The 72,089-nt window shown below is 42.5% G+C and overlaps 2 protein-coding genes across 6 annotated transcripts in view; both read right to left on the bottom strand.

The window, feature by feature from the left end:
• The window catches only part of IL18RAP (interleukin 18 receptor accessory protein), a 32,036-nt gene extending 9,147 nt beyond the window's left edge, over positions 1-22,889 (bottom strand). Inside the window, exons 1-10 of the mRNA XM_034758029.1 lie at positions 22,862-22,889; positions 20,741-20,907; positions 16,613-16,792; positions 13,219-13,489; positions 12,790-12,958; positions 10,951-11,125; positions 10,100-10,168; positions 9,692-9,815; positions 2,762-2,916; positions 2,205-2,342 (exon numbers count right to left, since the gene is read on the bottom strand). Of these exons, the coding sequence (XP_034613920.1) occupies positions 2,205-2,342; positions 2,762-2,916; positions 9,692-9,815; positions 10,100-10,168; positions 10,951-11,125; positions 12,790-12,958; positions 13,219-13,489; positions 16,613-16,682 (1,171 nt within the window). The 5' untranslated portion in view covers positions 16,683-16,792; positions 20,741-20,907; positions 22,862-22,889. The remainder of the gene's footprint in view (positions 1-2,204; positions 2,343-2,761; positions 2,917-9,691; positions 9,816-10,099; positions 10,169-10,950; positions 11,126-12,789; positions 12,959-13,218; positions 13,490-16,612; positions 16,793-20,740; positions 20,908-22,861) is intronic.
• Positions 22,890-37,622: 14,733 nt separating this feature from the next.
• On the bottom strand, positions 37,623-69,384 carry IL18R1 (interleukin 18 receptor 1). 5 transcript variants are annotated; one of them, XM_034758023.1, is made up of 11 exons: positions 69,234-69,384; positions 63,176-63,260; positions 61,359-61,599; positions 56,897-57,074; positions 54,761-54,914; positions 53,761-53,826; positions 49,997-50,147; positions 46,834-46,970; positions 43,910-44,071; positions 41,221-41,379; positions 37,623-39,207 (listed from the first exon to the last, which is right to left on the bottom strand). In XM_034758023.1, the coding sequence occupies exons 2-11, from the start codon at positions 63,231-63,233 to the stop codon at positions 38,819-38,821; spliced, it is 1,695 nt and encodes a 564-aa protein (XP_034613914.1). In that variant the 5' UTR covers positions 63,234-63,260; positions 69,234-69,384; the 3' UTR covers positions 37,623-38,818. The 5 variants fall into 5 exon arrangements, with proteins under 5 accessions (XP_034613914.1, XP_034613917.1, XP_034613919.1 ...); XM_034758026.1 differs by having other exon boundaries at positions 61,359-61,596; XM_034758028.1 differs by lacking the exon at positions 69,234-69,384 and adding an exon at positions 68,433-69,035 and having other exon boundaries at positions 61,359-61,596.
• Positions 69,385-72,089: the final 2,705 nt, after the last annotated feature.

The raw sequence follows: 72,089 nt of genomic DNA, 5'->3' as shown, positions 1-72,089 counted from the left end.
TTATCAATACTAATCTGTAATTAGGTGATAGTTCCTTATGTGATCTTGAACAGGTCATTTGTCCTACGTGAGGCACAGTCAGCGTCACTAGAAAACTATATGTGCATGCTTGTGTATATCCCCATCTAAGTTTAGCATGTTCAAAAACTTAGGTCCCAGAACGTGTGCATCAAAAAAAAAAAATGTAGGTATGCAAATTTCAACTCGCAGATTTGGAGGTTGAGTTGTGGTCCCTTTGCAATAGAAAACAAGTAATATCCTTTGCACTAGAAGTTTGCATTTCCTCATTTCACCAGTGGAGGTCACTGTCGCCATAGTATAAACCACCGCTTCTCATAATTATTGGTGGTGGTGGTGGTGGTATTGTTATGGTAGCCATTGAGGTCAGGGCCACATTGTGTTAGGCTATGTCTACACTTGCCATTTAAAGCGCAAAAAGTCCCTTTTTTCTGCTAAAACCGTGGGAGCCTCTACATTAGTTAATGACTTTTTGGCATGAAACTCAGAAGTTTCACCACAGAAAGAAAACCACCTTCACGAGAGGCATACAGATCATTCTGCTGGATTGGTTTTTTTTTTTTTTTTTTTTGGTGCTGTTGTGAAAATGAAGACACTTTCTACCCATGTAAACACCCTTTGGCCTCCGGAGGATATCCCACAGTTCCAAAAGTGACCACTCTGGCCAGCCTCTCTGCTGCTCTGACACCAGGTAAAGGGACATCCATCCCTCCCCCTGTAAGCCCCTGGAAGTTTGAAACTCCCTTTCCCTTTGCTTATAGATGTGGCGGGGAAAGCAGCCAGATGACATCAGGGTTTTTTAAAAAAAATGCCACAAAATAAACAAGGAAGTAATGGGGCTGCTGGAACATGAAACAGTGCATCATAGGCAGTAAGCAGGGACCCAGAATGCCTTCCCCTCACCTCCCCTTCCCACAAGACCTATCGAGAGAGCTGCACTGTGGGATAACTGCCCTATAGCGCTGCTCTCATCGGCGATGGAAGTGCTGCTAGTGTAAACACTCTCTGACACCTGAGGAATTAAGTGGGTACACAAGCCAGAGCTTTTCTTTCACCGGTTCCCTATCACCGGTAAAACTTACAGTGCAAAAACTCTGCAAGTGTAGACATACTACAACATGCTACATGCTACAAACAGTCTCTGGGCCAAAGAGCTTACAGTCTAAGTGGACAAGACAAACAAAGAGTTGATTCTGCTTTACCTCTCCAGGAATGATCTGGCTTAACACCTCTTTATCCCAGGGATCATCTAGAGAAACCTCCAGGGGACTTTCCAGAGCCCTCATGAAAACTTTGTCACCAAACTAAATGGGGGATTAGGTGATTTCCCAAATCACCCTGGCCAGAGGTGACTTATCTCTGGGCTCACCAATACACTTTCTGAAGAGCAATTTCTTTTTAAATATAGCAGCTTGCATCAAGGGCCAGGTGTGTTTCAGAAAAGTCTTACAGGTAGAAACCACCAGACTCCTCCACCCGCTGCACCTCACATTAGATTTGTAAGTACTTTGGGGTAGGGAAACTGCCATTTCCTATACATTTTTACAGAGCTTAGCACCTGGGAACCCCAACCTGGTAGAGACCTATGGTGTTATTGCACTATTCATGAATAGAAGTTGATCACTATGATCAACATGTATTTTTTTAGGAAGAAAATATATAAATATTTCCAATAAGTGCCCTTATAAGTTGATTTGCCAAGTGACTTTGTCTCCCTCCCTGGTTATGTTTATGAGAAATCATGTTGATTAAATAGGAAAATAAATGATTATATGTCTCCATTTCCTCACCCATCTCTCTGCAAGCACATGCACCTCTAGTCTACAGATTTTACCACAGATTAAGGGAGAAATTGTTGTGGGAATTTCTTGGATCCCTGGTCTACATGGTTTTTCCTAACCTCTGTCTCCTACTCTGATATTCCCTGGCTAAATTACTGCTATTGTAAATTGCTCATTAAAAGACTTCAGTCAGTAAATATGTACTGCCCCATGTGTTCCGGCTTCTCTAAGATCCTGAATCAAAGACCACTGAAGTCAGTGAAACGTCAACTATTGGCTTAAGAAACCTTTGGATTAGGCCCTAATGTGATTGAAGACATTAAAGTAAATGGTTAACAGATATTGCAAATGACAATAGAAAACTTAAAGTAAAATAACAGTCTATCATGGTTCTATTTTTCTTACCCCCTATAGTTTCGTCCTTGGCCAAGTAATTTCTATACATCAGCACTATTTCGATCCAATGCTGGTAAACAAAAGCACTGCCCACCAGGAGTCCAACTAGAACTGCAATCGCACCATATAATATGAATTTGAAAAGTGCTGTTAAAACAAAATTATTGCTGTTAAAATTCAGTGTTTCCATAATAATACTGACATTTACAAGAAATGCTAATACCAGGAATGGGGACTAAACTGACGGACAAGATTCACTTCTGCCTGCCTCCCAAACTTTAAGGAAGTTTGGAACTGGATCTAAGTCCAGTTCTGAACATTGTGATTCAGGCTTAGCATGGGAATTCAAGAGAATAGATAGTGTCTTGTTGACAGTGTAAAAAGCAGATCTGTTCTGGAACACAGAGCAATTCTAGCAGTTTTCAAACAAAACCTTTTCCGTTCAGTTTCAAGGAACCTCTCTAACTTATTGAAAAGTAGAGGGCAGTGATGACCACAAGCATATTAGTGACAGTGATCAAAACATATCTCATTATGAGGAATAGCCAGACAACTTCTGAATTTACCTCTTTCCTTCCTTTTTAGCTTGAGCACTCCTGTCGAGTTCCCCACAGAATTCTGAGCAAAGCAGATGAAGTTGCTGTTCAGGTCCCTTTCAGTAACTTCCCTGAGTGTGGCGACATGAACAAATGATTTGCCTTCAAGTTCTTTTACACGAATCCTAAACAAAAAAACACGCCTATCATCCATCTACTATTCATTCACATAAGTCACAAAAGCCCATGATTGTACAAATAAAGAGATATTAACATTCTTGTCATTCACTTGTGATGTCTGTGAAGGAGTAGGAGTATTTTTAGGCATCCTGTTTTTGCCTTATTTTCCCCTCTATGCTCCATTGTTACCCAGTGGGTGGAAAAGGATTGTTTGCTCTCAGGGCAGGCTAAGAGATGTGGGTCTGGGTATGGCTTAGCAGTCTGAGGGCTTGTCTACACTACCGGCCGGATCAACAGCCAGCAGGGGTTGATTTTTCGTATCTAGTATAGACGCGATAATCAACCACCAATCACTCTAGTGTCAACTCCGGTACTCCACCTCAACGAGAAGCGTAAGGGGAATCGACGACACACCGCAGTGAAGACACCACAGTAAGTAGATCTAAGTATGTCGACTTCTGCTACGTTATTCACAGAGCTGAAGTTGCGTAACTTAGATCGATTCCCCCTCCTTCCTCCCCCCCCCCATAATGTAGACCAGCCCTGAGGCTTGGTCCCCATAGCAGTGGAACATTTGAAAAGACAATAGCAAATCCAATTGCTCAGACATAGACACCTAGCAACCATCGACCCAGAGAGATTTGGATTTCCCCACTTCTCAGCAGGGAGTTTGAGCAACATTCCACAGCAGAGAACAAAGGACAGGAGAAGTGTGAAGTGGGGGAATTAGAAGTGGCTGCTGGAAGTATTCAGGGCTCGTCCCAGGAGTGAGAGGAAAGAGGTCAGACAGAGCTTAAACCAAGACGTTCATTACAGCTTGGCTGGGCTCTGGGCTAACCAGAATGAACTATGCTTTAATTTTCCGTTCTCTGTACTACCCTAAGGACTTCCTATGCTGCATTCCAGTTAACTAATAAACCCAACTGTTTTGACAATACTTCTTGGTATCACTGCAAATGCTTGGTGAGGTGCATTAATCCCCGAAGAGTGTACAACTCTCCATCAGGAGTCTGTCTCAGTTGGACTTGCTGAATGGAGCTCATGGTGTGAAGCAGGAGCACCGAAAGCCCATAAGTCAGTCTAAGGAAGCAGTGAAGCCACATGGCTAACAAGGAGACAGAGTGGGACCCATAGGGGGTCTGGCATACTGAAGGGGTTTCTCCTAGAGACTGTTCCAAAGCTGGGGGCATAGCACCAATCCTGTGGATCCATGACAATGTCGCAAAAGAAAAATGATGTCCTTGTATGAAAGTTCAATTTCGTTCTGATCTCATAGTAAGGCCTGGTCTACACTGGGGGGGGGGGAGGGTGGCGAGGAAATCGATCTAAGTTATGCAACTTCAGCTACATGAATAACGTAGCTGAAGTCGATGTACTTAGATCTACTTACCGTGGTGTCTTCACTGCAGTATGTCGACGGCTGACGCTCTCCTGTCGACTCCGCCTGCGCCACTCGCCCTCGTGCAGTACCGGAGTTGATGGGAGAGCGCTTGGTGGTCGATTTATCGTGTCTAGACTGGACACGATAAATTGACCCCTGCTGGATCAATTGCGGCCTGTCAATCCAGCGGGTAATGTAGACAAGTCCTAAGATACTAATGCCCACAGACAGCACAATAAAATGCTCTTGATCAGTCCTCAGACCTCAGTTTAGCAAAGTACTTAAACACACGCCTAACTTTAAATGCATGCTTAATCCCATTGACATGTACTTAAAGTTAAGTACCTATGTAAGTACATACCTGAATTGCAGCCTTAAAAATCAGACTCTATAGCAGTGGCAAGGGACCTTGCTCTGAAAGATCTTAAAATAATTTCATGCTAGCAAAATTCTCAGGTACTGCAAGACACTAAGAATTTGCAGAATCATATCCCATATCTCATGGTCATTTCCCAACCACCAGCTGAGGACACCTGAACAAAGCAGTGTGAAAACTAGTGGGGTTTGCTTTATAGAATGTCATTCATATTTTGGTTCAGACAATGTGGTGTCACACCTGAAGTTTCACTTAGCATTTCAGATGAAGTGACACTCATGTAATCTGCCAAGTAACACCTGATCACTTCATGAAATCATGCAATCATATTATTTTGACTCAAATCCATAAATCACACTTGATTTCCTTGAAAGTGGATCCCCATTTACCCAAAATTGAGCAGTGTTCCCAAATTTTTACAAATCTTTCAATACGCTTTGTTTGAATTTTGAGTTTCTAATGAATTCTGAAAAAGACAATGTTCATTATAACCATTTTGCACTACTCTGTTCAGAAGCTGATAACCTACTGATCTCTGTAATACCACACATGTGCCAGTGAGTGGCTTTAATCATAATAAAACAAATTCATGCATATTTGTAAATCTCTGTCCAGAGTTGTCTGTGTTGATACCGTTTGTTTTATTCATTCACTCTCTGTCATATAATAATAAATATATATCATTATAGGTGACATTGGTAACACAGCCTAATATTAAGGTTGCACAATACCTTCTATTTTCAGACCCTGTTTTCAGTTGCTTACAGCTTTGCCAAACTTTAAACATTGGGCAGAAATTTTCCATGCCAGATATCTGCCTGTTAAAAATTGGTTGGTGACCTTTACTTTGAGACACTCTTGCACTCCCATAGTTCAGACCAAGGATTTGAAATTTGGTCTTTGTGTTACCAATGTGCTTATTGCTGTTCCTATCAAAAACTACCCAAATTTGGCCAAGCTAGATGTCTTTGAAAAAAATCTCAGTTTGCACAAACTCTAAGAAACCTCTATTGAGCATATCAGCTAAAATCTGCAACCATTCTGTCCTCAATGAGCACGCTTCATCCTGTTTGTGACCAGACTGCACGTGCCATCCCCACAGAGTGATTGTGGATGCTCTATCCCAGAGATGCAGAGGCAAAGCCAGACCTTCTCTAGAATTGCTGCTCCCAGATGCTGGGATGATGCCAGGCACTGCAACTGAGAGAAGGGAGCCTGTCTTTGTTGTGCTCTCAATGATTCTCCTTGCTGATGCCCAAGCAGCGTTCAGAAGGAAGCCTTCTGACTTGAATGCTGAGGGAACAAAAGCCAGACTGAAAGAGTAGATTTGGACAAAGAGCCTGGTCAGACCGAGAGTGGGGAGGGGAAAAATTGTGACGGGGAGTTGGAGAGGTGGGCACTAGGATTGGGAACCAAGAAGTGCATACTGTGACTCAGACTCATGGAGGGAGGCTGGGACAGGTAACACAAGAAGACTGAGACTAGAAGCTGGAGAGGAAGCTGGAACTGGGAGCAACCCAGTGAAGGACACCCAGTGAGGGAAATGTGAAGGGCAGCAGGGAGCCAGTTGACAGATAAGGGGGGAGGGGGACACTGAGATTGGATGAGGATCTGGGGGGACAATGGGACTAGCTGCACAAGAAGACTGGAACTGGGCACCGCGGGGGTGGGAATGGGGTTGTGCAGGGGAAAGAAAGTTCTAATGAGGAGCCACGGTGCAAGGGTAAAACTGAAACTTGCTGGGCAAAGAGACTGGGACAAGAAACTAGGGACGGGGTGGGGAGGGAGGCAGAGACTGAGATTGGATGAGGAGCCCCTGGGATTGGTTGCCAGGAGGTGGGGAGGGGAGAGAGAGATTGAACAAGGAGCTGGGAGAGGAAGGGAAATAGGACTAACAGAGCAAGGAAATTGGGATTGGAAGTGTGTGTGGGAGGAAGAGACTGGCATCTGGGGGGAGAATGAGAATCTGATGGGGAACCCAGAGTGGGAAAATAGGACTGGCTGGGCAAGGATACTGGGACTGGGACAAGGAGACAGGGACAGAGAAGAGACAGGACCAGGACAAGCTGGCTGGGATCGAGTGGACAGGATTAAGCTTGGGGGAAAACACGCAGAAGAGTCTTTAACTACTCTCCTCTGGACCCTGGAATGGAACCCAAGATTTCTGAGTTTCACTAGTACTCTGCTGTCTGCAAATATCTGTGAAATCCACTGGCAAAGTGTGCATCTCATTTCCCTCTAGTGCTGGTCCACATAGACAATGATAACCTACTACTGCTTTCAGGTATTCCATTAGCTCAAGTGGCGGAGGTGTGTGTGGTGGATCTAAAAGTTCCAACCATGCTGATGTCCCACGTAGGCATCAATATGATGCCATATTGTGGGATTTCTCTTTTTTCACTTTTTTTTAAACCTAGGACAGGGGCTGGCAACCTCTGGCACGCGGCTCGCCAGAGTAAGCACCCTGGTGGGCCGTGCCGGTTTGTTTACCTACCACATCCACAGGTTCAGCCAATCGCAGCTCCCACTGGCCATGGTTTGCTGCTCCAGGCCTATGGGGGCTGTGGGAAGCAGCGCGGACCGAGGGATGTGCTGGCCGCAGCTTCCAGCAGCCCCCATTGGCCTGGAGCAGTGAACTGCGGCCAGTGGGAGCCACAATCGACCGAACCTGCCGACGCGGCAGGTAAACAAACTGGCCCGGCACGCCAGGGTGCTTACATGCACGCACCCACATGCACACGGACACACACACAAATGTTAAAAGAACATTAAGGTTGAAAAGCCAAGCATTCAAAAGTTAATACCCAAATTAAGGTCTCCCGCGCAATCTTAATTCAGTCCCCCTGTGAATATGGATTATGATACAGTCTTTAATGGCATGATCACATACTATTTTTTCCACATGACCCCTGTCTCATTCAGTGCTCAGGATGGACCTGCTCTGTGGAATAACCAAGGCTGTGTAGTAAAGGAGACCGGTGTCTGTAGGACCCCTGCTTCATTTGTTGCAGAATTCAAAGGTATGTGGTAACTGAAGCAGGGGATTGCAAGAAGAGAAAGGAGGGTCTGATGGTCAAGATAGTTGAATGCTGCCATGAGGAATTGGATTAGTCTCTGCATATGTCACAGAGTTCCTGTGTGATGCAGGGCAAGTCGCTCAAACCAAACTTTTCACAGGTGGTCACTAATTGTGTCTCTCTCGTTTTCTGGGTGCCGGATTTGCATTGGGAGCTGCAACTGAAGTCAATGGGAGCTGTGCCTACATATAAAGCTTTATGTAAAGCTATATATTATTTGAACATATACAGTGCTATATAATGCTAAGTAATCTGAAAAATCAAGTTGTGGGTGTCTCAAATTGGGCAGCCAAAATTAGTGGACACTTTTGAGCTTAACTTCTCTGTGCCTCAATTCCCATTTGTAAAATGAGGATAATACTAGGGGCTGTGAAGACAAATACATTGCTTGTGACTCTATAAAGGTGGGAGCTATAGAAAAGCCCAGAAAGAGATTGTTCATTTTTTCTTTAGAGCAGGGTTTGCACAGGGAGGGTGCAAGGATGTTTCGCGCCCTAGGCGAAACTTCCACCTTGAGCCCTCCCCCCCGAGCCCTGTAGCAGCTCTCTGCCCTAAGGCGCCCCGCCGCGGCAGCTCCCCCACCCACCGCCCTGAGGCGCACCCCCCCCGCAGCAGCTCCCCCTGGCCCGGGGAGCCATGTGGCAGCTCCCCGCCCCAGCTCACCTCTGCTCCGCCTCCACCTCCTCCTCCGAGCATACCGTCACCACTCCACTTCTCCCGTCTCCCAGGCTTGTGGCGCCAATCAGCTGTTTGGTGCCGCAAGCCTGGGAGGGAGAGAAGCAGAGCAGGGCGGCGTGCTCAGGGGAGGAGGCGGAGCAGAGGAGAGCTGGGGCAGGGAGCGGTTCCCCTGCGTGCTGCCCCCCCCCCCTTACTTGCTGCAGGCGGCCCTCCTCGCGCCCCCTGCCCCTGCCCCAGGCTCCCTCTGCCTAAATGCCGAAGACGACCAGGGAGGCCAAAGATCCAGCTGCCGCCGAAGGACCCAAAATGCCGCCCCCCAAATGCTAGTGCCCTGGGCGACTGCCTAGGTCGCCTAATGGGTTGCACCGGTCTTGGGTTTGCATAATGTGCAGTAAACAAGGCCTAGGGCCACCTCAGTATGAAGAGAATCAAATTATTGAACAGCTTCTCATTAATTGAGCACCATCTATTCCAGGGGTTGGCAACCTTTCAAAAGTGGTGTGCCGAGTCTTCATTTATTCACTCTAATTTAAGGTTTTGTGTGCCAGTAATACTTTTTAACGTTTTTAGAAGGTCTCTTTCTATAAGTCTATAATATATAACTAAACTATTGTTGTATATAAAGTAAATAAGGTTTTTAAAATGTTTAAGAAGTTTCATTTAAAATTAAATTAAAATGCAGAGGCCCCCGGACTTTTGGCCAGGACCCAGGCAGTGTGAGTGTCACTGAAAATCAGCTCGCATGCCGCCTTTGGCACGCGTGCCATAGGTTGTCTACCCCTGATCTATTCTGTGCACTGAGCAAGGCAGGGTTCTGTGGACGAAATACTATGTGAGCATTTAATTAAAGACTGTATTTCTGTATATTAATACATATGCAAAAGGGGGTGGAATTAGAATTGCATGAGCAACCTAACCCCTGGTACTTGCTAAATTTTCAGTGCTTCACTGTAGAACCATAATGTTCTTTTAACATACTTTTTTGTATGTAATTATATATACACATACATATATTCATACATACATAGTAGTGTGTTAACGTGTATTATATATATTAGAAAGAACATGTGTGTGTCACACACATTAGTATGTAATATGTTTGTCTAAAAATCCTCAGTGGACTTTTCTTACATTATCTGATACTCTGTTAGTGATCTTCCAGTGACTCCAGGTAAGAAGATAGTACATTAAAGTAGATATTGAAGACTCGACATTTGTAACCAACATTTGTAGCTGGGTTTTTCTGTTTGGTTGGTTTTTCCCCTTACCGTGTTGGCTTCTGCAAAAGTGGCTCACTTTTACTTTCTTTGTTGTCTCTGTACCAAGTTATCATGGGCAAAAAATCCCTTTCAAAGCCAAAAAATACTTTGCATTCAATTGTAAGAGGTTTTCCTGTGAAAAGGAAACAGAGAAACACTGTTTACAAAAGTCACTGGAAAATCTTTCTCCTAATTAATATGGGAAAGTGGTTGCTGGGTTGAGATGCATTTTTTCCCCTTTGATGCCAACAAAGTCATACACTGTCTCAGTTTTTGACCTAATCCATACAAAACATTGGACCTAAGATCCATACATGTCTTTAAACTGGTTTCTTTCATCCAGTAAAATGTCAATACTCCATTAAATTGTAATGTCCTTCCAGGCCAGAAAAAGAACCGCAAAAAATTCCCACTTACCAACTTCTACTTCAAGGGTCTTCACGCCACTGGGAGACAAGATGTTTGGGGTGTGGACAGTGTTTCGTGCTGCAATACAAAATAAAAAATAAAATAACTGATAAGACTATATTATGTGTAGTGAAAAGGTTGCTATAGTGTCAGGGCCGGCTCCAGGGATTTGGCTGCCCCAAGCAGCCAAAACAAACAAACAAAAAAAGCCGCGATCGTGATCTGTGGTGGCAATTCGGCAGGAGGTCCTTCGCTCCCAGGCGGAGTGAGGGACCGTCCGCCGAATACCTGGGCATGCCACCCCTCTCCAGAGCAGCCGCCCCAAGCACCTGCTTGACAAGCTGGTGCCTGGAGCCGGCCCTGTATAGTGTCTTAGGCTATGGTAAACTCAAAATGGAATCAGATCTGATAAGGTTATTAATTATTCTAGGTTACAGACAGTCTATTATATGTTATTACTGAACATTTAACATTCCACCCAAAGCCCACTGAAGTCAATGGCAATCTCTCTATTGACTTTAATGGACTTGGGATGAGGACTTTAATGATGTTTAGCCTGATGGCCTGTCTGAACATTCTTAACATATAGTCATTTTGTAAGTGAGGCCTCAGGTTATCAGGCCAAGGGTTCACTGCATTGTGGAGGGAGAAGGAGACCCACTAAAGGTTTCTGAAGAAACAGCTGGAGAAGCGGGAATAGAACCAGGAGAGGACAGCATTGTCAACGTGAGAGAGGACAAGATTTTCAGAATGTGAGCACAAAGAAAAACAGTGCTGGGGAGGAAAGAGACACTAATTTACTATCGAAAATAAGTTGTTACTACAGATATTTTATTATTCTGAGTTCATATGTTACTTACCAATGATTTTTACTCTAACTACTCGTCTCATTGTCCACTGGATGCTGTTGTCAAATACAATGTAATCACATACATAAATACCAGCATCTTGCTCATAGATACGACGCAAGAGGATTTCATCATCTGTAAGTTTTAGACTTTGTCTAATCTCCTGAAACATTACTCGAATTCCATTCTAACAAAAAGAAAGGAAAATGAAGCAATTAGATGGGGGGTTTTCTTTGCTACTAGTTAAATTCTCTTTTAAAATCTTAGAATGGAATTGTCAAGAGCGCTGAATGCAGACCTAACTCTGTTCCCATTGAAGTCAATAGCAGTGTCTGTTATACCATGAGTCTCATAAGATTTGGTGTTGGGGGTGGGGATGGCAGGGTTGTGTATGTTTGTTTGCTTTGCAAGCCCTAGCTTCTGAAGGCAGCTGAGTACATGAGAATCTTAGCTTTCATATTTTTAAAAAAAGCAAATTGCTAACACTCATGACTGCGGCAAAAATTCTGCAAATATGAATGAAGTGGGACCTGAAGACTTAGAAACCAGAAGCCAAATAAAAGGAACACTGTTTTTTTTTTTTCATACGTTATGATTTTTAAATAAATCTCATGATTTCTTGAGGTCTGACTTATGAATTTTGAATGCTTGGGGTTAGCAATACTGCTATTGCTTTCACTATGAGCACAGAGCAATACTGAATGCTTTTGAAAATTCCAGACATTCTTAATGTCTTAAATATACACACATCCTCTAGAATGATTAAAGATTTTCAATAAATGCCAATCCAATGCCCATTAGAGTAAATGGAAGGACTCTCATTGACTTCAAAGGGTTTTGGATCAGGTCTTAAATTAACAGAGTAAGGAAATTCAAAGAAAGAAAGAAACCACGAAAGAAAATTTGCCATAGAAGTTGTACATCTTTTACAGGAAATTCAAAAGTCACTTTGGCTACAGAAATGGTTCTAGTCTTGGTTGAACATATAGTTAGTGCTGTAACACTAGATGATATAAATGCATAGTTAGGTACAATATATCAAGAGTTATTCCTGTATAGCAGGTAAGTCTATTTAGGAAATTGACTAGACTTCATACTTGGTATTATCTGAATGCCAAGAAATCTCAAAATAGTAATTTCCATTTATTGACCTTTTTTAACCTTATACAGAACTGATCCATGTTTTTAAACTGTGTGAAAAAGAAAGAACATCCCTTTCTTGTCTGCCAAATTTTAGCTTGGAGCCAATTTTATGGCCATTATAAGTAAAGCTTGTCAGAAATTTTTCACCAAATCATTTTTCAATAAAATGCCATTTTCATCTCTAAAGAAACTTTTAGAAAAATGCCAATTTTGATGAAATTTCATTTAGAAAATAAACAAAGCATTTTTTACATTTTAAAAATGGAACATTTTGATATTTCATTTTGAAATAACTTTTGAAAATGAAATCTTTATATATTTTAATTTCTAAAAATGTTTTTTTAAAGTTTTAAAGGGTTAAAATCAGAATGGAATGCTTCAATTTTATTGAAACAAAATGTTTTGATCCAGCAGAAATTTTTGTTTTAATTTATTTTGTTTCATGGGAAGCTTAGAATTCTTTGGTTTTGTTCCATTTTGGAACAATTTTTTTTCTCCAAATCATGAAGTTTCCCACAAAATAGAAAATCCATTTCCATCTCAGCTCTAATTAAAAACCTCTAAAATATTCCCCCTCAGGGAGTTGTGCACAATTTGCATTTGCTTCAGTAAAAGTTGTGGGCACATGGGTAAGTGTGCAGAATTTAGCCTAAAATTGTAACAGCATTGATTTTATTTCGCACAGAATTGGAACAGAGTGACTATTACCTTGTACCATGTCACTGGTGACCTTTGTTTGTAACAGTGTATCCCAGGACAAGAAATTGAATGTCCCGTTTCAATGAGAAGAGACAGCTCATTTCTGCCATTATCCGAACAATTTGCATTGTTCTTCGCTTGAACCTTTATGATGTTTGAGAGACATGGGATTTCTTCCCTGTACAGCAAAGAAAAGAAACCAAGGTCAAGTGAAAACAATCAAACATATCAGACCAAAGGAAGAGTTTAGTGGCATGGAGGTTTTTAAGGCAGGTTAGACAAACTTCTGCCAGGGATAGTCTAGGTATACTTAATCATGTCTTAGTGCAGAGTGTAGATGATCTCTTGACCTTCCAGCCCTTTATTTGCATGATGCTATGATTTTCAGCTATCAGTGAAAGTGTACATCAAGGAAGGCTTTTTGACACACTGACATACCTTATCATACAGATATATACTCCAGAAGCATTAATCCCTATCGGTCTAAACCAAAGTGCATTCCCTTCCTGAGTGGGGTTAGTGCTTTCATTGCTGATAATCTTCACTGGTTCTCCATCTTTTTGTTGCCAGAACCACAGCACTTTACTTTTATAGAGAAATGAGTTGTTGTACATGTGGGTATGGTGTTGGGATGGCAAAACACATTCCAAGATAAACTCCTCATCTGTAATTGCATGATAAATCCTTTCAGGTCCTTTATAAAGACACTCTGAAAGACAGGCAACAAACATATCAGTGCAATCTGACATGAATATAGCAGAGATTTCATTATATTTAGAGGGGGGGGAATGGCCAAGATTTTTAACATGATTGGTGATTTGGGGTATATTTTAGGAGGTGCCTTAAAGGGCCTGTAAGCATGTGACTCGCCGGCAGATGCACCCCCTCCCCCCACCCCCCACTCCACTGGTTAAGTGTGGTATAGCAGGCTCTCCTCCTTTAGCACCTCCTGTGACAGCCATGCCAGTCAGGCAGTGATTTGCTTTTTCTTGCAACTCAGCATTCTGGCTGGTCACATATAGGTCCACCCCTTCTGTAGTAAAACCAGTAGTCCAACAACTGATAGTCCTTCAGTTTCACGTTGGATCCTCAGACCAACTCTGAACCCACCAGTCCTTGCCCCTGGTATCAGGGAGTTTCAGCAGTCCTTACCTTACCCGTCTCAGGGGCATTTCTGCTCCATCTTCCTCAGTGGACTGATAGGGGGACCCAGCTTCTCCCTTTCCAGGGACCCTTAAACAAGCAGTCAAGGCCTGACTATACAGACCCCTTGCTGTCTCCCTGCACCACTTCTTACCTTACCCTGTCTTACCTTTGCTCATCCTCTTCCTGGGCACCCAATATATCAAGGTTACACATGTCTACCTTACTTCAAGTCCCATGTGGGAGTGGAGCAGGAAGATTTTGCTTCTTCAGTTTCTCCAGCAGAATCGGTCTCTGTGTCTTCCCCTTGGCAACTGCCTTCCCCCTCTCTAGAGAGTGACTTTTTAACTGTTTAATGTCCTTAAGATCTTTTGGTTCCTAGTCTTTGCAGAACAAGTCTTATAATTTTGGATGGAGCCTGGAAGTAGCATCGGCCCAGCTAATAGTTCAGACATTGTCTCTTAGCTTATGTCTACACTGAAAAAAACCCCAACCCATAGCAATGAGTCTCCGAGCTTGGTCTGTTGACTTGGGCTCATGGGACTTGTACTACATGGCTAAAAATAGCAGTGTAGATGTCCCTGATCAGGCAGGAACCTGGGCTCTGAGAACCACCGAGACACGAAGTAGAGCTCTGTGTATCTCAAAAGCTTGTATCTTCTGCCAACAAAAGTTGGTCCAATAAAAGAGATTACCTCACCCACCTTGTCTCTCTAATATCCAGGGACCAACACAGCTACAACTATACTAGTCACTTTTGAAAATTTAGCCCAATAACAGTTAATAACTAAGTATAAATTAACAACGAGTGTCTGGGATTTATAGGTCTGATTCAGCTCCCACTGATACAAATAGACTTTCCATTGATTTTAATAGCAGTTGGATTGGGCTCTGAGGACCAAAAACTTTCAGTTTGTGTAAATTGGCATAGCTCCACTGATGACAATGCTGATTACACTAGCTGAGGATCCGGCTACATGTCTTTAAACACAAACTAATATGTTGCAGCTGTTTTGATTTTACCTATGTACAGTAATAAACACAAAGTATTCCAAAGTCCAGATCTTCGATGGGGTGGTGCTATCCTCTGCTGTAGAGGGATTGTCATGAATAAATTGCCTAGGGAGGTTGTGGAATCTCCATCTCTGGAGATATTTAAGAGTAGGTTAGATAAATGTCTATCAGGGATGGTCTAGACAGTATTTGGTCCTGCCATGCGGGCAGGGGACTGGACTCGATGACCTCTCGAGGTCCCTTCCAGTCCTAGAATCTATGAATCTATGATTAAACTATAGACTTATCTCCAAGCAGCCTTATTTTTATGGGTTTAATATAAGAGTTAATTTACATTAACTAAATTTCACTCCACATAGGAGGCATCCAGGAGATGTGGGTGGAGTGTTAGCTTAAAGAAAGAGTTTCATCCAAACTCTACTACTGAGTTAACTATATGATCTTGGGCAAGTTGTTTGTCTCTCTATATCTCAGTTTTCTCATTTGCAAAATGGATATAATAATATTCACCTATGTCGCAGCAATGCTAATAAAACAGTGCTTTGAAACATCTTCATATCCTCTTGTGAGAAATGCTGAATACATGCAAAGTATTATCATTATGTTATCTGTATACTTATTTGATACCTTGCCATTGTCTTTAGACTGCATGTGTCAATGGCAGCCTTCTATATCCAACTGCTCTCAACAATCCACATCCACACATTTTCCTTTGTCTCTTTGTTCTACCATATCAGAGGGACACATTATCTCCACACAATTTATTGATTATTTTATATTCTTTTCCAGCTAATTCTGGTATTGAATCACTCTGGGTAATGGGCTATTGCAGTTACAGCTGGTTGGAGAACAGAATTTCCAGCCAGAGGGGAAATTTTCAAGTTTTCAGAAAAAATTAGTCATCATTCCTGACAAAAAGTGAAAACCTTGACATTTTTCACAGGACAAAAATTCCAAGCTCTTCTCAATTTCATTTTCTCCCTGATGGCAGAAAGTGAAATTGACAAGCGCCTTCCAACCAGACATTTTCCCATGGAAATTTTTGATTTTATGCAAAGGGCATTTTCCGTCAGGATGATTTTCTGACAGAAAAGTCCCAAAAAGCTCCAATTGTAGTGCTCTATTTTTTTATGAAGCAATGTTTTAGCTTGGATGAAGATGTCAAAGGACTCACAGCAGGCATCTTGCAACTTTCCCAACTGAAATTAATTAGAGCTCTGTGAAATTCCACTAATACATAGCACCATGAGGACCAATAAAATATAGGGCAGGGCAAAACAAAGTAATGAAAGGAGTTTTGGTGATGAGATTAAGAAAGAGGGAAAATCTATGGGGAGAAAGCCATCTATACCTGATGTATTATTCAGTGGTGTTACAGCAGCAATGAATTTGTTCCATTATGCTCTCAAAATTCCAGTTTTTATTTTTCCATTATATTGAAAATGTCCATCTCCTTTCAGTGCTAACTCTGGGACTACGGATTTTGTATTTTATACAGTTCCAAGCACACCATCGGTGCTTAACAAAAAAAATGCATACAAATTATAATTCATAAAAAGTCTTACACAGAATCAGTGAAAACTCATAAAATGATGATAGGATGTATATTGATATTAACCAGCCAATACAAATCTTTTTTTAAACATTTCCAGTAAGACATGAAACAATCTCTTACCTGTCAGATTAAACTCTCTAACCTCTGCTCCTTTGATAAACAGTAGTAGGATCCAGCAAAAAGTAAACATTTTTTCCTTTCCAACTTTGATTCACTCTGGAAAAATGTGTTCTTAGTTGGCCTGTGAAGTACTATGAAATAGATGATCAGAGATGTTCTCTGTTAGCATCATCTTCTTTGCTGCAAAAGAGGAAAATAGCCATTTGTTTTGAATGATAGTCTACACTACACTGGAGTGAGAAGTGCTAAGCTATTTCACCCGGTGCACAAAACTGCAGCATAAAAATTAGGGTTGTCAATTAACCGCAGTGAATTCCCACGATTAACTAAAAAAATTAATCACAATTTAAAAAATTAATTGTGATTAATCGCAGTTTTAATCGCACTGTTAAGCAACAGAATACCAATTGAAATTTATTAAATATCTTTGGATGTTTTTCTACATTTTCAAATATACTGATTTCAATTACAACACAGAATACAAAATATACAGTGCTCACTTTATAATATTATTTTTATTACAAATATCTGCACTGCAAAAATGATAAAAGAAATAGTATTTTTCAATTCACCTCATACAAGTACATAGTGCAATCTCTTTATCGTGAAACTGCAACTTACAAATGTAGATTTTTTGGGGGGTTACATAACTGCACTCAAAAACAAAACAATGTAAAACTTTAGCATCTACAGATCCACTCAATCATGGACGCGTGTCCTCTGGAATTATGGTCAAAAGCATGAAGGGACGTATGAATCTTTAGAGCATCTGACACGTAAATATCTTGCAACGCCAGCTACAACATTGCCATGCCAATGCCTGTTCTCACTTTCAGGTGACGTAAACAAGAAGCGGGCAGCATTATCTCCCACAAATGTAAACAAACATGTTTGTCTGAGCGATTGGCTGAACAAGAAGTAGGACTGAGGGATTTGTAGGCTCTAAAGTTTTACACTCTTTTATTTTTGAATGCAGTTTTTTTTGTACATAATTCTATATTTGTAAGTTCAACTTTCATGATAAAGAGTTTGCACTACAGTACTTGTATTAGGTGAATTGAAAAAATACCATTTCTTTTGTTTTGTTTTTTACAGTGCAAATGTTTGTAATCAAAAATAAATATAAAGTGAGCACTGTACATTTTGTATTCTAGTGTTGTAATTGAAGTCAATATATTTGAAAATGTAATAAACATCCAAAATATTTAAAGAAATGGTATTCTAATACTGTTTAATAGCACAATGGATTGTGTGATTAATTGTGATTAATTTTTTAATTGCTTGAAAGCCCTAATAAAAATGGTAAACAGCATTTCCCCCCAAGTGATTGTGTCTTTTAGAAAATTGGTATGTGCCACGTTTTGGTCATGCAGAGCATTTTGTGCAGATCCATGGTAGACCATATACACATACTGCAAACTTTAATTAAACAAGTTGTATAGGGAGTGATAGATGTAGAGTCATATTTTCAAAAGCATTTGTGCATGCAGTTAGCCTGATAGTCCTCCCCGCCCCCCCAAAGGGTGAATTAGGCACTAATTAGACACTTGTGGGTCAGATCTTCAACTGGTGTAAATTATTGTAGCTCCATTGAAGTCATTTGAGTTATGTCAGTTTACAGCAACCTTGGCTGTGATCCTTGTGTTACAACTGCTTTCATCACTGCTACATGAGAGCAGCTCCCCTATATGCATAAGCTACACTCTGTTTTCATTCAGTCCCACCTCTTACCCAGCCTCTCCTAAGAGGATTTAGACCACAGTTTTGCTAGAATTGCACCAATGTGCAAATTAAATTCCCATCTCACTTATATGTCCCAGATGACTGTTTTGCTTCCGTCTAATCAAATGATTTAGATGACTGATAAAGTGACCTTTCAGTTTGTAAATTAATGTAGCCTCCTGCCTAGGCTAACTCTGGTCTAGCACAGCCTTCCAAGCAGTATGAGTTATCTGCACCAACAAAGAAGCACAGATTTGCAGCAGGAACAGAGTTTCCAATAGCCATTGCAGATATAATGTAAAAAAACCCAAACATGTTCTCAAAGCAAGTTGGCAATATACCCAATAACCCCACCATGGTTGCGGCTATAATTCTAGCAGGCAAGCCAGTTCTAACCCAGGAACCTATCCTTGTAACAAACCCCGATGCCAACTCTGTCCACATATCTATTCAAGTGACATCATCATAGGACCTAATCACATCAGCCATAACATCAGGGGCTCGTTCACCTGCACATCTACCAATGTGATATATGCCATCATGTGCCAGCAATGCCCCTCTGCCATGTACATTGGCCAAACCAGACAGTCTCTACGCAAAAGAATTAATGGACACAAATCTGACATCAGGAATCAAAATACTCAAAAACCAGTGGGAGAACACTTCAACCTGTCTGGTCATTCAGTGACAGACCTGCGGGTGGCTATATTACAACAGAAAAACTTCAAAAACAGACTCCAACGAGAGACTGCTGAGCTGGAATTGATATGCAAACTAGACACAATCAACTCAGGATTGAATAAGGACTGGGAATGGCTGAGCCATTACAAACATTGAATCTATCTCCCCTTGTAAGTACTCTCACACTTCTTATCAAACTGTCTGTACTGGGCTAGCTTGATTATCACTTCAAAAGTTTTTTTTCTCTTACTTAATTGGCCTCTCAGAGTTGGTAAGACAACTCCCACCTGTTTATGCTCTCTGTATGTGTATATATATCTCCTCAATATATGTTCCATTCTATATGCATCCGAAGAAGTGGGCTGTAGTCCACGAAAGCTTATGCTCTAATAAATTTGTTAGTCTCTAAGGTGCCACAAGTACTCCTGTTCTTTCTTCAGTGTGACATTCAGCATAATAATTAATAACATTTTTAGCATGTATACGGTGTCTACCTCTGCAGTATCTAGGCATCATACAAGGCTTGAATTGAGCTATTCAGCTTCTGAGCAAACACTGCGTTAGCTACTCTTGAACTGGGTGAACTTTGGCTATATAAACTGTTTTTGACCCCCTTCATCAGCCCACTGAGTGACACCGCACTTGCAAAGCTGTGTATCAGGCTCTGACTCACACTGAAGAAAAATCCCTGGGTGAGTTTTTTGAGCTGTGGGCACATTATGCAAATCAGGTCCCACTCACACAAGCAGAGAGGTACTTCACCCAGTTTATTTTACATCAGAGGCATTAATGAACACACTCCCATTTTGCAGCCTTTGGGGCAGCTATTCTACACAGAGAGGTGCACTGCAGTCACATGCCAGAAACTGAACAAGGCCTTCTGTTTGTCTTTATTCCTGACAAATATGGTTCTCATTTCCCTCCTCTGTTTTGCTACTAAATTGACTCCTGATCATCCTGTCCATTTCTCGTGGATTTTAAAATCATCATGAAGCTGCCATTCCGGGGGTCTTGGGATAGGCTGAATCAGGAGGCAGGGCTGAAGACAGCCATCCCAGTGGCAGAAAGTGCAGCAGAAGAGCATTTGGACAATGGTTAGGTCAAAGCGTCATGTGACGACATCCCATACTGTATTTGTCATTTCTAAGTCAATGGTACTTTTTCTGTATTTTGGGTAAAATCATAACCAGGACACTCTTTTGATGTATATCTTAACCATCACTCACACACATGCACCCACAACAAATTTCCAGTAACCAAATGAGACTCATTCCTTCCACCAGGTTCCTCCTCCTGACAGCCAACATCCAGCCCCCTTCTTATGGGGAAGAAAGTCTCTCCCGCTGACCTGCTGAGGAGGCAGCGAGGGAGAAATCATACGCTCTCTAACACTTTTGTCCAAAGCCAGATTTAGCATTTTTGGGGTGGGCCTGGGAGTCAGCTAAGCAAAGCCTCCACACTGCAAAGAAAACAGACGCATTTTCACCACAATCACACCACTTGACAGGAGGCTGGTTTGAGGAGTGTGGGGAAGGGTCAGCAAGATGATTCTTTGAGATACACAATATTAATCAGTTAACTTTGGGATGTGTGTCAGGAAGAGACTGTGAAGTCTCCTGCTGCTGAAGTACAGCCCAGCCATTTGTTCCTTTCACCACTACCTATTGGTTTGCATTGATTTCTAATTTGAGGCTATCTTCACAAGGGAAAGAGCCAGAGACTTACCTTTATTAAAAATAAATAAATAAAAGCTGAGATTCTTCTTCACTTGGCCAGCTCCCCCAGATCACAGGAGCCCATCACCAAAGTCTTCATGAGGCCCAAAGGCTAATTCTGCTTCTGCCACATCTGGCTAGATACAGCTTTCCAAGGATAATGGGTATATAACTAGACTGAGAAGCATAAGCATCTAAATTAATGAAGAAACTCATAGACCATTCATGATTAAAACAACTTAATACATTATCTTGTCTATTGCCTGGCAATACAGATTGCTTGCAGGTGAAACCTCTTATGGAAGAATAATCCCATCACTTGGATGAGAATTTGGAGAGAAGCATGAAGCAATGCTGAATTTTTGGCATTCATGGAGATAACTTGGTGGACTGTACTTACAGTTGGTTGAAAAAATGTGTATTTTTAATTCTTCAGCCAAAAAAAAAAAAGACATTTCTGATGAAAATTTTCATGAAATATACTTACATTTTTCAACCAGCTCTAAATGTATTAATTTCATCTCCTTTATAACAGTGCCTCTGGAGAGCCCCCTTCAGAGACTGCATGCCCTGCCATACAATGATGGATTGATTGCATTTGAAAGCAGTTAGAAATTGGGCTGCATTCCCCTCTGTTCTAGTATTCTAGAATCCAGAATACACAAGTCCTTTCCTTCCGCCCCCTGAAACTATGCCTCTGGTTCCTCTTTTTCCACCAGCCTGAATGAAAACAGAATCCAGTCCTCTCTATACTGGGGATTTGTGTTAGTATGGTTTGAAAATAGTAACCAGGGAATACAGGGGATTGACTCTTGGTTTTCACGGGGCATGTGGAGGTTCTTACTTGCACTTTGATTCATACCTTTACAAAATATTACATTTTTACTACTGGAGCACAGCTCAGAAAGAACGGTCCATTTAGGCAGTATTTAAATCACTTCTCAATTAGTACTCCTGAGGATTATCATTGCTACCTAGTCTCTCAAAGCCAGAGTCTTCAGGACAATGGAGGAGAAAAAGAGCATACTTACCAAAGTCACCCTTGTTCTCTGAATGCATTGCCTCTGTGGATCCGTGAAGATCCAGCTACTCGGGTGGTTTAAAGGAGATGCCAGAGATAGAGAGGAACTGAGGGGCAATTAGGAAGGTGGGGCTTTTCTAGTCTAGGTTCTAGGGTACTGGAGCAGAAGGCTTGTATGCATTCCCCTAATGGCTAACTATTTTGAAGTGGGTTCTGTCCCTGTGTGGCAGTGCACACAGTCTCATAGTGGGGATCTGAGTGCAGAGGGCAAAGTAAGCAATCTCTTTTTATCAATCCATCCTTTTTATGCAGAGCTAGTGTTCTCTGGATATGTAGTGAATATTCACTTTAAGGGGGAAAATTTCCTACTACAGTTCGCTGGGAAGAAAACTAACTTTCTTACCAGCCAGGATACCGATTCAATTTGTGGAGAGCCTTTCAGATACAAAATAATTATTGCAATCTTATCTTAATTTCCTGTGGTAAAGGAATGAAGGTGAAAAGTGAATGAACAGTATTACCCTACCAGTATTTCAGATCCTCAAGGTTTCTTGCAGAATAATAGCAAGCCTATGTACACTACATATTGTTTATTTATAAAGCATCTTTGATCCAAAGAAATGACCATCCAGTTCATGAGAAATTCAGTGTCAGGAAAGCCCGTGAAGATCTAGTGCAGAACAGCATGCTAACAACTGAGAGTTTATTAGAATCATAGAATCATATATTGTCGGATCTCACTCATTTACAGCAGCTTCACATCAGTGCAGTGCCACTGACTTCAACAGAGTCACTCCTGATGCACATCAATGTAAAGGAGAGCAGAATCGGATGTGAAGCGCAAGAAGGTGATTGACGGTAGCAATATAGAGAAGAGAAAAGCCAGATATGTCCGTAAAAGAAGCAAAAACTAGACAATCTTGCAAAACAACTTACTAAAATATACATACTGCTATGGTTGCATAGGCACTGAAAGATAATATTACAATATATATATATAATTAAAATAAAACCAACCAGCCAATAAAATAGACAAAAGCAGGAGGGAAGACAGTGTTAGGAAATAGCAGTTAAACCTTACTTGAAAGAAGTAATATCTAAAAATCTTACCTGCACATCCTGCCATGCATGATAAAAGTTGTGGTTAGTTCTAGCTGTGAACTTGTTTCCTTTACAGGAATTTCCTTTACCTCAAAGTCATCATCCCTTCCTTTCTCAACTTAGTTGTAAAATGTTCAAACTCAATTTCCGGCTAGTTTTCTTGTAAAAAACAGAACAAAAATTGTGTAACCTTTTGATGAAAGACAACAGCCTGTCATTTCTTTAAAATCTATCGTTAGCCACACAAAAAGCTTATGGGCTATTTTGTTTCATTTCACAGCAGGAAGAACAAACAAAGTTTTTTGGGGGGTGAGGTTTGCCAAAATGCTGATAATGTTTCATAAAATTTACTTTATAAAATTATCTGTTTATAAAGTACCAAATCTCTTCAATATATAACATAGCCGTCAGCAAAATAGGTACATTTTTTTAATCAGTGCTTTCTTCAAACTGCTGGATTCCATTGTGACACTGGCAGATCAAGCGCCAGCTCATGCCAAGGCCCCTATGCTTCAATGAACATTGACAAATGAATAACTGGAAACCAGCGTGGCTCACTTATGTGTTAAAATAGGTGACAAGTTTACGAGAAAGCATTTAGTGTTTGGACTTTATGAAGTGCTTGTGAGTTACTACATGCATTAATCTCATTTATAATATCTGTATCCCATGTTATAAGTGATACAGAATATTAAACCAATAGTTTAGTGTTTGTTTTGTCTTTTTAAAAGTGTTTGCTATTAAACTGGACACACACACCCCGCCCAGGCAGGCGAGAAGCATTAACAAGTGTGAAATACTAGTTTACCACAAGAGGTGTCATTTCGTGACCAACAAAAAAAGCCCATAGACATCGGCTGAACTATTTGGCACATCACTTGTCAAGCCACTTTGTTGATTGCTCCCCCCACACCCACGAAGAAAGGAAGTGCACAAACACTCTTCCCGTTACCGTTTGAACTCTGGGGGAAGAGAATAAAAATCCCTGACCAGAAGGAACCGTATCACTGTGCTGCTTGGAATTTGGAGTGGGCAATATTTCTAACCTTAAGCAAGGAGTCCCCAAGCTGCTTAGCTTCGGTTAGCCCTAAAGAACATATAGAGCTTGCATATCACAGCAGCTTCTATTACTTTTGAAACCTAAGACTAACTCATTTGTGTGTGCATGTTTATCTGCTTTAGCCTTGTAAATAACTCTTTCCTAGTTAATAAATCTTTAGTTAGTTTATTACAGGATGGGCTACAAGCATTGTCTTTAGTGAGAGATCTAAAGTACAATTGACCTGGGGTAAATGACTGGTCCTTTGGCGCCAACTCCGTGGGTGCTCCGGGGTTCAAACACCCACAGGAAAAAAATAGGAGGTACTCAGCAACCACCAGCCACAGCTGTTTGGCAGGGCCACCAATCAGCTGCCGAACTGCTATTCGGCGGCTGGCGGGAGGCGCTTGGGGGAGGATGCGGAGTGGGAGCGGGATGAGCCAAGGGGAGGGCAGGGCCTCCGGGGGAGGAAGCAGAGTAGGGGTGGGAAGAGATGGAACAAGGGTAAGCCTCGGGGAGGAGAGGGACCTAGGAGCAGAGTGGGGTGAAGCACCCATGGGGAAAAATAGAAGTCAGCACCAGTGCTGGGAGTAATGTGAATATTGTATTTTTCATTTAAGGGACCATCTAATCACAAAGGCAGGCTTTCCTGGGTGGCAAGATAGACTGTGACTGTTGTAGTGCTTGAGGCGTTCATATTTGATACTTGGTTGGTGAAATCTAAGTATAGAACTCACAGCCAGTTTGGGGTTTGTGCCCGCCTTCTTCATAGTCTGCCCTGAGGTTGGCACCCACATTTCACGAGCCACTCCAGACAGCCTGACATTCACTCCTCAATTTAGCAATATATGCCATATTTCTTGTGTCATATTCTCTGTGCCATAAATCCTGGGCTACCACATCCTGCTCTGGCCTGTTCTCTCCCTCCCAGTAAGGCATAGTGATAACACATAGGCCTGTCCCTGAACACCCTTCATACAACCTCATTGGCTTCAGTGTGGCTCCATATGGGTCCAGAAGTCCAGCCATGTGAACATATCTAGCAAAAACATTAGCGCTTGGTCCTTCTCTTTACATATGCACCTCTTTCTTGCTGCCGCAATGGCTTCCCTGACGGTTGGATGCACATTTTGCTCAGGATCTTGCCATCATGAGGAGTAAAATGTGGACTTTTTGCTCTAAGAGGGTTACAGAAGTCAGTCCAGTATTGCCATAGATTTACACACACACATTCCCATGGCCAATGGCCAAGATTAGGGCTCAATCCTGCAAGGTGTCCTCAGCATCCATTGCAGGCAATGAGGGTTAGAGGGTGCGCAGCACTTCACAGGAGGTCTGCTGCACTTTGTGGAACTGAGCCCTCAGACAGTCAAAGATGGTGGGGCCATTTTGTTTTGTTATTTTACTTTTTTTTATTATTATTCTTAGTTCTCATGTACGATATGCCTGGCATCTGTGAAAAGGTTTATGCTGTAGGCAAGAGGAGGTTGATTGCTGCCTCTTTAGTTTTATTAAATTAAAAAAATTACTCCTTTTAAAGTAGAGCTTTCCGATTATTCAAAGCAATCCCCTTTCAGCACGTTACACGGATCCTTACTGATCCTCACCTGTACTGATTCTCAAAGCTTGTAAAAGTGATATGTCTAGAACCTCTCAACAAATGGTTCACTGCAAACTACTGATGCTCAAACCCCAACAGGTGAAAATTAGTCCTTTCAACACAAGGACAGCCATAATATGTCAAAAGGATCCGATTATTATTTTTTATATTCAAGAAAAACATAGCTGCCCCTCCCACCAAGATCAGAGCCCCATTGTGCTAGGCACTGTACATACAAATAGTAAGAAGAGACAGTCCCTGCCCAATGTGCTTGCAATCTAAAAAGACATGACAGACGTAGGTTGGGGGAAAGGAAGGCAATAGTTATCCTCCTTTAACAAATGGAGAACTGAGGCATGGAAAGTTCAAGTGACTTGCCCTAGCTCACAACAGAACTCTGAACAGGAACTGAAGCCAGGTATTGTTAGCCTGAAGCCAGCACCTTGACCACAAGGCCATTCTTCCTCTCTAACACTTGGTTCTAGCTCTGGGCTCTTTCATTCCTTTATTTTATGGTCATTCACACTTGTCAGAAATGTGTACATTGAAACGCTTCTCTGCGACGACTCCCCAAACCATCCTCTTTACCAGCCGACACACAGGTCAGGTCAACAAACACCATCTAAGAGCATAGCCATGTCTCACTCCCCTCTTGGGGCATGAATTCCTGAGGAACTCACGGAGCACAACATGGACAAGAGCAGTCAAGCCATGGCTGATACCATCACATGCAGTGGATATCTCCCCCTTCCCCCCCACACACACACCATAATACTTACTACACACTTTTAGACAGTAAGTGTAATAATCTCCAAATAACATATCTGTTACATTCAAATGTATAGAAGGAACAGTCCAAAATTCAAACCCTGACCCCTTTGAATATCAGACATGAAGGTCACATTTGAGCTGCACCAGGCCCTAGAGGTTTGATTCTAGAACAGATCTAAGGCTGGAAACAGGGCCGGATTTACACCTTAGGTGCCCCTAGGCACAGCATCTTCAGTGCCCCCCATGCCTACAGCCGACCTTCATGTTTTCCATAAACAATGAAACTTTTAATCGATTTTTAACTTTTAGGCACCCCTAGAACACTGGCACCCTTAGGCACATGCCTACTATGCCTAATCAGAAATCCAGCCCCAGCTGGAAAGGGCCTGTTTTTTTATGGTACCAGTTCAGACATAGTGGAAGTCTTGGGAGGACAGGTCTCGTAGGGTTCTGGATCAAAGCTTATCACAAGATCAGCTGATCTAATGAGATTTCCATCATTTTACCTCAAAATCTTATCAGATTTCAATAATGTCAAATCCAAACCCGAGCCTTAGCTTCTATCCATGTTTTAAAAGTAAGCTGGATACTAAAACCACTGTCTCCTCCCATCTCTATTTTATAGGATCAGATTAGCTGTATCTCTAAAGCAAGTACACAGGAGGAAGGAAAAAGGCGAGTTCAAGGAGTCTTCCCCTCTCTCCCCTTCTGCCCACCACATCTTGCATACCTAGTGCAATGGCCAAAGGTAATTACAGTCCCTCTGCTCAGGAAAGCACAGTGATTGCTTCCTGTATGAATAACAGGGCAAAAGATGGGCCCGTGGCTCCACCACCTCTGCCCCACATTGGCTTATGAAGTTGACCAAGGCGAGGGGAAAAGAGTGCACACTTACCAGGCAGTGCCTAGAGCGCTGGGAGGGATTGTGCCTCCATAGGTTTGTGAGGCCCCACTGGGGTGATGTAGTTGCACATCACTCCCATCCTGGGTTCTGGTTAATGCCACACTCTCACAGAGTAGGTAAAGAATTTTCCAACCCCTAACTCTGTTTCCTAGCATGAGTCAGAGCTGCTAGTGCTGCTCTAGTAGTAGGTACCAGAACTTGAGGAGGTTGAGAGGAAAAGTCACACCTAGCAGACTGTGAAGTCAGGGAGGTTACATGCATATAACAGAGCGGAATTTAGCCCAGTGAACTAAACGCCCGTTGCTACTTTGTATGATAGTAGAAGGGACTTTATTCAGTGCAGATTGTTCTAATTTGCTGCAGCAAAGTACAATCTGCCACGGAGTTAGGGAATTTCCCAGTCATCTTTGCTCCATGCGTCGTAAGCACTGAGATAAAAGGCCATCAGTGCCACATAAGTACCTAGATATAGTAATGTACAGATAGAAAGTCTGTGGGTGGGGACACTCAGTTTTTAAAAGTCTTAAGCCCCAGCTACAGGGTGGCAAGTACTGTTTTGTGCCAGCCTCCCACAGCATGGTAGTCCCTCGATGCAGCTGAAGCACAGCGTTGTCTTGCAATGTATAGTAAAGTGAACCTTGTTATAACCATCTTTTGACATTTTGCCACAGACCTCCCAAAGTCTCCTCCACAAGAGTGACACAAAGTTTTAAGCATGTCAGTGGACTTGAGAATTACACAATACACTGAGCCATGAGTCTATTATATTCTGTGCTATGGTGGGAATCCTTTTTCATTAATTAATATGGCAGTAACATTTTGAATGGTGCTTATATTCTCTTCCCACTAGAGGCCAGACACCAGAGCAACCAGTGGAATTCCCTAGCTGAAGACTTCATCCATGCATCTAACCTATATTGAAGCTGATATGCAAACATAGGACCCTCATGGTCTATCTGCAGCCACTTTCAGTCAAGCTGAAGAAGCAGCTCCCCTGGCTGACCAACAGGCAGCTGTGCTAGGTTTGTCACAACTGGAATTTCTAGTTTTGAATTCTTGCCGCTCAGTATCTTGCAGCTGTTGTTTGTAGTCATCATAATGCTAGTGACACACTGCTCCACTCCTATGCTTGCCATGGCTCTGAGGGGGTGCCAAGTATAAAGCTACTGAATTTTAGGGCTGGTCAATAAATGCAGGTACATTTTTGTAAAAAATGTTGAAAATTTTTCATTTCAATTTCAAATTTTCCAAACATTGTGACCACTATACAAGCTGGTTGAAAAACAGCCAACAGCAGAGAATTGTGCTGATTCAGCTACCACTTCTATGTCAATTACTTTCAAATCTCTCTCCCATCTCTGGACCTCCACCTGCTACCTGTTCTCACATCTCCAATTGTTTTATAGACGTCACCTCTCAGATGACTCAATGGCATCTGAAAGTCATTCTCTCCAAAAGTAAACATCCCATCCTTCTCTCTAATCTGTCTACACCACTTCCTTCTGTATCACCATTGCCAGTTTCATTACCCTTCCCATGACGCAGGCTAACAACTTCAGGTTCATCTCTGAATTTTCTCGCTTCTTGCCCCCGACACCAACTCTCTAAATCCTTTAAATAACTCAGATCCACCAATTGATCACTTTGCCCACTGATAAATTCCTTGTCCACATTTTAGTCTAATCTTTCCTTGGTATCTTTCTCAGCTCCAGCTTCCCACCTATACCCCTTCCAGGCTGTTCAAAATGCTGCTCCCAAATGCTCTGACCCCATCATTCCCCTTCTGGATCCCATCCCTGGCTTCTCTGTTTTGGTACATCAAATTCAATTTTCTTATTATCAGATTTCATCTTTCAACTTTCCTTCTTTTTCAATCTCTGCTATACTGTAATCTCTTTGGTGCAGGAAATGGATGTTACCCTACAGACGCCAATGTTGCCACCACTAAAGCCAAGAGGAATTTTGACCCTACGTTTTTAAAGTGTTACATGAATGTATGGTGCTATAATAAAGAATAAAACAGGCATTGTACATTGAAAGGTAACTACTTATATAGCTGTAGAAGAGACACAAACATTGGATCTAAATCATACATGTATTTCATAGCAAGCAACAGTCATTTACTTAATAAGTCCAGTATAACAGGGAAAGAAAGAAAGGGAAATAACTATACAACACCAAAACATATGCCATATCTTCTGGCATGCTGCTAACATTAAGTTATTATGAACATGATCAGGAATTACATCATGTATTCATATTTAAAACTTTTAAAAATAATTCAAAATTCAAAAAGTCCCAGGTGATTACAATAAGCTTTATTTTGAACAGATTCCATCCATAAGAAGTGCAGATTTTATTTTCACTTAATTTTGATAGACGACAAGCAGAATATTCCCTTTCACCAAAAGTAATTGTAACTTCAAAATGTAGCCCCTTGCACTACAGCCACACTTCAGCTTCCATCTCTGCTATCTGAGAGGTCTGGTGGTAGGAAAAACAAGAAGGGCTTTTACAAAGGTATCAAGGGGGCATGGAAAAGACTAGTGAGAAAGTACTGTCATTAATAAATGAGGGATGGAATTAAATAGGGTGACCAGACGTCCCGATTTTATTGGGACTGTCCCGATATTTGCTTGTTTGTCCCGCGTCCCAACAAATGTTAGATCGGGACACTGGACAAACAAGCAAAGGCTCCGGAGGTCGGAAGGGCTCGCGTCTCCCCCCCCCCCGACTCCGCCCCCTCCTTCCCCCATTAGCTCCCCTCCCCAAATCCCCGCCTCTTCCCCAAGCACGCCATTCCTCCTCCCTCCACAAGCGCTGGAGGGAGGCCCCGGAGACGCAGGAGGAGCGCGGGGCAGGGGTGAGTGAGAGTCAGGCCTGGCCCTGAGCGCAGGGAGGACTCAGTCGGGCGGTTCCTGGAGGGAGAGTAGGGGGGCGGCCTGCGGGGCCAGGCGGTGGCTGTTCTTCCCACCTGGGCAGCGGGACTCAGGAGCAGCCGCTGCTGCAGCTCCTACTGCAGCGGCCGGAGGAAGCGGCCATGGTGCTCAGTGGCTGTGGCTCTGGCACCCGGTCCCGAACCCTCCGAGCCCGGGCCTGTTGTGGGGCACGCTGCGCCCAGCCCATGGCCAGTCGCGTCTGGGCTGGCTGCACAGCTGATGCAATCCCACGGCGGCCCCAGGGCGGAGGCATCGGCAGCCCAGCCCCGTTCGTTCCCCTGCGGGATGAGGCAGACTCTCACTTACCCCAGCCCCGCGTTGCCCCAGCGTCTCTGGGGCCTCCCTCCAGCGCTGGAGGAGGTACGGGGGGGGGGGTTGTTTTTTTGCTCTGCAGCGGTTTTTTTTTTTTTTTCCCTTCCCCCCCCCCGCGTCCCGATATTTGACCTGGGTGATCTGGTCACCCTAGAATTAAATAAATGATGTTTCCAATATGACTGAGGTATTGAATTCCATTTAGAAATCTGCCTTTAAACAGATGTAGTTTGGACATTTAGGAAGTCAGAAATGCCTTGTAAACACAGATACAAATAAAGCGGATGTAACAGAAAGTTTGCACATGTACAAAACAGCATGGGCAGGTGATACAACTCCAACGGTATCAAAGTGTTGCTCTCTCCCTGTCCCCAAACCCTTCAAATCCTGCATTAAAGGCCTGGTCTACACTATGAGTTTAGGTCGAATTTAGCAGCTTTAAATCAAATTAACCCTGCACCCATCCACACAACGAAGCCATTTACTTCAACAGAGAGGGCTCTTAAAATCGATTTCTGTACTCCTCCCCGACGAGGGGAGTAGCGCCAAAATCGACATTGCCATTTCAAATTAGGGTTAGTGTGGCCACAATTCGAAGGTATTGGCCTCTGGGACCTATTTCACAGTGCACCATTGTGACCGCTCTGGGCAGCAATCTGAACTAGGATGCACTGGCCAGGTAGACAGGAAAAGTCCTGGGAACTTTTGAATTTCATTTCCTGTTTGCCCAGCGTGGAAAGCACAGGTGACCACGCAGCGCTCATCAGCACAGGTAACCATGCAGTCCGAGAATCGAAAAAGAGCACCAGCATGGACTGTACGGGAGGTACTGGATCTGATCGCTATATGGGGAGAGGATTCCGTGCTAGCAGAACTACGTTCCAAAAGACGAAATGCCAAAATATTTGAAAAAATCTCTAAGGGCATGATGGAGAGAGGCCACAATAGGGACTCACTACAGTGCCACGTGAAAGTTAAGGAGCTCAGACAAGCGTACCAGAAAACCAAAGAAGCAAACGGAAGGTCCAGGTCAGAGCCGCAGACATGCCGCTTCTACACTGAGCTGCATGCAATTCTAGGGGGGGCCGCCACCACTACCCCACCTCTGACCATGGATTCAAAGGAGGGGGTAACCTCAGCCATGCCTGAAGATTCTGCGGACGGGGAAGATGATGATGAGGAGGAGGAGGACGAGCTTTCGGAGAGCACACAGCACTCCATTCTCCCCAATAGCCAGGATCTTTTTCCCAGCCTGACTGAAGTACCCTCCCAACCCTCCTAAGGCATTACCCCAGACAATGAAGCAATGGAAGGGACCTCTGGTGAGTGTACCTTTGTAAATATAAAACATGGTTTAAAAGCAAGCTTTTTTAATGATTAATTTGCCGAGGACTTGGGATGCATTCGTGGCCAGTACAGCTACTGGAAAAGTCTGTTAACGTATCTGGGGATGGAGCGGAAATCCTCCAGGGACGTCTCCATGAAGCTCTCCTGGAGGTACTCCAAAAGCCTTTGCAGAAGGTTTCTGGGCAGTGCAGCCTTATTCCGTCCTCCAGGGTAGGACACACGACCATGCCATGCTAGTAGCAAGTAATCTGGTATCATTGCATGACAAAGCCTGGCAGTGTATGGTCCCGGTGTTTGCTGGCATTCAAGCAACATCCGTTCTTTATCTCGCTGTGTTCTCCTCAGGAGAGTGATATTGTTCATGGCAACCTGGATGAAATATGGGAATTTAATTAAGGGGACAGAGGTGGCCATTCCTACTGGGCTGTTTGCCTGTGGCTGAAAATAAATCCTTCCCTGCAGTTAGCCAAGTGGGGCAGAGGGGGATCATTGGCACTGAGCTTTTCGCGTCTGGCTAGCAGGGATCTTCCCTCATATCAGCCACACGGTGGGTGGAGGGGTAAAACGATCATCCCAGAGAATTGGATAGGGGATTGGATGAGGGGGGTTAGTTTGGTTTCTGCTGCTGCACATTAACAGGAAAACCGCAGTACTCAATAGGCTTTGCTTGGTATGTGGGAAAGAAGGGCGCTGCTTTTATAAAGGCTGCAGAAGCTGAAAGACAACGGCTTACCATGGCCGCATGCAAGCCGAATTCCGTTGCCCGGACCTGCGTCTGTGATCTCTAATACTAAAGCCGCAGGCACTCAATATTAAGAGGCAAAATGCGACCTCATACCGAAATCACATGTGCTATGTAATGTGAATAGTGGTGTTCACCGTGAAAGAGTATAAGCATTGTTCTGTAAAATGTATCTTTTTAAATACTTCTCTCCTTTTTTCTCCTCCCTCCCACAGCTGCAAATTTTTCAAGCCTCCCTCCTCCGTCCCAAAGGCTATTTCAGATAAGGCAGCGAAAAAAACAGACATGAGACGAAGTGTTCTCTGAAATCATGGAATCAACCCACAATGAAAGAGCTCATCTGAATGAGTGGAAGGACACGGTATCAAAGTTCAGAAAACAGGCCAGTGAACATGAGGGCAGGAGGGACCAATGTCAGGACATGAGGGACCAACGTGAGGAGAGGAGAGACGCTCGAGATGAGAGGTGGCGGCAGGAAGATCAGAGGAGGCAGGATGCAAGGCTGGGGCTGCTGTGTGAGCAAACGTATATGCTCCGGCATCTGGTGGAGCTTCAGGAATGGCAGCAGGATCACAGAGTGCCCCTGCAGCCCCTGTATAACTGCCCTCCCCCCTCACCAGGTTCCATAGCCTCCTCACCCAGACATGTAAGAATGCGGGGGGGGGGGGAAGGCTCCGTGCATCCTCCCACTCCACCCCAGTGGACAGCTCAAGCAAAAGCTGTCATTATTTTGAACTTCTTTAGTGGCCTTTTCCTTCCCTCCTATCCTCCTCCCAAACCCCACCCGGGCTACCTTGTCAGTTCTCTCCCTCTTTTTATAATTAATTAATAAAGAATACATGATTTTTAAACGATAGTGATTTTATTTCCTTTGAAAGCAAGCTGTGATTGAAGGGGGCGGGTGGATTGCTTACAGAGAATGAGTCAATCAAGGGGGCGGGTTTTCATCAAGGAGAAACAAACAGAACTTTCACACCGTAGCCTGGCCAGTCATGAAACTGGTTTTCAAAGCTTCTCTGATGCGCAGTGCTTCCTGGTGTGCTTTTCTAATCGCCCTGGTGTCTGGCTGCACAAAATCAGCAGTCAGGCGATTTGCCTCAGCCTCCCACCCCGCCATAAAGGTCTCCCCCTTACTCTCACAGAGGTTGTGGAGCACACAGCAAGCAGCAATAACAATGGGAATATTGGTTTGACTGAATTCTGAGCGAGTCAGTAACATGAGCCAGTGACCCTTTAAACATCCAAATGCACATTCTACCACCATTCTGCACTTGCTCAGCCTGTAGTTGAACAGCTCCTGACTACTGTCCAGCCTGCCTGTGTATGGCTTCATGAGCCATGGCATTAAGGGGTAGGCTGGGTCCCCAAGGATAACCATAGGCATTTCAACATCCCCAATGGTTATTTTCTGGTCTGGGAAGTAAATCCCTTGGTGCAGCTGTTTAAACAGATTAGTGTTCCTGAAGACGCGAGCGTCATGAACCCTTCCCGGCCATCCCACGTTGATGTTTGTGAAATGTCCCATGTGATCCACCAGTGCTTGCAGCACCATTGAAAAGTACCCCTTGCGGTTTATGTACTGGCTGCCCTGGTGCTCCGGTGCCAAGATAGGGATATGGGTTCCATCTATCGCCCCACCAGAGTTAGGGAATCCCATTGCAGCAAAGCCATCCACTATGACCAGCACATTTCCCAGAGTCACTACCTTTGGTAGCAGCAGCTCAGTGATTGCTTTGGCTACTTGCATCACAGCAGCCCCCACAGTAGATTTGCCCACTCCAAATTGATTCCCGACTGACTGGTAGCTGTCTGGCATTGCAAGCTTCCAGCGGGCTATCGCCACTCGCTTCTCAACTGTGAGGGCTGCTCTCATCTTGGTATTCTGGTGCTTCAGGGCAGGGGAAAGCAAGTCACAAAGTTCCATGAAAGTGCCCTTACGCATGCGAAAGTTTCGCCGCCACTGGGAATCATCCCAGACCTGCAACACTATGCGGTCCCACCAGTCTGTGCTTGTTTCCCGGGCCCAGAATCGGCATTCCACAGCTATAACCTGCCCCATTAACAGCATGATCTCCAAAGCACCAGGGCCCGTGGTTTGAGAGAATTCTGTGTCTATGTCCATGTCCTCATCACTGTCGTGGCCACGCTGCCGTGGCCACCTCCTCCTCACCTGGTTTTTCATGTCCTGGTTCAGCATAAACTGCACAATAATGTGTGAGGTGTTTACAATGTTCATGACTGCTGTGTTGAGCTGAGCGGGCTCCATGCTTGCTGTGGTATGGCGTCTGCAGTGTTCACCCAGGAAAAAAGGCGCGAAACGGTTGTCTGCCATTGCTTTCATGGAGGGTGGGGTGAGGCTGTACCCAGAACCACCAGCGACAATGTTTTTTGCCCCATCAGGCATTGGGATCTCAACCCAGAATTCCAATGGGTGGGGGAGACTGTGGAAACTATGGGATAGCTATCCACAGTGCAATGCTCTGGAAGTCAACGCTAGCCTCGGTACATGGACACACACCGCCGAATTAATGTGCTTAGTGTGGCCGCATGCACTCGACTTTATACAATCGGTTGCCAAAAATCGAATTCTGTAAATTCAGAGTAATCCCATAGTGTAGACATACCCAAAGATAGGGGACAGAAGAGGTATTAGCAGTCCCCCACACCTTCCAGAGAATACAAGGATTCCATTGGGTTATGGTTGTTCCTGACACTGGCTTCCACAAAGGGAGTGGTCAATGAATGGGGAGATGATGAGGCCAGTAGAGATAGCTGGGTAGAGAGAAAAGCAGATGGAGCAATTTCTCCAAAGGTAATGCAATGACTGTGCTCCCTTTGTGCCCCGGGAAGAATTTTACAAATTCCTGGAATTCCTGCTGGGATGAGGAAACTATGTATCATCCCTTAAACAGTGCTGTGGCTATATGCTCTTAGACTCTCTATACAGTGCTGCATGCAGCCAACAATCCAGAGTCTCATTAACAGCAATGGGCATTAATGAGATAACACACTTCCTATAATGAATTACTCTTGAACAATTTCTCCCACGCTTTGGGCATAAGTAAGGTTTATTTCATCATCAGTGAGGCCTCTCTTACTTACTATTTTATATTGGACTTCTGCAGTATTCGTAATGGAAGTACAGTTGAGAATTCAACACTTCACTTTTGTTTGATTTTTCCCCCCTTTGTTCCCTGGTGTACAAGATTGCATTCCAAGGGCTAAATTAACCCTTTTGTAGTTCCATGGAGTCAATATAGCTACAGATGGAATGAATTTTGTACTGTTTGTTTTTTGGGGGGCTTTTTAAAAAAATATGACCCCCCTTTTCAGGTGCCAGTACCAGAGATGTAATCTTGAATTATAGCACCAGCATGGATTTCTTAGGGCATATTTATTTTTCCTCAGCTTAGTCTCTGAAGATCAAGTGGGATATCTGACTAGAGCTGGCTGAAAAATGGAAATCCCTTCCTATGAAAATGTTTTTGAAAACATTTTCACCCCAATTTGGGACAAAATGTCAAAAAATGAGAGGACCAAAAGAGATGTTTTTGTCTCGCCAGCTACCTGCCTAGAAGCCTCTTGCCAATTTTGTTTTCTCCCTGCACGTTCCTCTGTAGCCATGAAACAAATCACACTGACTGAAAACTCCTAACCAGTTCCACATTTGACCTAAGGCTGGGCAAGAACATTCTAGTAGCAGCAGGATTTAGGAACATCAGGTTGAACAAAGTCAAGGAAATTCACCCTATGCCATGAAACCAGCTATTGCGAGTTACTATCAACTATGCACTTGATTCGGGCTCTTCATAATGTTCAGCATCAGTTTAAAGACTTACTTAAAAGTCCTCATGTGCTTAAAGAAGAAATAATCGTGTGCATATCTGAAAGCCCATGTTCAAAAACACAATCTTAGAAACCCTGACCAAGTGCAACTGCACAACTTTGTACTTTGGATCTTGTAAATACTGAATAAGCTTGGAAGATCTGCTACTCTAGAACCCAAAATAGAGGCCTAGATTCACCACTGTCTGGCACCTTATTGTGACGGGTTGGGTCACAGAGACCAACTTGGGACTGCCACCTGATGTGCTGAGCCCACCTCTGAGCCCATTTTCCCTGGGAGCTTGGGATTTCAGTACCCTGTCTTGTTGAGCCAGACACACTAGCCTGCTACAAACACAGACCCAGGTCTGAACCACATCCCCCAAAAGCTGCAGATTTAACTGAAAACAGCTTAGAAAGTGCTCCTGTTTCTAGCACCCAAATACCCAGTTCCCAATGGGATCGAAACACCAAATAAATCCGTTTTACTCTGTATAAAGCTTATACAGGGTAAACTCATAAATGGTTCACCCTCTATAACACAGAGAGAGAGATGCACAGTTGTTTGCTCCACCAGGTATTAATACTTGCTCTGGGTTAATTAATAAGCAAAAAGTGATTTTATTAAATATAAAAAATAGGATTTAAGTGGTTCCAAGTAATAACAGGCAGAACAAAGTAAATTACCAAGCAAAATAAAACAATAACACGCAAGTCTAATCCTAATACAGTAGGGAACTAAATGCAAGTAATTTTCACCCTCAGAGATGTTCCAATAAGCTTCTTTCGCAGACTAGACTCCTTTCTAGTCTGGGTCCAGGAATCACTCACACCACAGTAGTTACTGTCCTTTGTTCCAGTTTCTTTCAGGCATCTCTTTGGGGTGGAGAGGGTATCTTTTGAGCCCTCTGAAGACAAAATGGAGGGGTTTCCAGGGCCTTTTATATTCTCTCTCTTGTGCAACATCACAGCCACAAGATGGAGTCTCTAGCTGCCTGGGCAAGTCACATGTCTATGAATGATTCTGCTTTTTGCAGGCAGATGCCATTGTTTACATGTTAGTTTGAACGTTCTCAGGAAAGCTCAGATGTGGATTGGGGTCTCCCAAAGTCCATTGTTAGTTAAATACTCCGAATTACTTGAATAACCCCTTCACACTATGTTGACCAAATCTGCCTTATGTGCTTCCTACAGCAAACACTTTAAATACAAGCATAGAGCCAACGCTCATAACTTAAGATATAAAAATGATACATGCCTACAAATAGGACGGATATATTCAGTAGATCATAACCTTTGCAAAGATATGGTACATGGCATATCTAGCATAAAACATATTCCAGTTATGTCATATTTACACTCATAAGCATATTTTTATAAAGCACTATGGGGTGCAACATCACACTTATGTCACCATTTATATCTGTGAAAATCTGTACAAAATGCTACCAGTTTGACCTGGTGTAAATAACTACTCACAACGCCAAGGCACTGGCGAACCAAGGCTGGTATCTTAGATTTTGGCAATTATTTTTCCCTCTGTTTATCAAAGTACCAACCTCTATCACCTCAAGCCCCTCGCCTGGAAGCAGCTCAGATACAAGTCGTACCTACTGGCCTCTCTGGAGAAGGCATTGTTTCCCACTCCCCTCACCTAAACAGTTATTTAGAGTACTCTGAGTTGAATAACACTAATCCAGGGACTAAAATATTGCTTTGCCATGATGCCTAAAAAAACACAATCTGGCATTGGTCATGGCAGTAACCACCTATAACTACTGAGACTACTATTAGGATTGATATATACAAATACACCATATTTCTACTATTACAGTGTCCTCCCCATCCCCTTCTTCCAATCCATCACTCCCCTCCTCCCATTTGTCACTTTATTTACTTGTGTTATATTGTCTAAATCCTAGATGTTGAGCTTCCTAGGGCAGAAACTGTCTTTGTGTTATATGTTTGTATAGTGCTTAGTACAATGTGGCTCTGATCCTGACTGGAGTCCTTACATGCTATCACAAAAGAAATCATAAATAACAATAGTAATCACATTTCTAAATAATAATACTTTGAAAATATAGACTATTCACAGGGCTCAAATTGCTTTACAAAAGTGTGCAAGCAGAATTAATGTTTTTCTATGAGAAATGAAGAAACTGTGACATAGAAAGGTTTTGATCTGCCCCCATGTCACACAATGAATCCAAGGCAGAGTCAGGTTAGATTCCTTGGGACAGTTCCTCAGTTTGTGTAAACTGTCAGAGCCTCAAGGGTGAGGGGCAGGATTAACCTAGCCCTCTGAGCTATGACAATTTATACAAGCTGAGGATTTGTCTCATCTCTCAAGTCCCAGCCGGTGCTCTATTCACTGGACCATGTTGCCTCCCTAAAACATGTGCACTTAATATCTTCTATGTAAGTAACATCATGTGCTCATTTCGGCAGCATGTTTCTTTTCCAATTTTTGGTTATAAGAATGTTTTAGACTCCCAACACACAGTTGTCGCTTGAGTTCCTTCTTCTGAGATAGGACTCAGAATTATTGTGACTTCTGATGTTTGACTTGGAAGCTTTCACTGGCATCAGGTACCGAAGGTTCTTCCAAAATCTGGAATTCGAGGGAAGAGACTTATCCTCTTTCCACTTCACAACTCTCCTGGATGGTAGAAGCTCCAGTGATTTTGGCAGGACATTATAATCACTTATAAGCATGTATTCAATTAATATTATTTTAATCTTCCTTTCAACCAGTGCCTTATGCAGTCCAGTCTCAAGTTCATACATGGCTCTGTCAGAAATGTAGTTCCGGCTCAGTATAATGATTAATCTTCTGCTTTTGTCAATAAATGACTGGACATCATCAACAACAGCTGTAAATTGAAAGATACAGTCATTATTAAAATCAGTTGGAAGTACAGACTCAAGACATCTTTTAGCAGTAGTAATAATATTGTACATATTTCAAAGTGACTAAATTACTGTATGTTTTGTTCCTTCCTAATCTATCATACTACTAAATAATGTGAAAAAAAGAAAAACAAATAATCTCAGATGTTTAATTCTGATCAATTTATGCAAAACAGCGATGGAATCCTAATTTGCCTGTAGTCAGCATACATTTCTTTCATGTTGGAAAGCAATTACAAACCAACATATCAGCTCTGGCTATTCCTTATTTAACAGATAAGGTCATCCATAAAGGTCCATCCTGAGCTTAAGAGTACCTTCAAATTAAGTCATCAGCCAGGCACAGCTAACCACTTCCTGTAACATTCACTAAATTTGTAACCCTCACTTTACTACCTTTTGTACCACCAGATACCTTCTTACCTTCTTATTCAGTAATATCAGTACCACAGATAACCAAGTCTGTGTCATACTTGCACCCTCTGCCACACGTAACAGTATAGATTACTATAGAAGACATCTAGCAAACCATTATTTCACAGGTTTTCAAAAACAGTGCTTTCTTAAAACAGGGATTGCAGAACAATTTTGTTATTAAAAACAGTGAATGAAATTCAATGGAGAAGCCCTATATCCTGCAAGCAATATGTAACAATATGCTCATGCAGGCCATAGCTTTATCTAAAGATTTTTTCCCCTATAGACCTCAGAACTACATGGAATCCCACTGTACTGTCTGAGAATTGCAGCCTTTGTAAAGGGTCATCTATTTATAGACTTTGCATATTCAAAATTCCATGTTTTCACATCTATTTTAAATATTTCTGCAGCACCCATCACATAGGTGTCAGCTATAACTCTGAGTCAGTTTTAATAAAAGCTGCTTCATCGTCTACATTTTAAAGATTACAGAAATAGTTAATATAGTGTGCCATGGGGAAAATGTGTGTTTCATAGCACAGATACAGCAAAAGCAATTGTATTGTAAAGCCAAGCTTAATGAAGCTTGGCTTTACAATCATTAAGATCTCTCAGGTTTCTGAGAAGCTGTAAGCAGAAAGGTTTCTGAAACGGAAGAAAGCCAAAAGCAGAACTCTCACACTCATTCTGTGGTAACACCAGAGCTAAATTGTTTTTCTCCTCTGAATTAATCTCAGCATTTAACTAGATAAATGGCAATGTTCTACCCTGCACAGATTATTCTTGTTTGGGGGGGAAGAGTGATATATTTTAGCTGATAGAATTTCATGGTCTTTGTTCCATCAGGGCTCAAAATCTGCTCCAGTTCCATACACTGCTGGAAAGAGAAAAGGTGTTGACTTTCTTAAGCTAGTGGGTCTTATAAAATCTGTACAAATCCTGGGAAATCTGATGACGGTCTTGTCAATGGTTGACCTGCCCCCAAGCTGCACAGTAGTAGCCAAGGTAGGGAGTTTATGGGTGCTAATGATGCCTGAAGAAGCATTAAGTCACAGTTTGTATTCCTAAGAGCAGAAAAGAACATGGCACAGAGAGCTGCTGCTATCATGCTGCACCCTCTCTCATTCTTGTCTCTGAAAGCTATGGATGCCCAATCTTGCAGGCCTTTCAGGTTCTAGGAAAGGAAAGAGCATGTCATAGCGCTAGTACTCCCCCATCCTCCTCTATGCACCTAGTGGATGATCCAAAGACCATTCAAGTCAATAGTAATCTTTCCATTAATTTCAATAGCCTTTGGATCAAACTCTTCTTTTGGTTACCTCCACACACTGAAATGAAGGACAGAATAAGTCTAAACTTTCTAAACAGCCTCTGATTTTGTATGCATGTCATTTGATGAGTATTTCTGTCATTTGTATCCCAAAAGAGAATCCCCTTTGAAAATGTGACACTTAAGCAAAAATGCCACATTTACAGAGATCTTTCTAATTACAGATCCTGGCATCTTTGTGAGAATTTTGTACCAGTTTAATACCAAGGACATTCCATTTGCTTACCTCCTCCAGGAGACACATCCCGCTCAAATATACACAATTTGTAACCAAAATGGTCTTCTAATGTCCTGGGCAATATCTCCAGAGCAAATTTTCTTTCTTCTACGTTGGTAGATATGGAGTCTTTCAGATAAGACACAAAAGCATCATATTCTTTTCCATCTGGAAAAAAATGACCAATTTTTGTCCTGTTGGTGACTGAACAGATCTGACCCATTACACACATGATAGCTGACCCTTCACCCTGACCCTTATAATACTGCACCATTGGCAACCATTTTGAGATAAGAGATTTCTCTTATCCATCCGTCCAGTCACCTTTCACACAAAATACCCAGGATCAATTTCAATCTGACACAAATAGATCTACCCACTTTGTTTTCCCAAAAGGTTGCAAAAACTGTATCCCCTTTTTTGTTGAAAATTATTGAAATATGAAATTTCTTGACCAGCACTAATCATATCCAGTTAAACTGAACTTATTGATAGAAACTTGCATCATTAAAATGTGGTTTTACCCTGAAAAGTGAGTCTGTAAAAACAGCATTGTGGGATTCCAGGTTTCTTTCAGTTCTTCTCCTATATAAAGACTGTGAACCACTTTGAGATTTGCTGATGAAAAAGCACTATATTATTTGCTGATGAAAAAGAGCTAGGTATTATTATTATTCCACTATTGGGTAGTGTTGCAGTGTGGAGATTGTCAAAAGGAAAAAAAAAATCAGGATATATTTTATTTTATGTATTTATATTTATAATAGCATAACAAAAAAAGGCACCTTCTCAGGCCGTAAGTGGTGTTGGCAGTAAGTCACACCCCCCCCCCCCCCCCCAAAAAACATAAAGACAAATTCAGCAGCAACTGCCACCATATATAGCAACTAATTAAACTTTATAACTGAGCAATGAAAAATAGCACCCTGTCCTCTTCAAATATAGTTTCCTCAAGCAGCACCTCCCAAAATCCACTGTAAAAAGGATAGCTTAACAAAGGATAGCTCAACAAATTGACGCTACCTTAGACCAACGGCCATGAAGCAAGTCCCAAAGTTCAGGGACGCTCACAAAAAAGTGGGCCACCTCATTTCTACTGAGATAATTCCATCTTGAACACTTCTAACTGATCTCAGCTGTCGCACTATGATATGGGGAAAGAGGGGCTCTCTCAAGTAGGCAGGTCCTAGGCTATTTAGGACTTTATAGGACAAAAACTTTATTGTACATGCAGAAACCAATAATCCATCTTTATCGGTTATGAAGCACCAGTGTAACATGTTTTTGGTGAGATTCTCCACCTTAACAAGTAGCCTTTAAGATCAAGACTCAATTAAAGCACACTGTAGTAATCTACCAGTTAGGTAACACAAGCATGAAATTACACTAGTGTGGTATGTATCCAAGAGTAAAAGCTTCAACCTCCTATCCAGAGGTAAAAGAAAAAGACTGTCCTAGTCCTGATGAAATCTGGTCATCCAGGGAAAAGTGGGAATCTAACCAGACTCCCAAGTTGTGGAGACAAGAAACAAGTCAAGTACACACATCTGCAATCACAGGAATGGACATAATCCTCTTCCTAGCCTCCACTGTTTCTCCCCAACCTACTAACATCAATTTTGCTTTATCTGGATTAAAGGTCAGTCACCTCACTCTCTACCATGTTCTGATCTCTACCAGACACTGGGAAAAGCTTCCCACTGTGCCATCTGAGTCAAAAGACACATAAACACAAAACTGGATGTCAACACCACAACCCAAGTTTTGTACTAACTCTCCTAATGTCCTCCTATACATGTTTAACAAGAGGGAACATAAAGTGAAAACCTGTATAAAACTCCACATGAGAGAGGCCCTAAGGGATCTCTGGGATCTCTTCAAGAGATGGGAATGAGGTCACTCAAGTGTAACCCCAACCATGCACTCGGAGGTCCTCAAGTGAGTCAACAATGCCTTGTGATCAATAATAGAATTAGGAAAAAAAATATTGGCACGTACAATGTATCTTCATGCATTATTAAGAGATTACCAACCTATGCAACTAGTGCAGTCTAGGTACTGTATATACAGACTGACAAGGGTTAAGGAAATCTGAGGCATCTAGATACTATGAGGGTTGTCTCACCAAAACCTTCTCAGAAACTAAACCACAAAGGGAAGATCAGACCCAAAACAAGTTGGCCAATTGTCAACATCAAGTGATGTCTTCTTTGTGACAGCCTGCTCTCCTTAAGATTGACATTGACAACCCTCATTAACACTGGACCAGCATCTCTCCAGTGAGCTCCAGAAAGCACATGAATCTAGAGCACAAGTCAGGTGAGCACAGAAGGAATTTGACAGCTCCGGGGCACTCGTCTTCTCAATCACCTCTTCTTTCTCTCCTCCACCAACCAACCCCTGACTTTCAGAACGAAAAAATCAGGACACATTATAGGATGATGCATGCTAACAGCATGTAATGCTATCTGTCACCTTTACTATTTTCTCCCAATCCCAGACACTTCTCTCCGAGCCAAATCTTGCCTTGTTTAGCCCTCTCCACCTGTTCCTATGCAATATCCTCCTCTCCTGGATTGTCTTTTGTTTCCATCTCATTATTTTATAGGACCTACCTGAAGCCAGAATACACTATTTTATTAATAGTTCTATATCACTAAATGAACTTGTTTCAATGGCAGCATTTGCCAAATCCTACCTCCTATTGTGTCATCTTTTCCAGTGATGTCCCTGTAAAATAAAACTAAGTCAACTCTGAATATCACAGAGAGAACCACCAGGAGCACAGGAACAAGTGTAAAGAATACAGCCATGATTATTCCAGTAGTAAATACATGTGGGTGGAGATCTGGAGGGTTCCCTGTAAAACAAAAGCCCAAGAAATTACAACTTCGTGACAAGTGGCTCATGACATGATTTTTCTTAGTAAAAGTCATTATCATCTGACAGCTAGAACTAGAAAACTCTACTATTGTCCAGCTCAGGAAAAAACATTGAGGAATCATCAGAGCAAATGGGAACAGCTTGAAACTGAAAGGAAAGCCTTCATTTCTGAAGATGGGGGTTATGTCTACACAAAAGCGTTACCGACAAAAAGCACCAGTGTGGACAGCGCTTTGTCGGCAGGAGATGCTCTCCCACTGAGAAAGCTACCGCCCCTGGTTGGGAGCTCTCTCCTGCCGACAAAGAGCAGCTACACTGTGTGCCTTACAATGGCGCGGATGTGCACAGTGTGAACTGTGTAGACGTAGCCTAAGAAAGGAGAGAGTTTTCCCCACTTTGAATATCTATAGTGACTGAAGGAAAAAAACTGAAAATCCTTTAAAATGGAAAGGGTTTGAACTGAAGAGCATCCAGAACTGGAAGGACAGTCTGGAGGCGGGAGGCTGTTCATGAACATTGGATCCCCAGCGGGGTAGACTGTGGAGCTGTTTTAAGGCAATAGGTAACTCTTATTAGAAAGGGGATCTTACCTAATATGAAAATGTGAAGCCTGAGGTTGCAGCTTTGTTTGTTTTTTCTTTATGTTTATTTTCTGTGTGACGTTTTATGTTTGCTTTCCCTTCTGATTTCAACTTTGAATCTTTTGTTTTTCTATGAAATAAACTTTGTATTTTTATCCTAAGCAGGTCTCTGTTGTACAAACTATGTGGAATGTATATGCCAAAGTGACCTGATAACTGGGAGGCTGTTTCACATCTTTATGAGTGACAAACCAGAGGGGAACGGTCCAAGTGTCTGCTAATTAAGAATGCAGGGAGGATGTATATGGGGACACCCAGGACTGGAAGGGTTGTTGGTGTCACCCTGCAGAGAGAAACTAGGCTGGTAAGAGCTAGAGTGAGTCCTTATGCTTGTGGGCAGGCTACTGATGTCAGGACATTGAATCCTTGCTACACAGCACAAAGGCCCCCAGAGATACAAGGAAGACAGTGACAGAACCCCCAGCTGCTCTGGGAGAACCCCAAAATGTCTCACTTTCTATTTTTCATCATAGCAGATATTCCAATCTAGAATATTGTGTGTGACTCAGTTTCCCCATTCAGCTTTGTAATACTGCTTGACTGACTAGAGCTAAACCACTGGAGGCTGTAAAGGGGTTATTACAGAATGTAGGAGAAAAGGTAAGACGATGACAGAGATAAGTGAGCCTCACATACACAGATTCAAATGAGTTAGAAGAGAACAATGGCTGGCCCATCAGTTGGTGGAAGAATTGACCTAGTTAGCTCTATCCAGGCCAAGTCTTTTGGTAGCCAGGATATGTCAGTGAAAAGGCTGACAGTCTGACTGAGATATCTTTATGCAGTGTTGTTGTAGTCGTATCAGTCCCAGGATATTAGAGAGACTACGTGGATGAGGTAGTAACATCTTTTATTGGACCAGCTTCTGCTGGTGAAAGAGACAAGCTTGAAGAAGAACTCTGTGTAAGCTCGAAATCTCGTCTCTCTCACCAACAGAAGCTGGTCCAATAAAAGATATTAACACACCCACCTTCTCAGTACGAGAGAGACACTGGGTATGTCTGTCTTGTAGTCACAGGATGTGACTGCAGTTCGAGTAGACATACTCAAGTTAGCTGTAATCTAGATAGCTTGGGTACCAGTGCAGTGAAGCTGTGACGGCATGCATTTCTGCACAGGCTGTCTAAACCCATCTGGGATCCTGGGTAATTTCTTGTAGAACTAGATGGTACTGAAGCTCATGCTGCAGCAGCTTCACTAGCTATCTTAAAGCTAGCTCAGATACGTCTACTCGAGTTGCAATAACACTCTTCGATTGTAGTGTAGACATACCCACAGAGACAGAGGGAGAAGATCGCAAGCAGTGTAGGCTACTTCTCTGAACGTGGAGGTGGGGAATAAGTCAGGCCTGCCTGAGCTATGGATAGAGAGGTTATGCTTAGGTAAGGGAATATGCCTGTAGGACTCTTATTTTAAATCTATTTCTGTAACTACTAAGTTGGGGCCCACTCAGAGAGACCCTGAGAAGGGACAGTGGTGTAGTTACCCAGTAACCATGACAATGTGTGTGCCATGTAGTGTTGAAACCAGTTTTCCTCAGCCAGAAGGAGATACATAGGAGGAAATGGTAGAGATGGGATCTTTGGGGGTACTAATAGGAATGCAGAGAAATAACCCTTCCCCAGGCTTTAACTTACGTGCTGATTCTTAAAGGATATCATTAGGCTTGGCATAATTTGGGGGGGGGGAATAATTTCAACTGATGATATCAATGTTTATTTTTAAGCATTTTTTTTATTTTTATGGATTTAAATTTTCTCAATTGTGGGAAATTATTGGGAGGGGTTCAGACAAGTTTTAATGACTTTGAGATTCAAAAAGTCAAAACTCTGTAACCATTAAAATACAAATTGTCAACATCACATGTCAAAATATACATATTAAAGTTTGATTTAAGGATATTTACTAAGTTCTCAAGCAGTATTTTTCTTACTTTGCCTGGCCGTACATTGATTATTATCGATGGAAATATATTTTCATCAATTTGTGTGTACAGTGAAATCGACATTTACCAATAAAAATCTAATCCTTCTAAGCCTACATATAGTATTTGTAAGTCATTAAACTGCAGAAGTAAGAGTATTATATCATACTGTACCTTTCTTCAGTTTAAATATTTTTAATTGTGGCTTATTTGTAGTTTTCAAGAGACAGGTATAATTACAATTCAGGTCCTCCTCTTTAACTGTTTTAATCCACAATAGTTTTGAGGCATACTTCTTGTTTCCTGAATCACTACAACAGAGGTGCAGAGTTAATGAACAGTCTTTCCTCATTACTACATCCAAAGGATTCATTTCAATAAAGTAATTTAAAGGCACAAATATATGTAATGTGGTCTTAAAGGGCCTACTTAGTATTCACACCCAGTATGGATTTTATAAGTCTAAAAATAGGCTAACAAAGCTTTCAAATAACCCTTTCAAGATAGTCTTCTTCTTCACCTTCACAGTTAAGATACAAAACCTGATGTTTAACAGATCATTACAATAAGAAACTACGTTTTTATGATTCTTTATGACTGCAGATCAGAATAAATTAGCTGTTCTGTACTAAAAAAACAAACCAACAGTTAATGAATAAGCCAACTCATACATTAGACATATATAACTACATTGCTTCCTTTTTCCTTCTCATTGTCAAACTTAAATTAATCTTTTCAGTGAGGACTATATACTCTATCAGTGAGATGTGGAGGAGACTCAGCATGGTCCTGTTCTCCGCAGGCTCCTATGCATGAGCAAATCCAAGATTTATTAGAAATTAAAACCCATAGTAGTTTATTAATAGCACCTTGGCCTTGGGCCAATGCAGAAAAAAAAAAGTAGTACAACAAAACTTAAAACTAAATCCAAAATTATAATATATTACAATACTCATAAATGCAGATTAAAAAAAGGACATACATCATTAATGACTATATGATCACCATGCCACTCGCTTTTGCCTTCTTTTAGTGGCTAACCATGCAAATAGAGCAACCGCTTGAATCACAGACACACTATCAGTTCATAACAAATATTCTATTTTTTTGAGAGGTCATAGAACAAGGCATCCAGGACAAAAATACAGAAAGCTTTTTGACCTCAAGTGGCAATTCAAATTACCGTGTAATAAATGATGGGCTAGATCTTCCACCTGCCCTAAACTGCATGGACAAAGGCGGTTACACTTCTCAATGCCAGCATACCAGCCTTCTAAATAAGCTGTCTGCATGAATAGGTAATGGAGACCTGTGAAGGCAGTGTGTTATTACACAGACTGTCTAGATATCTGGCATACCCATAAGTCTTTTTTTAACAAGGGGAAATCACAGTGACATCTGAAATAGAGACAACTGCCATATCCAATTGCTTATTAATATCCTCTATTCCCGATTTGATCAGGGATTTCACCTTTTTAAACTTAAATCTAATCATTTCCATTCTGTGAAACCTAGAGAATGCAAAGAATTTTGAAAATGCTCTAATCAAGGAAATTTATGTGTGAGAGTCCTGATGATGGTGCAAATACTGGAGGAATCAACCAGGGACCATGCTCCTCTTGACCTGCTGCTCACAAATAGGGAAGAATTGGTATGGGAAGTAGAAGTGGGTGGCAACCTGGACAGCAGTGACCGTGAGATGGTTGAGTTCAGGATCCTGACAAAAGGATGAAAGGAGAGCAGCAGAATACAGACCCCGGGCTTCAGAAAAAGCAGACTTTGACTCACTCAGGGAACTGATGGGCGGAATCCCCTGGAAGGCTAATATGAGGAGGAAAGTTGTCCAGGAGAGCAGGCTGTATTTTAAAGAAGCCTTATTGAGGGCACAGGAACAAACCATCCCAGTGTGCAGAAAGAATTGCAAATATGGCAGGAGACCAGCTTGGCTTAACAGAAAAATCTTCGGTGAGGTTAAACACACAAAGGAAGCTTACAAGAAGTGGAAACTTGGACAGATGACTAGAGAGGTGTATAAAAATATTGTTCGAGTGTGCAGGGGTGTAATCAGGAAGGCCAAAGCACAATTGGAGTTGCAGCTAGCAAGGGATGTTAAGGGTAATAAGAAGGATTTCTACAGGTATGTTAGCAACAAGAAGGTGGTCAGGGAAAGTGTGGGACCCTTACTGAATGGGGGAAGCAACCTAGTGACAGATGATGTGGAAAAAGTACTCAATGCTTTTTTTGCCTTGGTCTTCACAGATAAGGCGAACTCCCAGACTGATGCACTGGGCAGCACAATATGGGGAGGAGGTGAGCAGCCCTCAATGGTGAAAGAACAGGTTAAGGACTATTTAGAAAAACTGTGCACAAGATGTGCACAAGTCCATGGGGCTGGATGCAGTGCATCCGAGGGTGTTGAGGGAATTGGCTGATGTGATCGCAGAGCCATTGGCCATTATCTTTGAAAACTCATGGCGAGCGGGGGAGGTCCCGGACGATTGGAAAAAGGCAAATATAGTGCCCATCTTTTAAAAAGGGAAGAAGGAGAATCCAGGGAACTACAGCCTCAACTCAGTTCCCAGAAAAATCACGGAGTAGGTCCTCAAGGAATCCATTTTGAAGCACTTGGAGGAGAGGAAGGTGATCAGGAACATTCAACATGGATTCACCAAGGGCAAGTCATGCCTGACCAATCTGACTGCCTTCTATGATAAGATAACTGGCTCGGTGGATATGGGGAAAGCCGTGGACGTGATATATCTTGACTTTAGCAAAGGTTTTGATACAGTCCCCACAGTATTCTTGGCAGCAAGTTAAAAAAGTATGGATTGGATGAATGGACTATAAGGTGGAAAGCTGGCTAGATCGTTGGGCTCAGCGGGTAGTGATCAACGGCTCGATGTCTAATTGGCAGCTGGTATCAAATGCAGTGCCCCAGGGGTCAGTCCTGAGGCCCGTTTTGTTCAACATCTTCATCGACTGCACCCTCAGCAAGTTCATGAAGGACACTAAGATGGGGGGGAGAGGTAGATAAGCTGGAGGATAGGGACAGAATCCAGAGTGACCTAGACAAAGTGGAGGATTGGGCTATGCCTAGGGCATTGCACATGTAATTACAGTGAAAACATGGTAGACATTCTTAAAAAAAATGTTAAGCTACATTAAAAGTCATGATCACAGACATCCTTCATGGAAACCTATGGCCAGCTGATAGGTAGATTGTAAGAGACAGGACTGAAGGAAGCTCAGATGTTATACTTAACTAGCAGTCCACAAAATGCAGTATGTTATATTGCACAAACACTGAAGAAAAATATTTTGCAGTAAACATACTTACAAATTATATTCCTTTTCACATATTGATTGTTCCTTCTTAGTGTTCTCTGAACATGAATTTAAACTATTGTCTATCCAGCGCAGGAGGTATGTTGGCTTGGCAGCATTTGAGTAACCCAAGAAAACTGTGCAGTTGAGTATCACCTCTTTACCTAGGCAAAACAATATAAAAATTAACATCCATTCATATGAATAGTGTATGCTTTCACAATGCAATGGGGAGTCTGATTGCCAGAGATGCAATCTAGATGTCATAGGACAACCTTCAGTGTGGCTCCCAGCATATCGAAAAATAGAGCCAACTTTTCTGTGTGTTACAGTATCCACACAAGTGCACTGAAAATTGACTGAACTGTCCTCTTTAAAACATTTTGAGCCCTTTAACAGTTGGGATACTAGCAATGAATTTGGATGGCTTCAGTTGATGTTAATTTTCAACTGATAGACATTCTGATGTCCTATAGTTGAGGGGTGATGAGCCATTTCCTTCTTAACACCTTATATGCTCCTGTTCTGTAACTAACAATATATATTCAAGCCAGGTGTGTGATGGGTAGGTGGCCCCCCAGATTACAAAAGCTTTCTCTCACATTGCCACACAATTATTCCATACTAGAAGAAATATTCTCCCATTTTTATATCCCTACATCACAAGTTATTTTCTGTGCAATGACGAAGCGTTGTAGCTGTGTCAGCTCCAGGTGCTGACATTTTGCAACTACATTTGCCCATGTGTAGTGAAAGTAATCAGCTTAGAGACTCTCAATACTGTAAGGTGAATTTAATAGCACAGGCATTTCATTTTCAGAGAAACATTCTTGGTTTTATTATTGCTATGCACTGTATGCAGGGCCGGCTCCAGGCACCAGCTTACCAAGCAGGTGCTTGGGGCGGTCACTTCGGAGAGGGGCGGCAAGTCCAGCTGTTTGGTGGCAATTCAGCAGACGGTCCCTCACTCCTGCTCGGAGCGAAGGACCCCCCGCTGAATTGCCGCCGCAGATCGCGATCGTGGCTTTTTAATTTTTTTGGAGCAGGCCTTGACTGTATGCAATGTAAACCTAGAGGTCAAATAGGTGCCTGATTTTAGAACTCCGAGGGCATTGTTTGGTGGCTCAGGCCCAGATCCATAGAGGCTTGGGGTTTAGGTGCCTAAGTTCCAGTTTTGGCAACACTGTGATCCTCAAAACTCCTGCCGAACCTTGTAGGTGCCTAAACTCACTTGGCGCCTATGTCAGGGTAAAAGTTCCCATGGTGCCTAAGTTTCTGCCTTTGAGCATACTGCATCTCTCTAGGCATCCGGACACCTATCTCCCACCTAAGCCCCAGAGCGATTCACAAACTTGAGAAAGACAGATCCATCCACCCAAGTCGTGTGTGGGGCCGGACCCAGTAGGCTTGCTCAGTGGCCACCTACAAAACTGGGCCCCATTCAAAATCTGGACAGAGGAGGCTGTGGTTCTTGTAACTTTTAGCCCAGTGATTAGCACACTCACCTAGGACATGGGAGACCAGAATTCAATTCCCCCTTCTGCCAGAAGGGGAGAATGGATTTGAAAACGGGTCTCCCATCACATAGAAGTGTGCTCTAACCACCAAGTTGTGAGACAGGCTGATGTGGGGCTCTCTCAGTCTCTCCTGTTGCACTATGGATAAATAATGAAGGAACAACCGGAGCAGGGGGACTGGAACCTGGGTCTCCCACACGGGTGCCTTAACCACCAGGCTACAGAGTTCTGCTCACTTTCTTTCTCGTTCTCGCCCAGTGGCAGTTCCATTGTGGGTAAATACTTAAACAGACAATGGGCCAGAGAGAGAAAGAGATCATCATTTAAACACAGTTGAAGAGCTTCAATAGGAGAGACAGAGAACCCAGACAAGAATATCTCAATGGTTAGAGCACTTGCCTGAGAGGTGGGAGATCTCCTGTTCAAATCTTTTCTTCCCCTCTGGCAGAGATGGGGGATTTGAACCTGGGGCTCACACATCCCAGGCAAGTGCTCTAACCACTGAGCTAAAAGGTATAAGGTGGGCACCACCACTCCTTCAGCCATCTGGTGTGAAGGCAGGTACCTACTTCAGTAAATGCCTTAGGTACCTAAGCTGTCTGACTCCAGGTGGTGAGTTCCCATTCATGGATCATTAAGCAGAGACAGGTGCCTCCCTGCCCTAGAACACACCCTCTCATCAGCATCTCCTATTGGATAGTTTAGGTGGGTACCCACCTAGTGTGCTGGTTTTTGTGAATCACATTGTAAGCTGCCTATATCTCCCCAGTCATTGCATAGGGAGCCTAGGAACCTAACTCAGGCTTTGTGGATTGCAGTGGTGTTCCTGTAATTTTCTAGGCACTTAAAAGTTAGGCATTGTGATGCTCAGCGTTACACACTTTAGTCCTTTTCTGGATCCAGGCCTCAGACTCCAGGAGCAGGAAGTATGTGTTGCTGACCTCCTCCAAGCTTCGCAGCCAATAAGAATGAACCAAGTTCTGCATCAATGTACATGAGGCTAAATTGAGTCCGGACTAAACTGCAATCAAAGGACCAGTTGTGCTAAAAGTTAATTGTGTCCCTGAGCCAGTTCTTATACCAAGACAACTCAGAATATTCCCCCCCCACACACACACACACACACATCTGTAGATGATCAAGGACACCATATAGAACAGGACAGGGTATGCTGTTCTCAAAGAATTCAGTGAGATCATTTTCTAACCCACTGAGATTCAGGTATTACTAGAAACCCAATTTTCTAAGGAATTTGTCACATGAAGCCTGATCTGCAGCTATTTTTTAATTTAAAACATCATTCCAAGAATGTAATCGTGTCAATACTCATCCACACTTCCAAGGTACTGTGTCCTCATAAGCCACAAAGTAGCTTCATTTAAAATCTCTCTGCACATTTTATGAGGTTGCTGTCAGTCTGTAAGGTTTGTGCAGCACATTTTAAATAAATGGCTATAGGAAGTTGACCTAGATTGAGCACCATTGTCACAGCACACGGTTCAAATGGAATTGTTCTTAGAATCCTCATTATAGGATCCATATTAAAATCTGTCTAACTCAGCTACACACATTAAATACTGAATCACAGTTTGCAGGGACTGAAAAGTATATCCACTGCTCACCTACAGTGTAGCTTTAACATGTTTTTAAATAAACTAACCTGGTTTACGCTACACAAAATATGTGTCCACACACAAGTTAGTTAATGCACAGCTCCTACCCACTGGGGCATACAAGATTTTGGCTTTACTAGTGCTCTTGGCACAAATGTGTACAACAGTAGTTCTTTTGCAGTTCAGACAGATCTGCCTGTCTGTGTTGACAGGTTTGCCAACCTTCCTACTTCCCATGTCTCTGTACAGAAAGACACCCTAAAACACACTGAACCACATGTTAAAGGGATTGCTCTGTCTTACTATCCACTTGACAACCTATCCTTCTTGTGTCAGCCATCCCATGGGGCTTTGAGATCTACAGAACCAGGAAACACAACTAGAACTTCCTTTTGCTGGCCATAGTGAGAATCTCTTGAACAAGGTAGCTGAACTCAGTGAATTTTTATGCCCGTTACTACCAATGATGGCTCATCTGAAATAGGGGAGCCACATATCAACACTTGGCCCAATAAGGAGATATAGATCTGAGCAAAGAAAACTTGCAGACAGTTCTGAGTTTCACTAAACTCAACCAGAACATACACCATATAGAGATCAGAACAAAACAATATACATTCACAAAGATTACTCATATAATTAGATACCTATTTGTGTTTCAACATAAATTTCTCCAGGTTCAATTATCTCCAATTTAACAACTTCAGCTGCATCTAAGGGGGAAAAATGCAATATTTTAAAATGCTATTTTTTTAACATCCCACCTCTGTAAAATGATACCTTGGCTTTATTTCAAAAACCCTTGCTTAGCATATCATATAGATTTCAGCCTATTACCAATATATTTATGAACACTGATGAATCAGCAGTATAATTTCATCTGACTAAGAACAGCATGACAATAACAGGAGGCTGATGCTCTGGCATTACCAAGTAGTTTAAAACAGCAAAATGGTATGTCCTGTTGAATTTTTTTTCATGAACTCAAAGCGTTCAGTTTATGAGGTCCTCAAAGATTCATCTCCAAGACCGCTTCTGAAATAGTTGCATTAATTACTGTGGCTAAATTTAATAGAATTGAAGAGGTGGAAGTGGGGGAAGAAATCAGAACATTCACATAAGACTAAATAAAACCAGTAGATTTTTTTTTTGCTTGTCTCTTTTTGCTTTTTAAATTAAGAAGCTTATTTATAAAATAAGTCAAAGTGCAAAGTCGAAGAGTTTTGCTTTCCCTGGGGGAAGAGAGGTATAGTGCTATGTACAGTACAAGAACTACAATAGATTGAAACATATTTCAAGTTCACTCTTTTCTGAGATGATGCATATTTCAGAGCATTTTACTTCATTTCAAAGAGCTTCTCTCTATTCCATAGACCATCTTCATTTTTTTTTTCTGTTGAATTCTAAAATATTCAGCATGCTTATACTGGTAAATGGTGCCTGTTCAACAATTAGACTGAACAACATTGTCCGATTTTAACTGATCACAATATGCAATTAACTACATGACCTAATGATATCTACAGTTAGAGATAATGACCTACATCCTTTCCTCTTCACAAAGCCTGAGAAAATGGACTTTGCACAGGAAGCCTCCATTAAACATGTAATTATATGGTCTTCAGACTCCTAAGAAAACAATCTTACCATCTTTCACCATCAGCTCTATTGTACTTGTGGCGTTGAATGCCTTTCCAGCATGACTAATTGAAACATCACATGTGTAATTCCCAGAGTCTTCAATTGTTAAACTAGGAAAATGCAGTTCCTCCTCCTTTGTAGAGTTATAGATGTTACAGTTCTGTTTCAATAAAGAAAATTTAAATAATTTTCATGCTACGGATACATTCTGAAGCTTCAAGTAAAAAATTAAATATTTTAAAATTAAACCTTTTGGGGGAAAATGCTGAGAGAGGCTAAGGTCCAATTTACAAACATGGGCACCCAAATACAGCATTGGGACATCCAAATGACAATATAGCACACAAAATAAGAAATCAGAGTAATCTAAAATAATCATGTAGATTAAGTACCCAACTGAGTACCCGATCACATGATTTGGGCACCAGACAGAGTCCCATGTTGAAAACTGGGGTCAAGATTTTAAAAAATTATTATCTCATTTTCAAATCCCCCTTCTCTCCTTTCCCCCATGGTTGCTCAGTACTTCTGAAAATCAGGCCATTTACTCAAGGTATCTAAAAATAGAGTTAGAAATGGAATTTTAAGTATTCATTTTTCAAAAATTTGGCTAGGCCCTGCAAGCTTAGCCAATCTATTACTCAAAGAAGTTGTTCTCTAGTGTGCCATGTGTGTATCTCAGCCTTGCCTCAGTTGAAATTTGTTCAAAGATTAATGATTTACGTACACATGGAAATAGAACTCGTCAAAAAAATGGGGGGGGGGAGTTGAGGGGAATTAACATTTCAAAATTGTTTCTAGAGTTCAAAACAACCCCTTTGTTATTTTTTTTTTTTTTTTCAAAAAATTTAACCATTTCAATAATGATTTTGATTAAAAAAAAAAGATTTAAATTGTGGTGAAGAATTTCACAAAAAATTCTGTTTGGTAGAACACTGTTCCCAAATTAGACCAGTGCTTTACAAATGAATGGTATAAAGCAGGTAGATAAGGCACTGCTATTCACCCTTTCTCATTATACAAGAAGAAAGGGACATTCAATGAATGCTGAAGGCCGTACATAAAACGGATAAAAGAAAATACTTTTTCACACAATGTACACTTAGCCCTTTGGACTCATTGTCACAAGTTACCACTAAGGCCAAGAACTTAGCTGGGTTCAAAGAAGGATGGGACATTTATATGGGTAATAAATATTTCCAGAGTTATAAAGTAAAAATTAAAAAGCAAATAAGAGTTTGGAAAGAGATATAAACCCTCATGCTTCAGGGCACACACCAACCTCTAGCCATTGCTGGTCAGGAGGAAACTTTCCCTGGAGCAGATTTATTACTAACTGACTACTCCAGGATTTCTTGCACTTTCCTTTGAAACAAATGATATTGACCACTGGCAAGAGACAGGACAGACCGACCACTGATCTGATCTAATATGGCAGCTCCTATGTTCCAAAATAAGCATGAGACATCTCTAATCCCAACAGTTGGGAGCGGACAAACAGCATCCATATAAATCCATGGAGGAATGGAGAGGGCTACCCAACCTGAAGAGAGAGGAAAACTAAAGGACTGTGTCCAAGGCTTTAGCCCAGTTATGGAACACAGTTCACTACAACTGCAACTGTGTTGTAACCAGGTCCCCTGATATGGTGTATTTGTAGTACAAAAGAAGTTCACTTTAAACAATGGAATTTATTTTACATCTCTTAATGCTATAAATGATCTGAAACACCAAAACATCCAAGCTGCCAACTACTGTATAAGCAAATCCCAATACTCAGTAAGTCCCTTTGCACTCCTTTTAGTGTCAGGATCCCATATGCACTAAAGAGAGTTGAGGCTGGGTAATTTATCAGGTAGGTTCAAGCATCAAATCTTTTGCCATTCCCAAGCCCTGAGATCACAAGCAATCCTGATTGCTTGTATACTTTATCTTGCAAATCTGTGCAAGTAGACAAATGGGTTTTCTTTGTGTGTCTGTATTAAGAACTGTGTCACTTACCAGAATTACTAAAGATTTTTACAAGACTGTAGAGATATTTTTAGATGTCTGTAAGTTTGTAATCTACCTTTCCTAAGGTCTAACATTTCTTTTTTTTTTTTTTACACTACTAAGTTGGGTGGTGATGTTTTTGGTACTTACCTTGTACCACGTTATGGTGACATTTTTATTGTGGGGCACAGCATTGCATTTCAATGTATAACTTCTTCCAGCAGCTTTAACTTGCCTGGATAAATGATTTGTGTTAAAACAACTGTCTTTACTTCTTTTGAGCACATTCAGGGACCACTTTTGTGATGTGACATTGTATGTTCCATTGCTATGGAATAAAATAAACAGTTTTGGGTGTTCTTTAAAGTCATGTAGGTAGGGTAATTATACAACAACAACAAAATATATACCTAAAATATAATCATTAGAAAAAAAAGCATACCTATATTATCCCATTTTCTTTTACTTCCTTTTCTTTACTTCCCCACATAAACTAGATGTTATATTTAGTAAAGCCCCAGCTTAAGTAATAGACAAGCATATCAAAACAGAATCATGAAACCATTCAGTTTCATAATTATTTATAATAATATAACAATATATGGTGGCAAGGATACATACAAATTATCATAATGATGCTCAAGTAGTTTAAAATGACCAGTTAGTGGGTTTAGAGACTTATTCATCTAATTTACTAAGGTTTGATATAGAGATAATTTAAAAAGTGATTTGTGAATATTTATGAACAAATAAACTTGGCAAGCTCACTCTGTTGTTGTTCATGTGGTCACATTATTCATTGTTTGCTGCCATACAGACAACCGCCAAAGTATTTGTGAAAATGTTCACAAATCCTGAGGGTTTCATGGAGAAGCACAAATTACTACTGAGCAAAGGCACTTTGTTTCATAGTTACATATTACCCAAAAGGCAGAGTTAATTACTTTGATACGATATGTAAATACTTTCATTGTTGAATATTCCCATGTACATAAGTGTGAGCCAATGGGAACTGGAGGAGTCTTGGGCGAATTAAAGTATTGGAGAAAAATGAATGTTACTGAAAGCCAATAATCAACATTTCAAAAAAAGTACAGCTCTCTATTACACATTAAGGCATCTAAACAAGTAGCTTGATTTGCAAGAGTACTCACAGACTTCTGTTTTATGTTAACATACTTGCTAACAAAAAAAAATCACAAATAAAAATATTTGCAATAAAAAGAGTCATGAAAACCATCAAAGCCAATTCAGTTTTTACTCAATTAAATGTTCCCCAATACGTTAACGTTTTCCCAATTCTAGTGTACCAAATAGGTTTTGTAGTTTTATCAGCCTTCTATATGACCCTCAACAACTCTGTTAATGTTAAACATCCTTTATTTTATATACAATTTCTCTGTTGAATCCTAAAATAAATAATAAGCTACTTTTGTTTTATCTAGTCTGGACTGAGTTGGAGATAGTTCTGTTAGAGGAAATACCCACTGGTACTATTTTCAAATATATGATATATATAACAGTCATTTCAGAAGAAGGTAGTGGATTAAACATTGACCTCATGTTCTGATTAATAAATGTATGTGGGGTCAGAGTAAACCAATCCAAAAAAACTGGCTTGGCACAGTCTAAAAATTAGTAGTGTATCACAAGAGGGAAAACTAAGAAAGCAGGAACAGTTAACCTATATATTTATATGCTCAACGTGACCTTTGTCTGAGCACCACCTGAGAATTAATAATAGATGTATCCTTACAACACCCCTGTGAGGTAGGCAAGTATTATCATCTAGAATTTGCAGATGGGGAATAGAGATGGACAAACAACTGACTTACCCAAAATCACATGGGAAGCCTATGGTAGAATGAGGAACTGAACCCACATTTCTTTTAATCCTAGTTAGTTGTAGAACACACTGAATATGTTGGGCCAAATTCAGACGTGGTGTAAACAGGTGTAACTCTACAGAAGATGAGCCTTACACTAGGTATGAATTTGGCTTGGAGCATTTCCAATCCAGTCTGCCACATAAGATTTTAGTCAACATGCATTAAGAGACATCCTTGTCTCTTACACTCTATGAGGTTTTATCTTTCTGTCTTGGCTTTCACTTTAGTTCTTTGGTTGTACTTTGTGGGGAATATGGTATTACAAAAAATCACTATTTGGCTAAAACTCAAAACATGTAGCCTGGCTCAGCAAAGCCCATTGGAGAGTGAAAATTCATAAAGTAGCAATTAAGATTTTACAAAAAAAAATACTGAATACATATTAGATTACAAATCACCCCTCGGCCATTTCACTATCAAGGTCAGATTTTGATGTAGTATTACCACTTTACAGCTGAGTGTTCTGTTCCCAAAGCATGTAAGCATGTGTTCAGCTTCAAGCATGGGTATAGTCCCATTCAGGGCCAGTTCTGGCTTTTTTGCCGCCCCAGGCAAAAAAGCCTCCCGCCGTCCTCCGCCCCCCCCCCAAACGGGGAGCGCGGCAGGGGAGGGTGCCGAGCCCGGCCACAGCCCCGCTCTCCCCGACCAGCCAGAGCGCCGGGGAGGGCGGCGAGCCCGCTGCGGCCCTGCTCTCCCTGGCTGGCCGGAGCACCGGGGGCAGGGCGGCCCCGCTCTCCCCGGCGGCCGGAGCGCCAGGGGGAGGGCGGCGAGCTTGGCCGGGGCCCCGCTCTCGGCAGAGCGCCGGGAGGAGGGCGGCGAGCCCGGCCGCGGCCCCGCTCTCCCCGGGTGAGCGCCGCCCCCCTCCAGGTGCCACCCCAAGCACATGCTTGGAGGGCTGGTGCCTGGAGCTGGCCCTGGTCACATTGAAATCAACAGGGCCATACATGCATAAAGCTAAATACATGCACAAGTCTTTGCAGGATCAGAGCCTTAAAGTGTCATTTGCTTGTCACTGACTTCCACCTCTAATTTTTTTTTTCAGTTACTTACAATTTACCTAGTTACAAGGTCACTACTATGGAAGAGCTTATTTGACCTGATTTCCAGTAACCACAGGAATTTAAGATATGTGCTGCACAAAACCATACAAACAACACAGATGTGTGGCAAAGATTGTCAGCCAACTCCATGTGTCAAATGTAGCAGGAACCTTCATGACAAGAAATGGGGCTAACTGTGGTCAACTCTGTGCTAAACTGTTAAATTGACTCAATAAACAAATCTGCACTCATTTCATTTATTTGGGGGGGGAGGGGCTTGGTTTGTTTGATTTTGTTTTTATTGTTTGTTTGGTTTTCCCATCAGAACACTGTGATTTGTTGTGAAAATGTTTCACTGGTGCATTGCTGCTTTACCTAAGTAACCTCTATTTTTCTTCCAAGTCAAAAGAGCTGAGTAAAGAATATAACATGAACAAATTATTCAATCAATTTCACCTATTTCTTTTAGTACATTGTCCAATAAAGCCAGTTGCAAATTTTCAACCAAAAATGACTTTTCTATAATGAACTTTCATTACTTTTAATCAACATTTTAATTGATAACCATTTTGATATCAAAAATTCTGAAAATCATTCCTATAATTTTTAAGTTAATATTTAAATAAATTTAATTTAAAAATAAAATAAAATCATATTCTAAATTAATTACAATTTTTGGACATTTCAAAAAATAATGGAGGCTGTTGATAAATTAAGTCTAATAAAAAGTTGTAGTCCATTAAATTCTAGCCCTTTTTATTACTGGAGAACTGAGTTTTGTATTTTTCAGCGCTATATAACTACAGTCACACCTACCCTGTATTTTATAAACAGGAAAGGACCTTTAAAATTTTCCGGTAATAAAAGCACAAACCGTTGCTTACATAATACACTATGAGAAAGGAATTATTCTTTTAGCCTTTGTCTTGAAACGTACTGCAGTTTCAGTATAAGTCAGTTATAATAGAAACATCTTCACCTTTTCAAAACTTGATTTAACCATTGTTAAACCACACTTTCTTCCTGCCCTCCTGAACAATATCACAACTCAGAGTGCACTAGTCTTACAGCTCCATTTGAGTCACTGCTTTGTAAAAGCTATTCTGAGATGAAAGAGCATACTCAGCTAGAAATCAAATATAACCATTCCATTTGTGCTTTTAATACTTCCAATGAGGTAAAGTTCTGTATAAAAGCCAAAGCCTAATTATGCTATTCTTACTCATCTTGTGTATTACTTTAACATACAATTAGTCCCATTGATTTCAACGGGAACACTCACACACAGTCAGTTACTTACTCAACGCAAGTAAACCTCTCCATATGATTTGAAAGAAATATGTTATTAATCAGTTTTTAAGCATAGATAATATGTCATGTCTAGGAGGAACAAAAAAACCACCAGTCTTCTTTAACAAAAGGTTTGCTTAAATGTTTAGAGATTCTGTCTACCTACAATTAATTGTAAACTTTATGAGCTCAATTCTTCACTGCCTTGCACTCTGTGTAGTTATTTAGAGTTGTGCACATGAATGTAACATGATACTACTTGGGTAAATTTAGCTTTCTGTACCCCTTTGCATCAGTGCTAATAACAACACAAGGTTCTGATAGTAGAGGATCAGGTCCTATTTTTATACAGTTGCAAAGACTCTACATAATCCACTGGGCACGTGTACCCACCTGAGTATGTATGTGTAATTCCCCAGGTCACTGAGTTCAGCTGGCCAAAACTCCAGAAATCTCCCATTTAAAACAAGTCTGTGTGTTTCTTGGATCAAATTAATCTTTCCTTCATTTTCTTTGAACCAGGTCACTGTGTTTGTTTTACTGCGAAGATTATCTCGTATTGATCCAGGGAAGCAAAGGAAAAAATATTCCCCTTCAAGTACATCAATGGAGCGACGCAAGGGGCACAGCTCTTCTTCACAGAAAAAAGAATGGTTAGGAAGCAAAACACTGTTTTCAGATAATGAGACTGGACTGATTCTAATGGCACTTGCTGTCTATCCTGTTTCTTTCTAAACAGATTTTCTTTCAGCAGACCTAATAGCTGCTGAAGAGTGTGGCCATATCAGGAAATCAATATTTATCCCAACCTGAGGACCCAGTTTTCAAGCCTTTATTCTGCCCTTACTCAGGCAAAACTTCTCATGCCTAGAGGAAAGTGGCAGTTTTTCCCATGGACTTCAGGAAACATCTGTAAGGGCCTCCGTGATAGAGCATGGTCCTGCTCCTGTCTTCTACTCTTTCTCCACAGGTCATTCAGAGACTTTCTATTGTTAACCACCACCCTATAATTTTTTACATTGCTCTCCCCCCTTTACTGACTACATCATTCACAGCATCAATTTCTCCTCTGCCAAGTAGAGAGAAGAAATCTCTCCATCCATAGACCCTTTTTGGTTCTGGTCCCACTAACTTGCCCCTCCACAGCATTTTCCTTCTTCCACCCTCTGTGTTAACGGGTTAATTACCTTTTTAGTCCTCCTCAGCCCATTCTAATCCACTAATTAGGCACAGTCAGGTCCAGCCTGGGAGTGATGGATTTAATTGGTGTTCAAGTGATCAGAGTGCTGGCTCAGCTGTTGGTTCCCAGTTCTCTGTCACAGCCCAATTCTGCAATCCTTATTCAGGTGGGATAGTACCTTACTTACTTGATTTCAGTGGGGCTAATTACAGAGCAAGGCCAGGATCCAAAGCCCATTCAGTCAATTGGAATTGTTCTGTTGACAGTAACTACTTTGGATCAGGACGTAAGGTACTACTTTTAGTGAGGAAGGGTCCTCTCCTTTCACAATTTTTCTATTTAAAGATGGGTCTATCTAAATGGCAAAGTCTGGAACTGGATCTGAACTTTAACAGACATTGGAAGTGTTTGGTCTAGGGTTTGGTTCAGACCCATTACTAACTTAATTAGAATAACTATCCATTGTTCTACTTAATTCCTGGTATGTACTGTAGATTCCAGTACTGCAACAAGCGAAAGAGCAGAATGTCATTGCATTATGCATTACTCACTAGAACTGAGCAAATAACCGATTTTTTTTCAGTTCAGTGGCCAAACCAATCAACCCAAAATGAAAATTCTTCAGTTTTTCTTGCTGAAATGAAAATCCAACAAAACTTCACTTTGAGTTGAACAAAATGTTTTCTTTGACTGAAACAAACACCTTTTTTTTTCATTTCATTTTGTTTTCAAGTATTTGTTACCCTTTGTTTCTTTAACTAAATTTCTAAATGAAATGTCTTTTCAAAACAAAAAGTTGCAATGTTTCATTTTGACATTTTTTAAATGAAACATTTAGACATTTTCAATTAAAAAAAAAAAGTGTTGCCCCAAACTATCTGCCAACTTTGACCCAAAGTCACAAATAGTGACCCAAAACTGCATTTTTCAGCAAATAAACTATTCATTCAAAAAAAATTCACCCAGCTACAGTATACCAAATATTCACTAAATTATGCCATATCTTACTGTCAAACTGATTTATGCTTACCAGTTGTAGCTTTGCTGAGGAACATTAAAAATGGAATAATCAGACTTTCAAAAGCCATTTTCTTGACTTACTTGTAGCTTCTTCTCTGGAAAAAAGGGAAGTGTTCTTCGTTTAACTGACAGAGTTTTGGAAGAAAAACAAATATACATGATCCATCACATATACAACAAATTTGTCTAAAACTAAGTTCATGAGTAATATAACAAATGTGTAGTGAAGATGGGATTTCCACCAGAAATTTTTTTATCATCAAAGCGTATTTACATGTATAAGGTCATAATCCAGGAGTTTTACTGGCAAGGTTCGTATCAGTTGGAGAGAATGGTTGTTTTTCCTTCCACTACTTATATTTCATGTTAGATGTTCTATATCATTTCTTTTTGACTCATATTTGATTAAGTACTGTACATTATAAAATGCTGCTCATTCTAGCTATAGACGCAATCAAACTAAAGACCTGATCTTGCAAACCTTAATTATTGGGTGCTAGGGCTTTCCATCATGACTACGGTGTTTGCAGGATTGGACCATTAAAGTCAATGGAAATTTTGCAAATGACTTCAATTAACATAAGATCAAGCCCACAGTCTGAAGGCATCTGTAGTTATAGCTAAAAATACAAAAATTTGTTGGCAAACCAGGAAGCATGCCAGCTGTCTTCAATTTTCTTCATATTAGATTTTAACATGCCACTTAGATAGAAGTATACATTATTTTAACTGCCTTATGCACTACTTGAGGGCAGAGGAGGCATGAGTCACTGCTTTTCATCATGTATTGACATTTACACCAGTAAAAGCAAGCGTAAAACATTAGTAAATAAGACTGAAGTGGAGACTCTTCAGTGGGACAACACAGGGTAGTCAGCACAGCACCTAATAATAGGATCGGTTCTAATACTGTACTGTTGTGCTTTACTAATGTAAACATTACGTGTACTCAGAATAATAAACTAAGACCAACTAATACATACCTCTACAGCCAGGTGAGGCAACTTTACCCAGTCCCTCTCCCTAAGCCACATGTACACATATGCCTGAATTTGTGACATATGTGCCACACATCCAATGAATATGGTATAATTTAGGACTCTGTGGACAGCTCTGAGAGAAGCAGATTTCTGATTTCAGGTTTGTTTGGGGGTATTTTAACTAAACCTTTTGCAATTTTAGCATAAGCTTGTTGTAAAGCTTGCCATTGAGATTTACAACTATACACAATTTTGAATTAAAACTGCAAGCTCTTGCATCATTAAAATAGCACTTTTTAAAAATAAAATAATAATACAAATAGATGTACTTGTTCTCCCGCTCTTTAACTTGCTCTCTCTGATCCATTGAAGATTCACTGTCTCCTCCCTGTCCCTTCCCTTCCCTCCCCCCCGCCTGCCTCAGACACATACCTACAAAGAAGAAATAAGTTAATTTTCCAACCTTTGAGAGCCAGTATTACCTACTGCCTAGACTGGATTCTTCTTCAGGAGGACAGCATGAGCTTATTTTCTTTTAAAATATTCCAGTTACTAATGTAAAGAAGGCAAAACCTATTTCCATAGGACAATACCTAGCCCAAATTCATCTCCACAGCTGCTGGGCTATTGTGACTTCTTCAGCTCCTGAGCTACTGGTCATAGAATCATAGAATATCAGGGTTAGATGGGACCTCAGGAGGTCATCTAGTCCAACCCCCTGCTCAAAGCAGGACCAATCCCCAGACAGATTTTTGCCCCAGATCCCTAAATGCCCCCTCAAGGATTGAACTCACAACCCTGGGTATAGCAGGCCAAACAATTGAGCTATCCCTCCCCCAAAAAATGGAGATATACCTGTCTCATAGAACTGGAAGGGACCCTGAAAGGTCATTGAGTCCAGCCCCCTGCCTTCACTAGCAGGACCAAGTACTGAGCTAAAAAACAAAAGTCACATGAATAATAAGGTTCCATACTCTATCCTGAATAGAATATAAAGACTCAGGGATTATGCATAAAAACTAATGCAAGGTTTGTTTGTTGTTTAATTCTTTGAGTTTATATCGGGTTGCATATCTTCTAGCCGAACTTTTTTTTTCTAGAGGCAGGCATCCTAACCAGGTGAGATACAAAAATCATAGACCGCCTTTGAAAAAGGTAGTGAAAATGTGCACAGCTACCTAAGGTTTGAAACTGAAATCTGATAATTTATGGTTCTTAAATACTATTCTTTTTTTGGCAGATCACACCAGCATGATGAGTGGAACTTCTGATATAGACTCAGGAGCACCATTTAATATCTACTCTATTTAAACCTCACTTTCTCATCCTTTAGTAGCACAGTTTTGTTGATGCTGTTGTTGTTTTTTCCTTCTTAGCAGCATATTTTAAGAGTTTCCACTCTTGATTCAAACTATTCTTTGAAACAGGCAGAAGAGTGTTCAGGGAGGTTAAGGTACAGAGTGGTATGTAAAATACTTCATAATATCTGGACTTGTGACTAATAGTTGCTACTCATAGGCAAGACACACACTCTTAATTTCAGCTTGCTAGATCTGATTTTTTCTCTTGGGTTTCTCCCACTCATGCTAGCAAATTGGGAGATTTAATCTCCTGAGCCACATTATCTGCCACCATCTTCGTGTCACGATCAGGAAAAATGTGGGAGGGAATTGTTTCCGCTGAAATTTGTCTTATAAAAAGAGATTCTTTCAAAAAAGAGGAAGAAGTTGTGATGTTCAGAAAGGAATGAAAAACTATTTTTAAAAACGGTACTAGAACAAACCAAGGGAATGTTTCCTGTCAATAAAACATAAGGTCCGATACACCTCTACCCTGATATAACATTTTCGCATACAAAGTGGTAAAGCTCTGACACGCTGCTCTGAGCAGCATGTTAAGGGTGCCGGGGCCGAGGGGTTGGATAAAGGGCAGAGGGTCTCAGGGGTGGTCAGGGGCTCCCTCCCTCAGCGCCTGGGAGGCAGGAGCTGTGGGGGACACTTTTGGGGGCCCCGCAGTCCCAGAGTGGCCCTGGGGATTAGCGGGGGGCCGGGAGCAGCCCGCTCCGCTTCCCTCGCCCTGGCCCCAGCTGTGTTGCTTGGGGGAGGGGGCTTGGGGGATGGGATCCCCCCCCCCCCGCACTCACCAGCAGCAGCAGAGCAGCCCGTCCCCAGCCTGCTCCACTCTGCCACTTCCCCAACCTCCCCGCACTCACCTGCGGCGGAAAGCGGAGATGGCAGAGTGGAGCGGGCTGTGGCCGGGTCGCTCCGCTTCCCACCGCCGGTGCGTGCGGGGGGCGTCCTTTCCCCAACCTCCCCGCACTCACCGGCGGCGGGAAGCGGAGCGCCGCGGCTTGGAGGTGGCGGAGTGGAGCGGGCTGGGGCCGGGCTGCTCCGCTTCCCGACGCTGCCGGTGAGTGCCTGTCAGGGGGTGGAGGGCATGGACAGGGGACAGGGAGCAGGGGAGTTGGGTAGGAGGTGGGGTCCTGGAGGTGATTAGGGACGGGGGTCTCTGAAGGGGGCGGTCAGGGAATAAGGAACGGAGGGCCAAAGCAAGTTTGATATAATGCGGTCTCACTTATAACACGGTGAGATTTTTTGTCTCCTGAGGACCGCGTTATATCGAGGTAGAGGTGTATCTGAAGAATACAGGAAAACTCACCAGGCTAAGTGACATGTTAGTAACAGGGAATGACAGGTTTCCAGATGAAACTAGGAAAAAACAATTCTCATTACTTTATATTAGGCCTCAATCCAGCAAAGCATTTAAAAATATGCTTAAAATTATGCATACTCGTGAGCATTTTGCTGAAATGAGACTTTAAAGACTGAAGAGGGAAGAATGCTCAGCGGATCTATGTGAACTGCTGACTTGCAGGGAACACTAGAAGAGGCAAGGGAGTTTAAATCTCTTTATCAACACCGATTCACTGCCCAATGGATAATATGCAGTCAAGAATGTTAGCATTTCAGAATTGGTGAATAAAGGACCTGCAATCCAAATTTCTTAGTAAGCGATCATTCCTGTTGCCGTTACAATGGTTTTAAGGAGAATATAACATACCGGAGTCCTGGGGTATGTTATATTCCTTGTCGCATGGCATTAGCTGGCCTGATTAAACTAGCCCAGGGGTGGGCAAACTACGGCCCCAGGGTGGCATCCGGCCCTCCAGGTGTTTTAATTCGGCCCTCAAGCTCCTGCTGGGGAGTGGGGTCCAGGACTTGCCCCACTCCACGCGGCTCCCAGAAGCAACAGCATGTCGTCCCCGCCTCCGGCTTCTACATGTAGGGGCAGTCAGGGGGCTTCACACGCTGCCCCCGCCCCAAGCTCCAGTGGACGGGGCAGCGCACAGAGCCGCCTGGCTGTGCCTCTGTTGAAGCCGGAGGGGCGCCATGCTGCTGCTTCTGGGAGCTGCTTGAGGTAAGTGCTGCCAAGAACCTGGACGCCCACCCTCTGAACCCCTCGGTCCCAGCCCGGAGTATCCTCCTGCACCCCCAACCCCTCATTCCCAGCCCCACCTCAGAGCACGCACCCCCAGCAGCAGCCCACACCACAACCCCCAATTTTGTGAGTATTCATGGTCCGCCATACGATTTCCATACCCAGATGTGGCCCTCGGGCCAAAAAGTTTGCCCACCCCTGAACTAGCCCTTCTGTAAGCCAGTTTGATTCAGTGACATTTCTTTGGTGCCAAGGCTCAGCAAAGACACAATGAGGTCTCAGAACTATCAGCTGTTCAATAGTGTATCATAGTATATATGTAGGTAAACGATCATGTAAGTGGCAGACAAACATTTAAAAGGAGAAAACATGAATAATCTGTGCCTGCGAAATTACTGAATGAGCAGTTAGGAAACTGACGGTGAGATGGGGCGGGGGGGGGATTCCCCTGGCTCACATACAGTGAAAACCTTGCTTACTGTGAGTAACATATTGTCTCAATTGGAGGCTAGCACATCGCTGATTCTACAAGCGAATACATCTCCGCGTGTCTGGCTCGCACAGGGGACCTCGGCACAGGGACCCTCTGCCCCGCAGCGAGCGACCCTCCTTCTGCGCATCCTTCGCTTGGCGGGGACAGGAGAGTTCCGCCTTCCCGGCGAAAGCGCGGGGGCTGAAGGACGGGCTAGCTCTGGCTACCGACTCGCTGAAGAAGTTGGGGTGGTTTTGGCCAGCCCGGCCTGGGAACAGCCCGGGGGGATTCCCTAGTAGCGACAGATCCTCATTGTAGGTTCAGAGGTGCCCAGTCAGCACCAAAGAGCTTCACCCCCCAGGGACTAGCTCTCTTACCGGCTGCTGTCGCGGCAGCGGGCAGCGGCGAAGGAGGAGACACCCGGCCTGACAGGGAGACGCGCTTCGCTCTGCTCCGCTGGCTCCGCTTCACCCGCGCAGAGGGCGAGAGGAGAAGCGCCCGGGGCAGGGAGGGGAAGCGCCGAGCGCCCCGGGAACAGCAGAGGCGCCCGGACAGGGAGCGCGCCCCGCGGCAGAGCAACAGGCGCCTGCAGAGGAGCAGCCTCCGGGGCTGCCAGCCAGGAAGGAGCCGCCTGCAAAGCCCCCCCGTCCTGGCCAGGCTCGGGCTCCGCCTGCCCAGGGCATTGCGCCCCGCGCGGCGCCGGGCTGCTGCTGAGGCGGGAACTGCAATCCGCGGGCAGCCGGGACCAGCCGCGCTTTGCTGCGCGGAGCCCTGGCCACTGCGGCTGCTCTCAGTGGAAAGGGGCCGCGGCTGGGCCCGGCCCCACTTGCTGTACAGACACTCCCCGGTTAACATTATAGGCTGCGTGGGAGAGCGCTGCCATTACCCCACGTCCAGCTGGGGAAACTGCGGCCCAGTCTCCGCTCCCAGTACAGGCCAGTCAGGCGCCCCCGACAAGCTGGCTGCCCCCTGACTTGACTGGCCGTGGCAGTGCAGGCTTAGGTCTCAACCACAGCAGCTGTTCTAACCGAGGCCGGGGCCAGTGCCACTCCTGGGTCTCTGACTTCAGGCTCCTGGAGCTGGAGGGCTGGAAGGGACGTTGAGGTTTCATCCAGGCCTAGGGTTGCCAACTCTCCAATGTTTCAAAACCAGGCATCCCCACCCAAAGGCTCACTCACCATAAAGAGAAGAGGGAGGCCGATGGGGACCGTGGTTCTCCTGCTCTGGCCAGCAGCAGCTCGAGGCAAAGAGTTCTCAGGGAGCTTCCTGCAGCTGTGGGAGGTTCCTGGAGGTATGTCTGACCAGGCCCTGTGGAGCAGCCTGTACAGGAGAAGTGTCCTCCCCAGCCCCGCTGGGAGGGGACTAGTGGCTGAGTCCAGCTCTGCCCCTCCCTGGCTCTGGGGCCAGCACTTGGGGGCTAAAGGAGCCTTGGGCTGGTGGGAGCGGGGGCACGACAGATATGCAGTGACTGGACTTTTGGTGTCCCGTCAATACTTCTGACCAGAGCCTGTATGGGTCCCCTTAAAACCGGACTTACCTGTCAAAAACTGGACACCAGGCAACCCTATCAAGGCCAGACCCCAGTGCTGAGGCAGGACCAAGTAAATGCACACCATCCCTGATATGTGTTTTGCTAACATTCTTAAAACCCTCCACTGACAGGTTTCACAACCTCCCATGGAAGCCTATTCCAATGCTTAACTATCCTTAGTGTTAGAAGGTTTTTCCTAAACCCTTGCTGCAAATTAAGTCCATTACTTCAGTGAATATGGAGAACTACTGATCATCATCCTCTTTATAACACCCCTTAATATATGTGAAGACTGTTATCAGGGCCCTCCTCAGGCTTCTTTTCTCAAGACTATACATGCCCAGATTTTTTAATCTTTCCTCATAGGTCATATTTTCTAAACCTTTTATCATTTTTGCTGTCCTCCTCTGGGACACTCCAATTTGTTCCTCTTCCTTGAAGCATAGCATCCAGAACTGGACACGGTACTCCAGCTGAGCCCTCACCAGTGCCAAGCAGAACAGGAAAATTACATATCTTGTCTTACATTCAACAATCCTGTTTACATCCCAGAATATTAGCCTTTTTTGCAGCTGCATCACATGGTTGACTCATATTCCATTTGTGATCCATTGTAAGACCCAAATCATTTTCAGCAATAAATAAATAAATAATTTGTAATTATTTTAATCAGACTACTGCCTAGCTAGTTATTCTCCATTTTGTAGATGTGCATTTGATTTTTCCTTCCTCAGTGAAGCACTTTTCACTTGTCTTTGTTGAATTTCATCTTGTTGATTTCAGACCAGTTCTCCAATTTGTGAAAGTCATTTTGAATTCTAATCCTTTCCTCCAAAGTGCTTGCATCTCCTCCCATCTTGGTGTCATCTGCAACTATTATAAGCATACTCTCCACTCCATTATCCAAGTCATGAATAAAAATATTGAATAGTACTGGACCGAGGACAGATCCTTGTGGGCTCTCAAGAAATATACACGGTCCTCCCAGTTTGACAACGAACCGTTGATAACTACTCTTTGAATATGGTGTTTCAACAAGATGTGCATCCACTTTATAATAATTTCACATAGACCACATTTCCCTAGTTTGGTTATGAGCATGTCGTGGGATTGTGTTAAGAGGCTTACTAAAATCAGGCTATATCATGTCTATTGCTTACCCCCATCCAATAGGCCAGTAACCCTATCAAAGTTATACTAAAGGTTTGTCTTAAAACACTACAGCAGCACAACTGTGCCGCTGTAGTGCTCCAATGTAGATAATACCTACACGGACAGGAGTGGTTCTTCCATCGGCATGGGTAATCCACCTCCTCAACAGGCAGTAGCTAGGTTAATGAAAGAATTCTTCCATCAGCCTAGCTCTGTCTACACAGGACTTAGGTCAGTTTAACTATGCCGCTCTGGGGTGTGGATTTTTCACATCCCTGATCAACGTAGTTAAACCAACTTAATTTTCTAGTGTAGGCCTGGCCTAAAGTATTGTCAGGACCTAAAAACAGAAAAACTTAAACATTTAGACAGGTCTGTTACCATTGATCTAGCATGGATGCTAGCAATAGTGGAAACTGTAATATAGACAGCCATGTCATCTAGACCTGCTCTGAGCAGGAGTAGATAACACAACGGTCAAATGGCCTATGGTTGGTCTACACCTTCCTGAGCAGCTTAGGTCATGGTCAATGTAATCAGATTGACACAGTGATAGAGTAGATACTGTGTTACTTATGTCAACTGTTACTGGCCTCCAGGAGCTGTCCCACAATGCCCCACACTGACAGCTCTGGACACTGTTGTGAATTCCGCTAGGGGCCCAGGGGTCAGGTAGACAGAAAGCCATCTCTCCCCTTTAAATTTTTGAAATTCCTTTTCCTGGTTGCTCAGCTTGGTGAATACACCTAGCAACTCTCCATTGTTGAGTGCAACTGCCCAGCCAACCATGCCAGCTACATACTGCAGGTGTGCTCCTTCCTGGAGTACACAGGACATATTGGCTCTCCTGGGCCTGTGGGGAGAAGAGGCTGTGCAGGCACAGCTCCAATCCAAAAGTAGAAACGTGGACATCTACAAGGGGATGCAGGAGAAGGGGTATGGCAGGAACCAGCAGCAGTGCCGGAATCACAGGCCCCTGCCTTGAGTAGGAAAGAAGAGGAGGAGGCGTATGGGAAACAGGCGACCAGGGAAATCCAGCTGCCATCCAGCCAGTCCCACCAGTGGAACATGGGTGAGCCTCATGCAGGGGGAGGAACCTCTGGTAAGTATGCAGTTTGCTTTGAAATTACATAGCTGGAACCCCCAAAGTAGCAGTTAACAGTACATCTGTTAATTTACTCTTCTTTTACTTGAAAAGGTAGTGAAAAAAATAAGAGAAGTAGGGTTGATATTTGCTTTTCATTCTGCTCTAGAGTTAGGCAGGGGGGGGGGCACACAGAGCAGTTTGTTTATGTGGACCAGGATGTCCTATGAATCCTCCATAGGATTCTAGATGAAACTTTCATGGAGG

Source organism: Trachemys scripta, chromosome 1 (genome assembly GCF_013100865.1).
Source record: "Trachemys scripta elegans isolate TJP31775 chromosome 1, CAS_Tse_1.0, whole genome shotgun sequence".
NCBI lineage: Eukaryota > Metazoa > Chordata > Testudines > Emydidae > Trachemys > Trachemys scripta.
Note: the sequence above shows the minus strand (reverse complement) of the source record. Positions and strands in the feature narration are given on the sequence as shown.

Coding starts and splice junctions, on each gene's coding strand:
- IL18R1 (XM_034758023.1), bottom strand. CDS start 63,233: ATGGCTTTTGAAAGTCTGATTATTCCATTTTTAATGTTCCTCAGCAAA. Junction 61,600..63,175: donor CCTCAGCAAAGCTACAACTG/GTAAGCATAAAT, acceptor TTTTCTGTGAAG/AAGAGCTGTGCCCCTTGCGT. Junction 44,072..46,833: donor AATATTTAAACTGAAGAAAG/GTACAGTATGAT, acceptor TTTGTTTTACAG/GGAACCCTCCAGATCTCCAC.